The sequence below is a fragment of the Anopheles ziemanni genome, chromosome 3 (genome assembly GCF_943734765.1).
Source record: "Anopheles ziemanni chromosome 3, idAnoZiCoDA_A2_x.2, whole genome shotgun sequence".
Classification (NCBI taxonomy): domain Eukaryota; kingdom Metazoa; phylum Arthropoda; class Insecta; order Diptera; family Culicidae; genus Anopheles; species Anopheles ziemanni.
The window spans coordinates 86645580-86716556 of record NC_080706.1 but is presented as its reverse complement, the minus strand read 5'-3'; the positions used below and the strand labels follow the sequence as shown (position 1 = coordinate 86716556).

The 70977-nt window shown below is 44.9% G+C and overlaps 5 protein-coding genes across 6 annotated transcripts; 1 reads left to right on the top strand and 4 right to left on the bottom strand.

Annotated features, from left to right (window-relative positions):
* Nucleotides 1-2695: 2695 nt before the first annotated feature.
* Nucleotides 2696-4714, bottom strand: LOC131287167 (mannose-1-phosphate guanyltransferase alpha). The gene is made up of 4 exons (XM_058316193.1): nt 4550-4714; nt 3576-4459; nt 3282-3402; nt 2696-3200 (listed from the first exon to the last, which is right to left on the bottom strand). Exons 1-4 carry the CDS (start codon nt 4587-4589, stop codon nt 2956-2958), a joined length of 1290 nt encoding a protein of 429 aa, XP_058172176.1. The 5' UTR covers nt 4590-4714; the 3' UTR covers nt 2696-2955.
* Nucleotides 4715-7818: 3104 nt separating this feature from the next.
* LOC131286960 (uncharacterized) lies at nt 7819-13868 on the bottom strand. The gene has a single exon (XM_058315970.1). It carries the CDS (start codon nt 13788-13790, stop codon nt 8859-8861), a length of 4932 nt encoding a protein of 1643 aa, XP_058171953.1. The 5' UTR covers nt 13791-13868; the 3' UTR covers nt 7819-8858.
* A 21275-nt stretch (nt 13869-35143) lies between these two features.
* LOC131289470 (unconventional myosin IC) lies at nt 35144-40443 on the bottom strand. The gene is made up of 8 exons (XM_058318737.1): nt 40315-40443; nt 39002-39158; nt 38463-38578; nt 37857-38319; nt 37564-37770; nt 35749-37485; nt 35336-35646; nt 35144-35258 (listed from the first exon to the last, which is right to left on the bottom strand). Exons 1-8 carry the CDS (start codon nt 40317-40319, stop codon nt 35144-35146), a joined length of 3111 nt encoding a protein of 1036 aa, XP_058174720.1. The 5' UTR covers nt 40320-40443.
* Nucleotides 40444-63168: 22725 nt separating this feature from the next.
* LOC131287252 (syntaxin-12) lies at nt 63169-65549 on the top strand. Of its 2 annotated transcripts, none has more exons than XM_058316285.1 (5): nt 63169-63340; nt 63980-64273; nt 64340-64505; nt 64593-64860; nt 64937-65549. In XM_058316285.1, exons 2-5 carry the CDS (start codon nt 64032-64034, stop codon nt 65113-65115), a joined length of 855 nt encoding a protein of 284 aa, XP_058172268.1. In that variant the 5' UTR covers nt 63169-63340; nt 63980-64031; the 3' UTR covers nt 65116-65549. The 2 variants fall into 2 exon arrangements, with proteins under 2 accessions (XP_058172268.1, XP_058172269.1); XM_058316286.1 differs by lacking the exon at nt 63169-63340 and adding an exon at nt 63845-63878.
* A 160-nt stretch (nt 65550-65709) lies between these two features.
* LOC131287347 (uncharacterized) lies at nt 65710-67551 on the bottom strand. The gene is made up of 3 exons (XM_058316389.1): nt 67411-67551; nt 67180-67343; nt 65710-67096 (listed from the first exon to the last, which is right to left on the bottom strand). The coding sequence occupies exons 1-3, from the start codon at nt 67456-67458 to the stop codon at nt 65866-65868; spliced, it is 1443 nt and encodes a 480-aa protein (XP_058172372.1). The 5' UTR covers nt 67459-67551; the 3' UTR covers nt 65710-65865.
* Between the last annotated feature and the right edge of the window lie 3426 nt (nt 67552-70977).

Here is a 70977-nt window from a genome sequence, read left to right as displayed (position 1 = left end):
ATCAGTGTATCCTTTGCTCCGACGAGAATCCTTCTGCACACTTTGCTGGGGGATTAAACTATGCGCAGGATTTGGTTTACTTTTCCCGTTGCACGAAAAACAACAAACTGTCTGTCCGTCCGTGTAGCACACCCCGATTTCCTATACAACACGAGACGCACGTAGAGAATTTGTGAAGCCACGTCTACTGGAACGGTCCAGCGAACTCGACAGGTCCACACCGCAAGCACTGGCTAGGCTGCTGCTTAATTAGGAACGTCCACAACACAGGTGTGCCAATTGACCATTCACAGAATCGAACACAGCACTCAGCACTGAGCAGCAGCACTTTACTATCAACAAAAGTTTTGATGTGTCGGGCTTTATCCAAACATGGTTCAGCATACGAATAAAAATTGAAACGGGTCCAAGCAAACCATGAAAAAATCAACCAACCGTTTAAAACTGTGCCAAAAGGCAAACTATTTCACGATTTCCGATCGCAGTGGTTCGACCGAACAATTCGGCAAACGTTTCGAACCCGTATGGAGTTTCCAGGCTGGCCAGAGCCCAACAGCGGGTGCGTGAAAATGCGTCAGAATTGTTGCGTTACATCCACGAAACTGACAACTTTACTCCAGGTGTACCTTTCCTAATGTACACAGGTAGATCGTGCGTTCGCAACAAACCCTCACCCCAGCACCGAATGGACACGAAAATACCCATACATTGGAACCGAGGTGGGAAAAGAGCACGCAACCACCAGTTGCTTCAGATAGCGCCTATTCGCTGGAAATCCAGGGGTAAGCAACCTACCAGTCTTGTTTTCAACAGAAAAGAGTCGTTTTCTAGAAAATGTCGGGTTTGTTTGGGCGAAAAAAAATCTATTCAGTCAAATTTACCAGTTTCTTCCATCTATTTTCCGCTTTTTTTCTCCACAAAATTAATACGGAAAATTGTGCATTCGATTGGAAATTTTGAATCGAGAAAATTCAATCTCAACAAATTCCTTCTTTTGTGTAAGCTGCTCTAAGTACTATGAATGTACTAAGTATGCAGATTTGGGATCTGGGTATTTGTGCCCATCGTAGCATGCAAAATCATCATGTTTTCTCATTCTGTTTGACTATTGGACAAACACAAAACGAGAAAACATGACGGTTTTGCACGCTGTAATATGTCTTAAATTATTCTCCAGTACGATAAAAAAGCTATTTCCATGAAAAATCATACCGATCCACAAAGGTAGTGGGATGGATTATGACAAAAAACATCCTTTTCACCATGATTCTCCATAGACTATCTGTGGTCTTTGTAACCTGTGTAAGTAGCGCAGCAATGCTTCTTTCCAATGACATACACAAAATTATGTATGCAAAATTAACTTTAGGATGAAATACTTTTTTTTAACTTTTTGTACTAAAAAGTTCTCTTCCCCTGTTTTATACAATGCCCACACGGACACATACACAAAGTTCGTACGCATCTTTTACTATTCGACTTATGAAGAGGGGATTCCAGGACCAGGTAAGTCGTATGTTTTTATCTTCTCACTCTACCTCGTGCTCACCTGTGGCTCACGGAATTGACAGTTACGAACGGGTTTTGTGTGTCGAGCGATAAAAGCATTCAAACTCTTGAATAAATTCCAGGTAAGCACATTATGGCAGTGCTGGCAAATCAACAGAGATATGAATATAACCGAAATATAATTGTTTTAAAGTTTACTTTCTTTACTTTAGGCTGGTTGCGGTGCTAATAAAAAAAAAATGCCCCTAAACATCGTTTAATGCCACGAAAATACATTCCCTTTCATACAATTGGGTGATTTGTTGCTTTGAATACCGAAATCTCTTATTAATGGTTTCATTAAAAGAACGGACTAATGATCATTTTGCATCCTGCTAAAGAATTGCGTACTTGTCTTCTGAATAGAGAATACGAAACGTACAAGTAATTGGGTTTTCAAACAAGTCCTGTATTCATTTCATATTTCACACTTTTCTCAACGGGAAAGTGAAGATCTTGAAAATTCTTGGTAATTTTCTGTAGAGCTGGCGTTTTTCGCTATCAGAAATGCATTCAAGATGATACATAATGTTGATCAAAAGTGTAGATAGCTTATGGATTCCAAGTTAACGATAAATGAAACTAAACAATAAAGAATTTAAACTTTTTTGCACGAAATTGGATCCATCGAAATTGGAGCATACGCGTGTGTAAGTATTTTCGTTTGTGTTAGAAGGCCATAAATTAAACGGAACGCTGTGATTGGCTAGTAGCAGTTCCTTTACGGCCATTGAATCGGTAGTTAGAGGTCAGCGAACCGGGAATTTACAACGTGATCTTCCGGTAAGACAAAAATGTTTGTTTCGTCGTTACACGATCATAGGCTAAATTTTTAGCGGAAGATCGGCTGGTGAAGATGTTTAAATTATCATTAAATTAATGTAAAAAAGCGATTACCTACCCAATTGCGCTTCGATCCACAACCATATCAGATTTGTTGGATACAGAAAACTATTATTTTTGGTCGTGAGAAAACGGCATTTGGTTTTACAATAGTTGCTTCTAAATATAGTTTGAAAACATGTTAAGTCCCATTAGTTGTGGTTGGAAGCAATGTTTATTTACGCAATGTTCAATTCCATGTTTTATGTTGCCAACGTGTCATATTCGCATACCAAAAAATAGTATGTAAAACTTCACACGTCCGTGTTATGATATTTGTCTGTTCTTTCAGTGCCTGTCAATTCGCCAATCAGTCAATTTGTTAAACTTTACTGTTTACGTATGGCTTTATTTGTTGTCACAATTATTTTATAACCTCGTGTGTTTATTGAAATGGCGAGAAATTCCTGCCATTGATTCGCTTTCATTATTCCCAGCCGCGCGTAAGTCCTCGCGACCCTTCATCAATTGTCCTATAGTTATTGGTAAAGGTAAAACCTTGGCAAGAAGATGCAGACGGGAAGGTTAAAGGATGATCTCATTTTTGAAACTGCGACTCAGCTCCTTATGCGGCAGCACGATCGAGTTGAGGACGATCATCTCCGACGGCACACTGACCGCGTAGCCAAGAATCGTGATGGAAGGATTAAGCCGACCGTCGCTGTTGAACAGCGGCGGATTTTCCATTTTGGCGAACGGTTTGTTTGGGTCCGGATCGCTCGGTGTTCCCTCCACTCGGGACCACATTCCAATCTGAGAACCACGTCCAACTGCGCGATGGAATATAAAACAAGAACGATTTTATTTTTAAAGATTAACACTAACATAAGTCGAAGATAAAAAATACTTACCGATACTGTGCAACACTAAGGAATGGTCCTTGATGACGGCATTCTCCAAAATGATCGACTCACGAATACGAACACCAGGACCGATCACAACACCGGGACCAATCGATACATTAGGACCAAGCTGAAAAAAAAACACGTGAAAAGATATTAATGTTTCTGAAAAGTTTTTCTTTTACTTTATGATGTAACACGATCTTCTACAAAAAGTAGTAACATATCTATTATTTTATATAGCTCATAAAGTGTGTAATATCTCATTTTGTGAAATTTTTCCTCAAAAGCTACAACACCTACCGTCGCTGTCGGATGTACAGACGCCGTCGGATGAATGTGTACATCCGGCAGTATATTACAGATAAGACTTCCGTTCTCTATTTCCGATTCCTTGAGCCCAGGATTGGCCAACCGCTCCGGATGTGCCTTCTTGTACAGTGCCAAATAGTGTCGGTTGGCGTAGATGGCCGATCCGGCCGTTTTAATCTGCGACCACCAGTTACAGACTGGCAGAGCGTATAGTTTCCCCGTACCGGCGAGGGGGGTCAGAATGTCCTGTTCCCACTGTATGTGCCCACTGTCCTTGCCGTTCCCGTTGTTCAGCAGGCTGTAGTCGTGCTGCTTCGAGTGAAACACGGCGCCCATCTTACCGAAGATATCCATCGAGCAAACGTACACTCCGCAGTTGATGAGAGTCGAAAGGTACGCCCGGGGTTTCTCCACGTAGTGCGTAACTTCTTCGTCCTTTCCGAGCACCAGGCATCCGTAGTGTACGGCCTGCTGGCGTGTTGCCTCGGTTCCCATTATCGACACCAGTGCCTTGTCGTTTTTGCTACGATGAAAATCGTACAGCTCTTGCAGGGGAAAATCGGCACACACGTCACCGTTCAGCACGAAGAACGCCGTCGGATTGCCGGAGCGAATCTGGTCCCGGAAGTGGTACATTCCACCGGCCGTTCCGAGTGCCGTGAACTCCTGCAGGTAGCGTATGTTTACGTCATACAAGTTCTGCATGTTGCTCACGAATTGCTGCATTTGTGTCGCCGGATAGAAACCCAGGATCAGAATCTCTTTCAGCTCTTTGATTCGAACGCACGACTCGACATGGTGTTGTATGATCGGTTTGCCTGCCACCGGGAAAAGTGGCTTCGGTGTATCGAGCGAGAGGGGACGAAAGCGGGTTCCTGCATGGGGTATAGAGAATATAATACCACTTCATGCAACAAATCCTAAGAGCGATAAGCGTGTTATACTGAGTCATCGAATAGCTTTACCTTTTTCAGGTCCACCAATTAAAATTACAGCCTTCAGCATGATGGCCTAATCTGTAAGAAACGAATAACACTTCAAACAAACTAAACGCACGGTATAAAATCACGAGTAAAACTAAATAGAACTAAGAAACACTAAATCAACATAGAGAACTGATAAACATTCGTCGAAGAGTGTGATGTCCTGAATAACACGTAAACAGCTCTGACGTTTTCAATTGTTTGGTAAACATTGCCGGCTGACAGTGACGGCACAATAGGAAGGGGCCGATGCTGTCACTTTTCCTAACGAAACATTTTAAACTGGCAGTTCATCAAGCTGCCATTGTAAGTTGATGAAAATTTCAAGCGATTCGTGTGTGTTTTCTAGTTTTAACCATCACTTGTTGCTGTATAATCAATTGATAGGGTCTCCAAATATTTTTTCAATATTTAGCGACACCGTCTCATTATTATGACGATTAGTAGGAAGCGTAGTACCAAAGAATAAAATTAATCTGTATTTTCTTTCCGATTTTCTTTTTAACGCATGCTGAAAACCAGTTATTTTTTTGTTTATCCAAAACTCAATTCGTTTATTTTGTCAACAAAATAATCTGACATCGGTGTATAGCTTTTCAGTGGATGGTTAAAAATTTTAAATTATTGCAGAAACAAAATCCATTCAGTACGCTCACGTATTGACAACGCTTCGATCTGATCGGGGAGGAAAGGAAACGCGTGTACAGCGAATGTTTGTATCGTTCTTTTTACTACCACAGCTGTGCTACTATCGAAACTTATTAGAGTATCGTTTGGAATGCAGTAATAGTGCATATGGAAGGTAGGTTGAATTTGCTATGTAAACTCTACTGGTACAAACAGAAGGAAACAGCAAAGCTGCAAAAAAGTTTGATTCAAACATGATAAAAAAAAAAAACAAAAAACAGTACACGTTGTTTAAAATGAAGAAGTATAAAGTAGTGTTTGAGCAAAAAAAAAGAACATTTCCGAGAAGTAGGATGCCTCAGAAAAAAAAAAGAAAAATGAAACACGCAAATCCTGCACGCCTCGGCAGCGAAACCGCCCGTCCATAAGGCAGTGTCGTTCTACTTCATTTGACGAGCCGTTCCGCGTGCCCAGGTGCAGAATATTTACACCCCAAAAACAAAACGTTTCGGTCAGCACTGGCAAAAGGTTTGCCAATGTGGCCGCGAATTTATCCTTAGCTTTCCGTATCCATTGCGTTGTTTGTCGCGATTCTCAGATCAGATTATTTTGTACAACCGTTCACGAACGAATCGTTTCTGCACGTGTTGAGTTAGTTGTTCACGATGGTTCTTCCATACTTTTCGCGCTTCGCTAGTCTCGTGGGAATGTTTGCTTTACTAGTGTTAGACATCGAACAAATACCAATCATTTTATAGCATTCCATAATGTTTTCCGTAGTCTACTGCTACCACTTTGCACGTTACTGATATTTTGTATTATATATCTCTGGATGAGGTTTCTTTACCACATTTCTTCCGCTTGGCTTCAAATTATTCACTTCTTATATCCTATGCGAGGGATGGCGACTTTTGTGTGATTTGCAAGAATCCACACTTTTCTTGTTGCTTGTTTGTTGTTGTTCTTGTTGTCTATCTTATCCTACTGCTCTCCTTTACCAACCTTGCGAGGTTTGCCGTTACGTCTTAACCCGATCCGCTATCTTTGCGACAGTGGTTTAAAGAATATGTCTTCCATAGTATAGGGCGAGTCGGAATGTCCGTTCAAATCTCTCTGTGACACTTGAGCTGTTTGTTATGCGCACTTACTAGCTTTCAAAGTTAATCCACATTAGTAGCATGTACCTTCTGCTGCATTGCCATTTAATATATTATATTAAATTTGGTGCATGCATAACAAGTGTCTACCTAATAAATAATTTACGTTTGTTTGTATTTCCTTCCGACTACCCGTCTGTGTCTGTCGGTGCCGGTGCACTTGCGCACATTCCTTACCATTACGTTCTTATTCGCTAGTAGGTTTAGTATAGTTTATTTGTTTCAACCCGTTCACAAACGCCCTCGCCCCTGCCCCGGTGGATGACTAGTTGGTCGGAGTTACCTATCATACCTGGCGCCGACCCTCTTGTAGTGAAGTGTCTTCACGTTTTTGTTTCTAGTGCAATCGAAAACCGGAAAACGGAAAGGATGGGACGGAATACAACACACACCCATGGAATGCAGTAGAAGTTTTATATAGGATTTTTTGTTTTCGTGTATATATATAGTATGTATATGTATATATTTAATGGTAGTTTGTAATTCGTGTAATAAATGCGAGGTTATTAGTTTCTTTTCACGTCTTACTCCCTATCAACTAGCTACCGTCCCAATCCTTTTCCGGAGGTTTTTCTTTCTCTTCTTCTGTGCACTCAGGAATGTATGTTTTCATATCTTTTAGCTGCACCATTTTACAATACTCTTGACGCGATATAAAAGCTCCATCGTAACTAGAAATCCGCGCCGGTCGAGGCGGGTCGAGTGTGTTCGGGTGAAATTGAATGCGAGGTTTCGTTTACTTAAAAAGGTACGATAAAAGATTTCATCTTACGGTACTAAAAATGTCCATGTCCGCGCGTGAGCCTGCCTGGTTCCTTTTTCAAACTTATTGGCTTGCTCGTTTCAGTTTTACTTGAGACGCTTATTCATGCCCTAAAACGCCTGCTGCGATAAAAATTTACGGGCATATTTTGCGCTTCCTTATCCTTGCCAACATGGACACACACACAAACATACATAATAAAATAGTAGATATAATTACATAAACACACACATACAATACCATATGGTTGTTTAGTTTACTTTCACCTTCAATCGCTACCGGCCGCTTTATCTCTCTCCTTGATTGCATATTATGGTTTCAGTGTTTATTTGTTAATAGTTTTGCAGGCAATCGCTACATTACCGCAATGGAACGAAGCTTCTCGTTTTCTGGCAGCGGAGCAATGGAGTTTGAACAAATCTAAAATCACACACCTTTTACATCTAAAATCACGGATAGACACTACGCTCGTAACGATCTGTCTGTTTTTCCATAACTTTTTGTTTCGTTTTGCTGAAGTTTTCCTCCTGCTTGCTTTCCTATGCAAGATTTTTGTGCATGGCGACTGGCATCATGGTTTAGGGCGTACTTTAGCAGTATTACCAGCGAGGAGAGAAGTTGTTGTTCCAATACTCTAAACATATTACTGGGGGATAGTTTTTTTCGTTTCCTGTTGTACTGAGAAATGTGCCATAAGGAATGTCTCTAGAGAAATCTTGCGCCAATTTTGATAATCGTTCACTTTAACGATTGGCAGAAATCGGGGAATCTAGGAAGCCCACATGTTTCCGGGTTTTCAGTGCTCTAACGCTGCTTGAAATCGTTGAAATTCACAAAAAAGTAACACACTGACTAGAACTTCGTTTGATCACTTAATGGATCACGGGCGCACAGAAAAGATAAAAGACGTTCCTTGTGGTGTAGCGCTGCGGCCATTTACCATTTTGATATTGTATAAAAAGATCTCATATAGACAAAATGAGGTAAGTTTGCTTTCAAAAACGGTTGTGCTTTAAAACCAAATTGAATGGAAGAGACCGATCACATTGCCCGAAAGCTTTCCTAGTGGTTGTCCGGATACGTATATGCATCTACTACTTGCGTTGGCCACCGTACGGATGGAGTATCAATCTAAAAAGCTACGCGTACAAACGTTCTTCAAATATACGATATTAAATGTATGCTGTAGTGTGTATCTGCACATGCGATCAGTTGTCTACCGTTCAAGGCGGTCGGAGGCGGGATAAGAATCATCCTGATGAGAATGGAAATACATAGCCAACATATTGCTTCTAAGAGCTAGGGTTCAAATAGATATCAATTTGGCAACTCCCGACGAGGAACAGATTGTGCGATCCGATCTACCGGTTCCGTTCGAAATATGCAGCACACAGTGCTGATCAGATTCAAACGAACCGGACAGGGTTCACCATTGTTCACTAACAACGAGTTCATCATCATTAGAGAACATTCATGTTCTTAATACCAGACACCGAGTTTCCATTGCTTTCGTGCGTAAATAATCCTTCCAAGTCGGGGATGGTTGGGTTGCATCACTGCCTGTCGAAGCGAAATGTTGGGGATATTTCCGTTAGAAAGTATGCCCTAAAAATAAAATCACTGGGACGCGTTCAAAACAAAAAGTCACGACGTGCGTTAACACAGACGTTGAACAACTTCTCTATCCTACACTGGTTGCACTTCTTACTCCGTTTGCCTGGCCTGAGACCTAACTACTCGTCCCCTACAGCATGCCCGTCGGATCAAAGTAACGCTGGGGAGCGATCTGAGACTTCTTCCTCTTCTTGCTGCGCAGAAACTCGGCCACCTCGTAGTTCTTGCACTCATTCGCTATCGCCAACGGGGTGCGACCGTTCGCGTCCTGCTGCTCCGGCTGCAGCCGACACCAGTCGACTAGAAACTGTACGATCTGTAGATTGTTTGCGTAGCACGCCTTATGCAGCAGACTCTGCTGGGAGCGAACGTCCCGTACGTTCGGGTCGTACTGCAGCTGTAGAATCATAAACTCCAGCAACCCATAGTGATCGACGAACAGGTGCATGGTGGGAATTTTCGAAATCTGCTCGATCTCCGCCAGGTGTAGCTTCAGCAGGTCGATGTTGGCTCCGGCCCCAATCAGCAGTTTCATGATCTCCAGGTTGCGTGAGTACATCGCTTGCATTAGCGGTGTCAATCCGGACGTGTTCCGTTCGTCGATGGCCGCGTACTTGAGGATGAGCATCCGGGCGGCCACAATATTTCCGTGTTTGGTCGCCACGTGAAGCGGAGTATCGCCGAACTTGCTGACGGCGTTGATTTCCGCACCTGACTCGATCAAGTAGGCTGCGATCTCGTTGCAATCGATCGCGATGGCAACGTGCAGCGACGTACTATCGTACGGATCCCGGTAGTGTACGGACGGTTTGCAGTGCTCGACGACGAACCGCACCAACTCGAGCGATCGTGTGTAAACGGCCTTGATCAGACAGAGCGTCTCCTCCGAGAGGCTGTACCCGTTGCGTAGCAGGAACTTCAGCACCGGTACGTTGCGCTGCTCGATCGCGAGTGAAACTGGCAGCGATTCCCGTTCGCGGCTGTTCGAAATGGAACGCAACGGAGCGTGATGTTTTGCGAACTGCTTCATCACACGAACGCTACTCTTCTGGACAGCCCACTCGTACGCGGTCAGTCCCGCGTCATCCACCAGCGAAGGGTTAATTCCCCCAGATTCCTGTTCCAACAAAAACCGCACCATCTCAACCCGCCGCGTCTGCACCGCTATATGAAGCGCTGTCTTCGAAAATGCGTTCCGACGATTCAACAAGTCCTCCTCTTTGAGCGTCGAAAGATGCTCGCTGTAAAGGTACCGCAGGATACCCATCCGCCCGTAGATGGCACAAAGGTGCAGCACCGTGTTCTGATGCCGATCGATGACCGACAGCTTCGCCTGTCGGCTGTCGAGGAGAAACTTCAACCCATCGAGATTGTCGTACTTGATCGCGCACTTCACCAGCCGGTGCTTGTCCGAGTCAACGTCGATGTCGTCCGCGCAGAGCAACGGCAGGAGATCATTCTCGTGGTATTGGATCGCGTAGTGCAGCGGTAGTCGATCCGCGCCGCTAAGCGTACCAAGCGGGGCGTTCTGTTTCACGAGCAACCGGGCAATTTCGGTGAGACCAAGACTACAGGCCCGGTGAAGCGGTGACGTACCGTCGGCAGTCGGTGCGCAAATTTCCGCACCGAATTTAATCAGCTTCTTGACCGCCCCGAGATCACCCTTCTGCACGCACTGATCGAGCACGGTAATACCGTTCCCATCCTGACAGTTCCACCCGATGTCCTTCATCTGCTTGGCAATCTTCTCGATAAACTCCAGATTGATGTACTTGATGATCTTCCCCAAGTTCACCGTCAGCTCAAACCGTCGGACGCACTCCAGAAACACGTCGTACGCGCGGAAGTAGAGTGCCATGAAGAGGATCGTTGCCTGCCGCTCCTGCACCGTCGTCAGGCTGAAGTGGGCATCGATGAAGAGCGAGTTAGAGCTGCGCACCAGCACGTACTGGAAGAACTGTTGCTTCTCGAACGAAATCGCCGCCAGCTCGTCGGACAGGTAGTCGACCATCTGCTTCAGGTTGTTGCGCACCGTGTGGTCGATGATTTCGTACTCGGTCGCCGGTGTACCCGGGTGTAGGACGCCCAGCCGCATCCCCCGGATGTCGGCGTAGTCGGGCGTGAGGGCTTGCAGTAGCTTCAGGTCGATCGTTTCGACCGACTTAAACAGACGCTCCTGCTGTTCGACCCAGCTCCAGCGCATCTTGTAGTTGTTCGTCAGGTTGTCCACGATCGCTAGCAGCTCATCTGCGTTCGCCTTCTGCGTGTTGGCTGGCTGATACAGCTTGAACTCGTTGCTTTTAAAGATCAGCCCGTTTAGGAACACCTTCACCTTGGTGCTGTGCGTAAGGGTAAGCATGTCGTGCTCGAGTGTATCACCGCGCCGGAGGTACTCGTGCAGATTGCGCCCGCTAACGTTCGCCGACTGCAGCTTCAGCACGTACTGGTTGTCCTGGAACACGCCCAGATCGGTCAGTATTTCGCACAGCTCCATCAGACAGTGCTCGAGTGCAAACTCGACGTGCGGTGCGGCCTCGTTGATGAACTGCGTCACCTCGTTAAAGTCACTGCAGGGCAGAAACTGTCCAATGAACTTCAGTTTGCTGTCCAGGAACGACTGGAACTCTTCCCGATCCATCCGCTTGTTCCGCTTCACAATCGCATCGTTCACCTGCCGGTTGGTCGACTTGAAGAACATCGTCAGCACGGCGTACTTCTTGTCCAGGTTGTAGCAGTTGTCGTAATAGCTCTGCGATAGCTGTTCGTGCAGCACCGCGAACTCGATCGAGCTGAGGTTCTGCAGGTTAAACTTTTTCAGTATGTCACTCGTGTAGTTCTGGTGCGTCAGACTGTCGGTTGGTTTCGCGCGCTCGGGCAGAAAATGGTCGACCGCCATATAGCGCCCGACATGCAGTACCTCCACCATCGTGATGAAGTTTTTCGTCACCCGCTCGTCCATCTGATACTGGTAGAGATAGTTCGTGAAGAGGTGCAGCAGCTCCTGCAGGATTGGACTCACTAGCAACAGTTGATCGTCGGTACAGATGTCGTACTTGGGACATCGTTCGGCCAAAAACGAACCCACAATACGGCGCACCTTCACCACATCGATCTCCGTCCCACACAGCATCATCGTGGTGTTGAAGTTCGCACTGACAGAAGCCAACGCACTTCGGCTGGCGTCACCCTTCGTAAGCGCTTCGTACCGTTGCGCAAGCGGTCCATAGAGACACCGCAAAAGATCGCTAATCTTTTCGTCCTGCTGCTGGCAGAACGTTTCCTGCAGCTCCTCCACGACGCGAATACAATCCTCCAGCTCGAAGTACAGATCGTCCAGCGTGTGATTCTCGAAGTACATCCGATTGGCGTCACCGACGTACTGATTGTAGCTTGCCACCTGCCGATGGTTGCGCAGCTGGTACACGTTCCCGAGGTAGCACTTGTACGCCTCGAGCATCTTCCGATCGTGCACGTAGGCAAAGTAGCGCCGTACCGACTTCAAACTGCACTGCACCTCCGCGAACGGAATCAGCCGACCGGTCTCGAGCTTGTCCGAGCACAGCTTGTACAGCGATACGTTCGGCTGGTAAAAGTCCCGCACGTCCACGTCCAAGTTGAGGGGAAGGATTTTGTGCACCACACTGTGCAGCTTGCGCGCGATCGACGGACAGTAGCGGGCACTCTCGACCGTCTCGGCGATCACCTGCAGCGTGCGCTTGATGGCCAACACCCCGGACACTTGGTACTGGGGTAGCTGGATCCGGGCGATCCCATCCAGGTAGCGTAGGATCTTCTTGATCGCGTACAGCTGCACGACGTGATCGTACGTTTTGCGCAGCCGCTGGAAGACGACCTGATTCTTGCGGCTTACGGTGCGCGTGAGGTTAAGGAATTGCTTCGCCTTCATCTCCTGCCGGATCAGCTCCAGTTCCGCCTTCGAAAGGTTGTTGCTGTGCCGGGCCTGAATCGCGTTCAAATCGGGGTTCACTTTTAGACGCCCCTTTACGTAGTAGATGAGTTTCTTTTTGAGCACGCATCGCTTCTGCCAGAGGGCGTTGATCGCCTTCGTCGATTTGGCGGGCGCAGCGTCTCTGATGCAACCGATCAGTGACAGCAGCTGATCTACGGTCCACTTTGGCTGCGCAGCGCGGCTTTCCCGATCGACCAGGGCGGTGCGGAATTTTTCCAACTCCTCACTAACCGCCGCCAGATACCGGAGTACGGTACGTTTGTTGAGGATCAGCTTGTACACCTCGTAGTGTGGTGACTTCTTGAAGATGGCCAAAAACACCGCCAGCACGCGGCAGATCTCGTCCAGCGGCACCTGCCCCAAGTGGTCTCGCTTCTCCCGCAAAAAGAACAGATTGTCGTACACGATCTTGATCGCCAGCAGGAACTTATCGTCGAAGTCGTTCAGATTGTCCGTCGCGTCGTAGTGCTCGGTCAGGTAGCGCGTGTACTCGACGATCAGCTCGATCCGCTGCTCGTACTCCTTGTCGAACTTCTGACGGTCGGGCCGGTGCGCCGGCGGGTGGTGATAGGCGTAGCTGTAGTTCAGCAGCTGGTACTCGAGAAAGTTCTCCATGCTCTTCGTAAGCGGCACATTCTTCACGTACAGCTCGTGCCACACGCTCGACACGTACCCGATCTGCTGGTGGATGTCGAACGTTTTCAGCTCGAGAAAGAGCTGCAACAGCGGCACGGAACCGCGCCGGATCAACCGGTAGAAGCACCGGTAGTCGGTCAGGTTGCGAAACTCGACCGCCAGCATGAACTTCGTCACGTCGATGAAGTTCAGATTGATCGCCAGCTCGGACGCCGTCAGGTTCATCGAGTTGCGCAGATCGCAGTCGGCACCCGATTCCACCAGGAACTGGATGATCTCGTTGCGGTTCTGCTGCGCGATGATCGACAGGTGCAGCGGCGTGTTGAGATCCTCCGGCGTCTGGTAGTCGAGCACGAACTCCTTGAACTTCGACTTAACCTTCCCGATGTCGCCCTCCACAACCAGCTTGCAGTATTCACCGGCATATTTGCTGACATAGTTGCTCGGTTGTGTCATTCTTTTGAATGTGCTTTCTTCTCCTAGCTGTTACTGTTTTTATTTCGTTTCGTTCTTCTCTCTTTTAACCAATGTTTGTTTTTCGTGATTGCTTTCTCCTAACACGAAGTTGTTTCTTATTACACCGGTGGTTTTATCTTCTTCACGTGCTTCTGTGGGGACACTCCCCCAAGGTGCGAATCGTATTTTTGCGCTACTTAATTTTGTCCGTTTTTCTCTCTCGTTCTCTTTCTCTCATTGATCACGCGCACGATTTTCATGGATGACGCGAGGGCGCACCGGGAATCGACGTCACGACGCGCGTGCTTCCGGTCAGCTGCTGTACCTTGTGACGGTGGCCGATGCAACGACGCGCTGAGACTGGTGCGAAGCGAGATTGTCGTAGGCCATCGTCGGTGGTGCTCCGTTTTCGATTACGTTTGCCACTGCTACTGCTGCTGCTGCTACCGAGGATGAACGGGTTGTTCCTCTTCATTGCCGGAGTATTACCGAGCGCGGGTCGATCAGAAACGCTGCCATGCCGCTGGGTGGTGATTGGAATAGGTCGACGATTCAGTGCTGCCATTGAGAGTTTCGCACCGGGCGCCTGCCTCCTAGTTTAGCTGTCCCGAAGGAATCCCTCGGTTTCTGTGCGCGTGTTTACCAGCAACAGGCAGCAACATTATGGACCAGTCTGCAGCAACACGAACAATTTAATATTTTGGCTTTAATTGGTAATTCTGCAACTCCACCAATTTATGTAGTGAGCATTCAATGTTACTGGTTGGTATTTCTGGCCAGAGTCTAGCAGATAAACACCTTTACGCTCACTTTCTTGCCACGGTTACAAATTAGTGACCCGCTTTTCAGTGCTTTTTAGCGTCCCTCCTTTCCGTCGTGTTGTTCGTTGGCGAGGCGGACGCTTGAAATCCTATTAGTACGAACTACTTTCCAACACAGCATTTATTGGTGTTTAATTTCTCTTCCAGATCGATTCCGGAATACTGGCGCGGGTCCGCAGGGTGTTTGCAGCACTGGATATCGTTATCTAAAAAAAAACAGAAACGAAGAGAAAGAAAATGAACACGAGAAAAAAGGGACATTAGTGAGCGTAGCATTAAAGAATCGGTAACGCACCCCGAAGCAGAGAAAGGGTGAGTTGGGGAGGGTGGGTTCGGGAGGGGGTGACCGGTACGTATGTTAATAAATAGTGCTAAATCAAACAACCACCGATCGGCTGCGGACATCGGGGATGTCTTGTGGAGAAAAAAAGTAGAAAGGGACAAAATGTGCGCATAAGATGTGCACCCTCCCCCCCCCCCCCTTGGAAACGGGTGGTGCTGGTGGAGGTCGCGGACAAGGAGCCCGATAAATGGGTTGGTCTGTTTCGGATGGTTCAGGTTCAAACTGTACGATGAAGGTTTCACACAGACAAACGTGAGCAAACCGGAGAGAGCAAGCAAAAGGAACTAATTGGTTAACCGATATACAGTGCTTTCCATTACGACAGAACCACTCGAGATAAAGTATTTATGAACCAAAAATTATAATCAGTTTGTAAAGACTTTTCACTCGCTTAGTGATCGTCTAACGATTGATACTTTTTAAGAATGTATTGAATGTTAAATTTTAACTACAACACTAGTTTATAAATGTTCTAACCTTAATAAATGTCCTAACCTTTTTCTAACTTCCCCTAAAGAACATTCACTGTTATTGTTGTGTGATAGTTACGGTATAATTTTAAAAAAACAAATGAACCCGTCTTTCCACCAGGGTATGTCACTCGACATTGCGGTTCAGAAATAAAATGATGAAAGCGTGAGTGCAAGACGAAAAACGTAAATTTTCAACCCAGCTCTAGATCAGTATATCCTTCTCGCTTCTTTAACGTATTTTCCTTAAAAAATGATTAAAACTATCATGGAAAATATAGGAGCCTATTCCGATAGTCGAGTCCAACATCAAAGGCAAAGGCCCGATAGATTTCTAATTCCAAGGATCACTACCACTAGACAACTAAGATCAATCTTTGAATCTCAAAAATCAATTTTTGAAGGATTTGGCTTTCCTAATAAGGACTAAGACTAATGGGCCTCATAACTATACAAAATTTCCAACTACTTTGCAAAAAAAAATGGGAATTATCGTAGAAGGTTCGTGTCATTGGTATGCTCACCTTCCGAAAAGTATTTTGAGATGAAGTCTTATACACGCGATGAATTAATTTTAAAAGCCGCCAAAAATCGAGTGATTCTATAGCTACGAAAAGCACTGTACCCATCAGGAGCCACAAGACACGCGAGGAAAAGTAGAAAGATGAGGTTAAAAATCGAAGAGCGATATGCAAACGAAAGACGCAAACTCACGGTGTCCAACGGTCCAACCGGGACGCGCGTCTGGGTCTTATAAATCATATTGAAATATTAATCGCATAGACAAATAAACGCGAAGGTAGTTCTCGCCCCGGTTACCGAGGCCGGGTCCCTACGTTTCCGTTGGCGCAGAAGACGCCTTGTTCTTCTTCTTTCCACTAGAGACAAACTGCACAGAGGAAGGCGTTCTGCGGTGTGTCGGTGATCGAGAGGGGTCCCTTCGCTTTCCACTGGACTGTAGAATTACCCTGATAATGAGGTACGCATTACAACAACCTCGTGTCTATAAGGCGCAACGATGACTGTCCATTCGGAGTGTCCACGAGAAAGTTCACCTCAGGGGGACTCGAGGGAGTGATAAAGAATAGGAGTTTTAATTCGAAATGATCCAAACGACAGAATCACATCGTGTCCCGGGGTCCTCGCCACAACCGAACCCCGGATGCCTTGGAATGTCGGCCGTATTGGAATAATGTGAATCCAATCCAAATCCCACCCGACCACTTCCACGAGTGCACAGAACCACGGTATTAATTCACCACCCAAGCCCTCCCTAAACTCCACACCCTCCTCGTTCTCCTCCTCCTACTGCTGGTGGACGAAAGCAGGCAAATGATTTAAACGTGTTTGCACCAACGTTGATTCAGTTAAAGCCACGACGGCCTGGTGTTTGTGGGTGAAAGATTGAATTAAACCGAACACCGCAGGATTGACGATTACGTAGACATTTTCTGTTTCCCTCTCCACCACATTCCACCATCTCCGGGATGGGCATCTTTGAGGACGTTCCGGGGCACACGATGAGGCATCAAATTGTAGCCCGCTTGAGTGCCGATTATGGTGTGTGGTGATTGAAGACGCTGATGCGCTTTACTTTCCTCTGCGCCCTTATGTTGGTCTCGTTTGGCTCGGGACAGTTGGGAAAATTATTTACTCTATCGTCCCAGAGGTTGGGTTCGGTTGGGGTTTCCGATAAGCTAAAGTATGTTTGGTGATGAGCGAATTATTGCGGAGTTCAGACACAATTGTTTCTGTTAGCTTTTTATTGTTTAGTTGCTATCAAGCACTTATTACCATTCTATCTTTTATAAGTAACGAATTTTCATTCCTCAAAATTGGCAAGATGTTTTAAAACGATGAAGTAGCCTTCAGAGTTAAGAAGATACTTCATATAACAGTTATATCTAAAAGAAGAGCGCCATTTAAGATAGCAAAACTCACCTTATGAGTGATACTGCATTATTTTCGCCCTGCTCATCATTTCTCTAAAGAGTTTGATAAACGTAACGGAAAATGTATCGCACTTTGCTAAACGTGGTTCTAAGTCAACATTTGTGCGCATATCGATGTCCCTTTCGGACCTTCTCCGTACTGCCTTCCCGGGTCATAAATAGTTTACCATTGGGAAAACTGATAAGAACGGTAAACAAATAAAACTCGCCCCGGCCGGAAAGCAAATGGCCATCGAATTACTATGCACAGTGCGCTTTTTATCGCGTCAATCCGGGAACCATCTAGCGCTCCGCGTTTCTCTTTCTCTCTAACCAGGTTAGTGACCAGTCCAATGGGGTAGAGCCATATAAAACTACCCACTCCGAGGGATGTTTCTTTCAGGACCAAGAACTGGATCCGCCCGCTCAACCCTGGAACGCTGGAAGTAGTTCGTGAAAGAAAGCACCCATCATCCCCGTTAACTACAAGTACTCACACCTACATAGTGACGGCTTCAAACAAGGTATGTGTGTGTGTTTCCGTGTATGGCACAAAGCCCTCCCCCGGCACTTCCACGTGCCCGAAAGCGAGGAGGAAGAGAACCTCGGACGCGGAAGGTCCGCGGATTATTGGTTTTACTAATTCATTAGCGCGATGAAATTGAAAAATGATTCCCGTAACCAGATCTCTCGCCTGGGCGCGGTAAATCGGAGCCATGGATTGGGCGTATTAAGGCTATCGCACGATTCTTAAAACCCTTGACGGCCTGTAAGAGGGAAAAGGAAGATTTCGGCCCCAAGTCCGCCGGTGACGGCCGTCCCGGGCCAGGTGATGATATTGATGGAGCTTCATTACATTCCACTGCGCGCCGTTCGATCGGTGGGTGAAGGGGATTCAAATGAGCTCACAAACTCCATTAACGGTTCACGCCTCCTGCGCCTCCAAACGAGCCAGCTTTCCTCCCCCCGCTGTGATAGGGGGAAGGGGGGGGGGATGGGGGAAACAAAATAGCCACCCCGATGCGAGGCTGGACGTAATTAGAATGCAAGACAGACCGACCAAGACCGGAGACCACCAGAGATCCGATTCGCCTGGCATGGCCAACTTTTCCCATCGAAGCTACCGGGGTAAGTGTGTAGCACTTTTTAGGCCCTCATTGCTCTGGGTCGTTGCTTCGCGTCTTACGCCTAATGACCGCTTTAGACTTCATTTGCTATTCTTCAAGTAAATCCACCGAATGGGCAGGAGGATGAGGTTCTGGGGGTGATTTTTCCACTTCAGCCGGGCGCCGTTTTGCGGTGCGCGAAGAGAAATTAGCATTAAACATGCCGAATGGGTAGCTTGAATATTTTGAAGCTGTTCGATCCGAACCCCTAGGAAAACAAATGACAGCAGGAAAGAAACGAGAAACGTTTAGTTTGGGCGATCGGCGAAGAGTGGAATTTCATTACCTGCACAATGCGCGGAGACGGTTCGGGTGGACCTATTTGTCACGCAAAACTCTAATGATCTTTCGCCTCTCTTGGGGTTGGACGCAATTTAAAATTAAAATTTAGCTTCTTCTTAATCGGTGGTCACTACAAAAAAGACGGAAGAGGTATTTGCAAAACACTTTTTAAAGACAAAAGCTACCGCACGCCAACTACGATGGAAATACTAGTTCTTCGTTTGGCAAATGTTGTAACTAGAGTTGGGTAATTCTGGATCAGATTCTGATTCATAAATCTGAAAAACTAAAAACAGGAATCAGAATATTTGTATTAAGAATTAATGAATCTCTAAAGTATTAAGAAGATTCACCCTATTTTTGGTCGACCCTTCATATCTGAAGATCCCGAATAAAGGTTTTAAAGCTTCTGGCAATATTGTTTACGATGGATTAGGTTAATTTATTTATTTATTAACTCAACAGTCTAGCTGTAAACATGTCAATTGATATATGAAAGTCAATAGCCGGATAAGCTTTATTGAATGCTCTGGAGGGCATTGGGGCAAACTGAGCGTAATGCGTCCTGCTAAATCTTATCCTTAAAAACTCAGAAAAACTCAATTGTCGAGATGGTGAATTGAATTAATTAATTCGCATTAATTACTCCACGGATTAATCTGGCTACGAATATTGTCGGAGCTACCAGCCTGTCGTTAAATTCCTTAGTGTTTCTAATCATGAAGCTCAACATCCTATTTGCCTTGTCAATTAATAAGTTATACAACTCGCAAAATATCAGTTTGTTGTAAAGAGTTACGAACCATTTTCAAATAAAAGATTTAAATGATACAGCTATAAATAATTAGCCAAAACGGGCAGCATGCTGCCCCGGCGAAAACATCCGGTGTCCGCGGTGCGATTGCGCAGAATCACCAAGTGGTTTTTCTTATCGTCCCCGGTTGCCGGGAAGAGCGTCGGCGAAGCTTTTCGTGCCGTCCTGGCGGTCCGCGGACGAGATGAAAGACTGCTTCATTCTTTTTTTTGCGCTGCAGACGCAATTATATTCTTCTTAACGGCGGCTTGTACCGTCTGGCTTTAGACGGAAACTCGTCAAGTTTAAAAAATGACTCCGAAATTGAAGAGAAATTTAAAATAAATCCATTCTTTTATGGGTATAAACACTTGTAATATAAATTAGCTACTCAAAACTCATCACTTCCCAAAACAATGTAACATGAATAAAATTTCCCTGAGTTTCAATTTCAAAAGTCTCAAAGCTCTCCTTCTATATTAACTTTTCAATATAAATTTAAATTGGTAACTGCCTTCCTAATCGATTGACACTCTTTAAATCCTAGTTTTATGGTAATAAATGGCGTAAAGAAAATGTCCTGCATCGGAGGAAATGCTTAAGTTTTACATTGCGCTTTCAAGCGACACACTGGAGGCTGATTTGCAAAATCCCTTAGTCCTATCATCCTAACGGTAAAGCAATATGTGTGCGAGTACATGAATATCCTTTTTCACTTTATTCACTTGAGGGTAGGAAAAATAAAAAAGCGGAACCGAACACCCAACCGAACTAGTCCGTCAAGTGCATGTGACGCACCTTCAGCAGAAGGGAAAACGATCCTATTTTCCCTATCGACGTCACTTTGCTTTCTTTTCTTCATTTTTTTTCTTTCTTTCTCTCTCTCTCTTTTCTTCTCTCGTTGCGAAGTCCTTTTATCGTCCCTCGTGAAAACTTTCGAGCATTTCCGATCCAATTTAAATTTACTTTCGCTCTTCTCTATCTCCGCGCACCCATTAGGTCGCCTGTCCGTTGCCTTCCACCCCTTCGCCCTTCCACACAGCATCCTTTTCACCCCTCCTCGCCCTTCCCCGAATGCCATCGAGGCCACCCAACCCAAATGAGCGAACCGTATTACAACACCACGCCAAACCCTTGCCCCGGAGGGGAGAAATTCCCACATCTACATACAGCTTCTTTTCTCGGCATTCGCGACCCTCCGGTGAATGTCTTCGCATTTTTTTGTTGTTGCTCGCGCATTCGTGAAAGGACATCGTCCTTTTGCTCGTTAGCGAAACGGGCCAACCGATGGCTGGAGTGGATATACGCGGTATAAACGAAATTCCCTCGACCATGGTCGTTACCCTCTTCCCGTTTCTATTTCTTTAAACCATTTTTTATTATATTTTTCATCTTTTCGCGTGACGTTTTTCCGCCTCCCGAGTTCCCGATTTGCTAGGCACGTTGGGTGATAAGGGAAATTTTGGCGAAATTTTTCCACTTTTCTCCCCCAAAAAGCGGTCCACATCGAGGGCGAGAAGAAAATCAAATATGGCAACGAAGGCGCGTGAGGTTTTCCTCGAGGTAGGCTATGGGGGAAATTAAAAATAAAAAAAGGGTGCAAAACTCGCAGGACATACAGGATTTTCTTTTACTTTCGTCCCACGTGTCGCAATATATTCAGCCATGATTTATTTCCAATATATATATGTATTTTTTAAAACTCCCTCGCATTTTATTATTTCACTCTCTCTTTCTCTCTTCTTAAAAAAAGCGTGTGATGTCTCTCTACTACTACACACACACGCGCGAACGAAGGAGATGGGATCGATTGATGATGCATACATGTTTGTATGCAAAAAGGGCATTAAAATGGCACAAATACCAGCAGAACAGCACCTCAACAAACACCCACAGCGGCGAAGGGCGCGTGATCTTCCCCGTATTTTTTTTGCGATTTCCACCATTTCCGCTAGGTTTAAAATGCTTTTTCTTGCCCGCAGACGCGCATCTCCATCTCGACGAAAGAAAGCAACATTCGCTCTCTCTCCCTCTCTCTCTCTGTGAATGTTTATAGGACCTTTTCAAACAACGCCAGAGAAAATCGAAATGAAATCGAATACCATTTTCCTGCGTCGTCTAAGCTAGCAGCGAAATGTTCTATTTAATTTAATTCTTTTTTTTTAATTTCGGTGCTTCCGGCTGACTCGTCCTTAACCGATGATGATCGCCCCTTTTTTCTTGTTGCCAATTTTATTACAGTTGCTTCAAACCAAATGCTTTACAGTTTTGTAATGGACGAAGAACTCATCGTTTTCAAACCCCCGGTAAGAAGAACGGGGAAAATAACGGATCCTTTCCGATCCGTCCACTTCCCGACGACCATATGATGCCGCGTACACATTGTTTTAATCTAAAAACAAGAACTGGCGAGCCTCGTAAAACAACTGTTGTGCATAAACTGCCACACACTGTGCAGGTTGTTTAATGGTTTGGGTTGTAAAATTTTGACACACCAATAATTGTTCCCTTCCCTCTTTTTGTCTGTTTTTTTTTTCTTCTCTTTTGTATTTTTAGTTCCCATCCACATGCTGCCACATCCCCCGCCGGAGGACACCAAGGTGACAGAGGCACCACAACACGGGGGAAACGGGGTTGGCGAAAGGTAGGAACCTGGACCTGGAAACCTTTCCGTCTTCGTTTCGGTTCGTTTCGCTTCGGTAGCGCATCTGTCACCCCTGCGGGACGATCTTCCGGTGTGGGAGAAAGATAGCGACCGGGAAAGTGGGAAAATGCGAGGAAGGAAGTGTAGAAAGAAGACCGCATCGCTCGAACGAGATCGTTTCCTTCGGGTTGCCCGTGTCGTCCCTGTCCACTCCTTCACTTCCTGAGCAAATAATCAATTAGTCGGTTGGCCTCTTCCTTGTTACTTCTTACAAATTTTATCCATTTCTCCCAAAACTGTCTTCCAGATGATGACGCTAGCAAGCATCGGCCTTTGTTCCAAGGAGCGCTAACCAAGAGGAAAAGGGAAGAAAGGACGTCTCTTCGGGAAGAGTCCGATGACAACGGGCAGGTCATAAATTATATTTCCTCCACACTTTGTTCAATCAAACAATCACACACGCACATGTCTATGCACGCACACGTTACAAAACGACAATTGATTAAGGCAGCGGTTCTCATCCCGTTTGCATTGTTGTACAATTTCGTCAACTAAAATAAATTCATACGAAACAAATATCTTTTCGTACATCTTGATGTTAAATACTCATTTTCTTTAACGCAAAAACTGTACTCAATTTCCAGTTTTGATGAATTAAAAAACTCAAAGTTTGACTTAAACATGCAACAAACGACCCAAAACAAAAATTCCGAACGACTTTTGCCAATTTTCGAATGAGTTTGATTGACAGGCATTGGCAGTTTATAACAAATCCCTGTTTAAGTTTTAAAGATGGTTCATTTTACTGACGGACATTTTATAGACTCAAAAAGAGGCGTATTTGCTTTCCTGAGTAACTAAAACATAGTTCTTAACGCTAGCCAGCGAAACAATGTTTGAAGGAAATTTGCTTAAGAAAACCCGAATTTCCTAGTTCGATTGATGATTTTCGCAAGCCGATCATTTGGCGAGAGTTTTAGATTGATGGGTACTCTTACGTTTATTTAAAAGACACATGATTTAGAAAGATATATTTGCAGAAGTTTAGTAGTTTATACTGATTCCTTAATGCAGACATACGGTGTACATGGCTTGAGAATCTCTGAAGAAAAAGGTACGTAGCGAACTATCAACCGCGGGCGGTAAGAAAGTAACAACACACGAAGATCCATCCTATAGTAGCGAAAGGATATCGACAAATCAACACACACACACACAAAAAATAGGCAAACACAAACGATATCACACGACAAAATAAAACCGAAGAAGGACCAAAGGGAGTGAACGAAGCGGTAGATAAGATGCAACAAAATAGCACAACATGGAAAGGTAAGAAACAAATACGTTGGTTGGTTACGAAAAGGACACGGCAGCACTCGGTAATCGGCCGTGGTTTTTTTTTTAGGACGCGTATCCTGGAACAGATGGAACCGAACGAAAGAACGAACGATCGAACGGGACAAAACTTGAGGCAAGAGTAAAACAGTGAAGGAAAAAAGAAGTAAATGAAGGAAAACGATAAAAAATAACAACAGAACCGTAAAACATAGATAAAATGAAATCCACCAGCAACCTTCAGGGAAAAAGGTGTGCAAGGAGCCCTAGAGTTCTTGTGTTTTTGGGCTTTCCGTTTTCCCAGTTTCATTTGCTTCACCACTTATATATTTACGAGGTGAGATAGCATGAGGGTTTTGTTTACCTTACTGAACACACTCCGAACCAACACACCATCCCCACACACACACACACTCGGTGCTATCTGAAAAAAACCGCAAACGCTCTTGCACACAGTTATGACCGGAGAAACCCGGCCGCCTGTCGTAAAGCATAAATTTATAGCATGGCGTCCCTCGGAGTGCGTGAAGGTTTCCTCGTTTGTGCGGTGGCGAAAAGGGATAAGGATTTATTTGATTTTCTCCGCTGCTCCGGTGGCAGTGGGCTGGCCGTACGGTGATGATGATTTCTTACCCTGAGCGTCGCGCGAAGAGCATTCGACGAGGGGAGCGGTGTATCGGGAGTCGTGGCACACGCCTCGGGAGGCACCTTGTGAGGCGCTCGGGTTCGATTCGATTTACACCTTCTTCCAAGGTGGTCCTAAGATCGATCGGGGACGATTTGCCGGAAGTCTTTGCGCCGGTTTCGTAGACGATCCTTCTCCAAGTCTGTTGTTCTTCGTGTGCGTTGCGGGTGCGTGAATTAATGTTCTGTGCACTGAATGTATCCTCTTGTCAGCTGGATTGCTTGGCCAAGTTGTTTCCGAACTACGTCAAGATTAACATTCATCACTAAAACGAGAAAAAGGAAATGAATTAAAACTCGTTTCTCTGACATCGCATAAACTTTCCATCGAAAATTCCCACTTGAAAGGTCATATAATGGTACCGAACCAAACAAACTCACAAATGTCCCCTATGTGTGAACCGGTCCCTCCCTTCCTCCCACCCTCCAAAACCCCCACGTTACTTGCAACCAAGTGTGAAACAGCGCTCATATATTCCACACCGACCATCATTTCCATCTGCCGTTAGTTCGCTTCGTCGAGCCACACGAAAACGGATGTAGTTCATTAACTGATCAAATTATGATAATTAACACACTTCCCAGCGCCTCCCCCCTCCGATTGACACGCTGCAAGAAGAGAGAGAAAAAAAGAACCCCGAACCTAGTTGCCGTGGCCACTAAACCACCGGCAACCATTGGGCTCTCTGGCCTCTCTGGTGGGTAGATGTTAATTAAAGATTGTACGTTTTGGAAGTGATTTTCTTTGCTGGCCATTGTGTCGGTCCACGCGGGTTGCAGCATGCTGGCCGTACTCGAGTTGCCACCCGAGTTGGATTTAGTTTGACAAAGCACAAAGTGGAAATGCAGTTTACAGGGAGTGGCCACGCTCTGGCACGTAATCAACCGGGGTCGGGTGGAATGTGGAAAGCGTTTGAGCATCATCCAACCTAAACTCCCGGATGTGGTGCATTATTTAGCCGGCTCGACACCATCAGAACCAGCGCCATAGGTGTGTCATATGGGAAAATTTAGATATTAAAACGGAATCTTCGGTAGGGGAAATTAGAAAACATCTTATATTAAATAATTCTTCAAAATCACGATTAAAAGTGATCATTTTCATACATTTTTTTTCATCTTTTCTTCACATGGTAATTTTTTAAGGATCCTCAGCAACTCAGCAGTATATTTTTGACTCTGATCTCAAGCACCTTTCACCACCCTGGTTTGGTTCGCGCTTTTGCCTCTCGCAGCTGGGAAGTGAAATTTGCAAATTGGTTGCTAATTTATGGCCAAGTCAACAAGTTCTCGTCACGAACCACCCAGCGTTGGTGTGCTTATTAGAAATTCAATCCGACCTCGACAGGGATCAGAGGTCGTCAAATTTATGTTTGATAAGGGCTGGAATGAAGCAACATTGACGGCATGCGGGTTTTTTACCAAACGAACTTTCAAACATGAAGAATGTGGATGACGATTGTGTCTATAGATAAAAATAATGTTGATGGTATGTTTTAATAATGTGAGTCGTTTTTATTGGGCAGGAATTATTTAAACTTTGGTAACTGAAAAGTGTTGTTTTAGATAACCATTTTATCTTAATCTCGCATTCTGATTAACACTATTTTACAATAATTTTACAATAGACCATGGTGAATCATTCTGAACCAAGCTAGGATTGAATTTTCTATCTCTTCTTTATCTTTTCTTAATTTTATTGGCAAATACGAAATATTCATATAATATAGTATATATTCTAGTTGCAAACAAGTTCGTGAAAAATTAAGTTGAAATTATTTAAGAAAGATATAAATTATGGAGTCCTTATTGTTACACATTTGAACAGTGGTCGAGATAAAGTTGAAATCATTAACCGATACGAATCAAATTTGATGTTTATTGGTAAGGGAAACATAATAAATTATGTAGTTTTGAACCAAAATATTATTCCCAAGCCCAACTTTATCGACTTCTGGGATAGACGTTCCTTTTTAGTGCAAAATTTTATTTTCCAACGCTCCTGTTTTCCATCGCTGACAATAAACTTAAATGGAAAATGCAAATGTGAACTGGTGAGAGCAAAAACAAAAAAGTTTTAAGCTTGCCCTCGAAGAATCCCGTCCCGTAGGAAAAGGGTTTGAAATGTGTGCTGTTCTATCAGCGTTCCCTTGGCCAGCAATTCAAATCATCTCAAGCCGTTTGTTTGCATAGTAAATCATGCATTTAATTATTGACCATTTACCTTCGAGTGTAGCCGCTCTCGAGCACTGTCGGACGGGTTTTGATTTACTACACACAACAACCGTCAGAACCCCGCCCCAAAGGCAGTATTTAAAAAGCGTATTGAACAGCCTTCAATCTTTGTTGCGTGATGGATGGAAGGAATCATCATTTATGCATAATTTCTTTTGCTCCCCCTCCTTGGTTAGACGACCATATTTGTCCATCGTCATTTCGCTCGAGATGTCGACTGGCCCGTTGTCATTGTCAATCGGCAACGACGGCTTGGTGTGGTGCAACGTCATGCATCGGCGATGGGAACTGACGCCGCGGGAACGGCTTCGACAGTTTATTTTAGAGGGATTTAAAAACAATCGCAAATGAAGCGCCTTCTGTCGTCCATCTCCAACTGGCTAAAGAATGACAAGAAAATTTCCCAAAAAAGACGCCCCATCCCTGGGTGACTGATTTTCTACTGGTGCCCTCAAAAAAAGTACCAGCGATTGTTGTTCCACTAAATTACACAACAATGTTTCACCGTGAGACGGAAGCACATGCCAAGGCAAGGGCAATTATTTGCTCCTCCAAAGCACAAAATCATCACATCTTACATTGAACCGAGCTTGGCAACCCTTAATTTGGGTTTCACATTTGATTTGTAATGGTAAATAATAAAATGTATTGCATGATTTCTCTTACAATCTGGTTAATTCAAAATAAAGAACAGAAACAACTTTCTACAAAACTAACTATATTTTAAGTTAGCAAAAAGTCAAAGTGACGAAACATGACAAGTGACTCCTTCAAGGGTTAAAAACAATTATTACTAGCGCAATGCAACTATAGCACTGCAGCAATCAATGCAACTGACGAAAAGGGTGGGACACTTAATTTCCCCGGGGCACATTAACATTTGCGGCTACGGTATGCACGATTTAACCGAAAGCGGAATAATCATATCCAGCCATGTATGTCATTTCGTTTCATTTCTGTTGTTTTTTTATTTTTTTGTTATTCATCATGATTTGTGATTTTATTTATGCTCGGTTTCATGCGAGATGGCATTTTCACCGGTCGGTTTCCAGGAACCAGGGGCACAGTTGGTCGGTTTTTATTACTTGAATTTATGCTGCTCCAATGCTTAATGGCCGTGATGTTCGCTTTACGGACAATTATGTGCAACAATTGCACAGTGCGGAACAGTTAACATGATTTTTTTGTAGCAAGTATCGTCGCTTGATGATTTCAATACATCACTTTTGGCAGAAATAATTTATAGCTTTGAAATGTTACTATGTTGCTATAACTATTATTGGGTGTTATAAAAACAGAAGAAAGAAAAATGTTGTAACAACATGTGAGCACACTGTCAGCAAAAGCCCTAGTTAACAAATTAAAGTTTATATCATTTTATACTCGTCGAACCCAAAGAATGCTGTCCCTTCTCATGCATGAATTATGGATATGTTTTAAAACATTTGTCCCCTCGCTTAATTTTTATTCAAAAAAACAACCTTCCTATTTTCCGCCCACGCCAAATGTGCGTGTATGTGTTTTTTTTTTAATTTTATCGACCTTCGAAGGTGTGGAGAACTAATTTAAATTAAAATATCCTATCAACAACCCTCCCCCCACAGGCTTGCCCACTTCCTTCTTTCTTTTTTCTAGCTCTTTCCTTCGTTCTCCGTGCATTCCCCTTTTTTGGAGGGATTGCTATTGCTCTTGGGCATTTTTTCCTCAAGCTGTGGCAGTGGGAAACGGTGGAAAGGACGAAAAAAAAAACTATCGAGACCAAAGCAGAACGAACGAATGGAAATAAAACGTTAAAAGAATCTTCGAATGAATATATTGACGAGAAAAGTGGCGGCTGAAGGAGGATTAGCCCGTGGAGGATGGAAGGGGTGCAGGTGTGGGTGACGATCCCGATGAGACAACAATCGAAAAATACATTCACAGCGGCAAGGGCGATTGGGGTGGAAGGGAAAAGAATAACATTAAAACGAGGTATCGCGAGGAAAAAACATGGAAAAAATCTTCTCCTTGACGCGCGCAAGAACCCACACACGCATAGGACCAAACGAAGCGAAATCGGGAAGTGTGAAAAGGACAACGAGCATAATTTCATTTTATTTTTTATGAAAGTAAATCCCTGCGCCGTACATTTCTCACACGTGAGCATGACAGGGAGCGTCACAAGGGGTTGCTTTTTGGTTTTTTGTTTTGCTCACTCTCACTCGGTTCCTTGCGAGAGCATTCATTTCTCAGCTCACTCGCGCGTTAGCAACGGAATAGCTGGCTCTCATTCACACTCGTCCGAATCCGCTCCTCAATCACTAAAACGATGTATTTTCTCGATATTGTCAATCAATACACCCCCTCCTGCTGTTGCCAACATATCTTCCACCCTTCCAGCAAAAGGGTATGTATGCAACATCCCTTCCATCTCACTCAAGCATGTGCATGCTCGTTAGCACTCGCCGCGTCTTCGGTAAGCGACCTGCGTGCCTTCTTTCCACTCTCCACATATTCATGTGCGTTCGATTTTTGAAAGAAGTTAAAAAATAACAATCTCCTTTTTACACGTTTACAACACACACACAGACACGGGAGCACTATCGATACCGGACGTCGGTTGTAGGAGTTTCCGATGTTCCGCTTCTTCCGCTTATGCAAACTCCTTGCGTTCGCGAATTTGGTCGAACACCTTTCGCATCTTTCTCCGCGGCGGAAACCCGAGAAGGGACGCGCTTCATTTTTTTATCTACCTTCTTTTCGGTTTCCATTCCCCCAAACCTGTCCACGGTACACCCTGATGTTTCGGCCGGACACAGTGAGGAAGATATGCGCGATTTTCAAACCCCTTTTTATTCAATCCTTGGTCGAGATTCATTCGAGAACGGAAGGGAAGAAGGACGTCAGAATTGAAGATATTTGCTTTCAGGGATATTTCATTTCTATCAAACACAATTCACTTTCAATTTTTGGGAAATAATTTCACGCCGGAACATTTGGTTGGACACAGTTATTTCGGTATTTCTTCGAGTCAACGATTGGTATTTGAATGCGATTTTCGTTATGTTTGTGAATATTTTCTCACTTATAATTTTTTATGGAATTATGGGTAATATTTTTATTTTTAAACACTCCATCTAATTTTCGTTCGGTTGTTGATACTCTTTTCGGTTTAACACTGCTTGTTTCCATAAGTGCATCAACGCATCATAAGCATTTTATGCTCGCAACACTTGCACATATATTTCCGAAATATTTCGCTCACAACCTTTCCCTTTCTTACGCGAGCACTCTTTCTCTCTTTCTCGGTCTTTCTACGTACATGTTTCTCTCTTTTTCCCTTGCACAATTTCTCTCATTCTCACCCGTTCGTATATCGTTACTTGTCCTGGCTGGACTTTTTTTTTGCGTTCCCAATACGGTTTTCAAGAAAACTTTGAATGGGAAATAAAACAACGGAAAGGAATTTTATCCTATGCTCTGCACACATTATCACACACACATACAGCCGTACGGTAGACATTTATGAACGGAACGATGAAACAAAAGGGGATTCGTGAACCCAGACGAGACGACGAAACGGGAATCCGCGAATATTGATCTCCATGAGATTTTGCTTGCCCGTGTATTTCAGCCTTTTTTCAATGCCAATTTCCAAACACCCAATAATCACCTGAATTTTAAATTCTGCACAACACCCGCACACTACTGTAACTGCGTCGAGGACGAGGGGTTGTCTCAGGATGGCGACGCCCGATCTCGCGAAACTTCTGCTCTCGCCTCACCCCCCCCAACCCCACACCCTTCAAGGTAATGAGGATTCAAAAGGTGAGCATATTATGATGCGCCGACTTGATATTTTTCCTTTTAGTTTTCTCAATTTGTTCCGCTACCAGGCAAGCGGCAGCAAATCAACACAATTTGTGTAATTTGCCCGTTTAGATTAGAGCAACAACACTTGAGGAACACAAGTTGATTGATGCTGCCACTGCCGTTGTTGCATCCATACAAGCACACATACACACATAAACACTCAATCGCAAACGCACAGGCTACTTAGTGCTTTGCACTGCCGGACTGAACAAATGCACAAAAATTGGTTTTGTTACTTGTGACGTCCGAAACCCTAATAACTAACTTTATTTCTTTTGAATCGCAACGACAAAATTCAGTCAATGTAAATCACAAAAACCGCGCACACCGATTTTTGTATTAGGAACTACAGGGGTGTAGAAACGCACGACCCGCAGCAGACGCGCACTAGATGCTGCCTCACGCAAAGACCGCTCGCAATACACTGACTTCGGTTGTTGAATTTGCAATCGCCGTTCTACAGGGTAGTCACTAGTGATGAGTCTTACGATTCTCTCGACGGATCGCTCCGGAATCGAGTTCATCCTCAAAAGAATCAATTCCGACCAAGCCCCACTAGCCTCGGGCTGAGAATGGACTTGGGACTGAATGGGAATGGGCTAGATGGTGATAGCCTTGTTTTTTACACCAACGCAGAAATTTACCACTCCCAACATCGTCAGAAATGTCTCCCAGCTGCGCCCATCTACTGCCGCGACATTCGATCCGCACTGAAAAATCGAGGCTTGTGATTGGTTGATTGGTTAGCTGGGCTCACATGGATACAAACATGTGTGAACCCATTAAAGGGCGCGATACGATCCATACATTCATCCGCCCAGCGCAAAGAGTACAACGCGAGTTTAGCGCACGGTACCCAACCAAGAGCGACGGTCTAGCAGTTGGTGTACATAGACTGGGGTTAGAAGGAAGAGGAGCGAGAGAGAGGGCCCCAACAGGGTCCTCCACTTTTTCATTTTTGTCGATTTTGCTCCATTTTTGTTTCGAGGCTTGCGGAACCAAATCTTTCTGACTATTCGCATGCCGCTTTGGTAAGAATTTGGTTGCATCGTGTTCCAAGGGATTGTTTGCTGCACCCAACGATGGGGTCAACGATACCCGCTCGCCCCAGACTCGTTGGAATTGGGAATACGACCCGAACCGCTCCGGATCGCTTACGGATGGCTCCGATCCGATAGGTTCGGGTCTACCCGCTCACCGCTAGTTATCACTAACACCAATGCAGATTCTTCTTTCAAAAGAGAGAATTTGAAATTTAGGAGAGGAAAAAAGACGGAGAGCTTCGGGGTTTTGGTGAGAAATGTTTAATGAAATATTTCACGCTAAATCGCCCATTCAAAATAGCGAAAACGTTGCGATTATGATTTTTATCAATTGCATAAATTATATCGATAGCAGGCAAAACGTAAAAAAAGATTTTAATGATTATTCTGCGATTAATTTGTTAACGAACCACAGAAAAGAGTTTTTACATGCGTAGACTGAACCCTTAACCTAAAATTAATCATCCTACGTAATGTTTACGGTTGAATTAAATATAAAATCGAGAAACAAGGAGAAACATACGTTACAGTCAACCTCGGCTGAGGAATTCCGTTGCGGCCAGCGGATATGTTCGTCAGTAAGTGTTGTGTCACCAACACGCTGTTAGTTTTGGTTCGATAATTAATGCTCCTGCTGTTTGAGGAGGACATATCAACCCAGCAGCATAGTATATCTTCTTTCACACCTTTGGTTCTTTCCTCTGGGCAAAGGGACAATTATCGTACGGTGTAGAATTTAAGACAGCCCATTTCGAACGTCCCTTTTCTTTTCGATCCAGTTGAATTTTGTTCATGCTTTTCCAGTTCCATCCTCTCTACCAGCCGTTGCTCATCAACTTCATCCATCATCCATCACGCGCCTGTGTATACTCCGCCGTTGGGCCTGCGAATATCCTTTTTTTTTGTTTACAAAGGCTACAATGACAAAGCCGAGGACCTTGCAGACGGAGGACGCAGAAGAAAAGCAGGAATACCGATGAGATATGCTTGCTTGTATGAGTACGGTTTCGGTTGCTTGGACGACGCATAAGCACAGCACTTGAGGGCAGTCTGGAAAGGATAAAAGATGAAGGAAGCAGAACTGGTTTTTTTAAAACAAGGCACAAATGAAACAATAACACATTTCCTGAGCTCTGTTTCACACACCATGAGCAGCTTTTACGCATCGGATTGTGCACGATCAAACCGGCGCGGTTACGTATTTTTTCTGTTCTCTACAAGTTTGTTGAAAAATCTTTGCCCCTTTCCACACACGAACGAAAGGGCCTAAAAGTAATTTGTGCCACGGGCAATAAGACAGAAACCTATCGCTCCGGCAGCAAAATATCCACATCCTTTGAAATATCACGGAAAAAGGATCTATACAGTGCCAAATGAACGAGGGGACACATATGATGAGAAACAGAGAAACCTTCGTTCGCAATCGAGAGTAGGAAAAGGACAAAGTAGGCTATCCTTCGCATAAGTATAGCGTATAATAATTAATGGTTGTTATGGTTTCTAAAAGCCGGACGCTGTGCGAGAACTGGGAAATTGAAACAGTCACTGCTGCCGTTTGGTTGCTTCTGTTCAAAAAGAAATTGGTTTGTGTGTTTCCTCTTTTTCCTCAGGGACGCACAAAAAAAAAACTGGCATCAAGACACTGCTGTTCATCGCACTGAGGCTAACTTCCGCACATCCATTAGAAGTTTGCGTGATCATGGCCGCCTACGAAAAAGGTCTGCTAGGTTCACACTACGACACACCGAACACCACTGTGGTACGGTTAAAAAAAAAACAAAATTAGCTTGGGGTAAGTTGCGTTGGAAAATTTATCGATAGGAAATATTGGTTTTCGGTTCGTTTTTTCCCAATTTTGTTCCGACACCCATTCGCACCCTCCCTAGCACTCCGCCAGGGAATGCGTGACGTCGCTAGAGGCACCCCGACGCGAGATTCGTCCCTCCTGCGGCACGTACACGCGTCCCCGATGCACTGCGCTACTCTTTGCCATTAGGAAAATCGACACTGGTGATAACAAAGATGAAAAAAAGGGCTCGTGCTCGTCGTTAAAAAAGAAACGGTACCCCACAGTAAGGTCGTGTCGGTCTGCGGCGCACTTCGCTGCAGGACGGGGGAAAATCCTTTTCCAAACAGCTCGCCTCACGCTCACTTTGCACTTGGCATCCTTGCAAAGCCCTTGCCAAGATCCACTGGCTGGGAACTTCTTTTCAATAACCCATCCTGTCTCGGGATGGATCCGGCGGCGAAAACAGAAGGGAAGCAAAACAGGGCACGCGTACCTTCTTTACATACGCTAACGGTGGGCCATTATCTCCGACACCCTAGCAAATGTTGTCCGGACAACATTAATTCTACGGCGAAACTTAGGGGCACCGTGATTATGACGTCGAGTTCGGATATCTTCACTAATAAATAACCATCGTTCGCGGTATCTTAGCATTAAAATTATTATAATAAAAAAAGGAAAATGGAAATAAACGACAATACCCTGCGGCCACTGATGGCTGATCTCAGTTGTGCGCCAGCTCAAGTACATGCGCCAGGAGGATAAGTAACGGCGTAGATAAACAAGAAACTTTTTCTTCCACATAACACCTTACCTCCCGGGATCAATTTTAAACTTCTCCTGCTGAGGTGGTAACCAAGTACGCATTTTTGTTCAACAATTTTGGCTATCATACTCTTTTCTAAACTACAATAAGAATCACTGCAGCTCGCATTACAACGCCGCTTTTCTTCGATGTAAAATCGTTTCTCGCCTCGCTTACGTCCAAATGTCCTATTCGCGGTATTCTACGGCGTCAACCTTGCGAAAACATTGGCTCGACATTTTGTTTAAAGCCGTATGTTTAGTTCCCTCTCCCCCTGACAATATTCCGCGCTAATGCTAATGGCACTTTTCTATTTCATATATGGACAATTTACATTTTTTTTGCAGTTTTCCCCTACTACCCTGGGTTCTTCCTTCTCCACATCCATGAATTGTCGTTTATGTTTATCATTAAGCGATTTCCTTTCCTGATCTCGAGCGAACGCTACCAAACATACCCAATCGCAAAAATGTCATTCGTTTGCCAATGGATTTCGTTGTTTCACATTTTATCAAACCCTCACCATGCGCTTTAAAATGCAGCAAAAATCTAGCTCGCTTAGAAACGCCCGGCCCATGCACGCGTGTAGGGTGTTGTAGTGATGGTTCGCCGATAAATAACCCCTTTTTAATTTAAACCTTTTCCTACGTTTCTAGTGTTGTGCCGGTTCCGACGATGTTGGTCGGATTTTTTTGGGGTTAAAACATGGAAAAATAATCGCGTTGATAGTGCGCGAGCGAGCGCAAAAGGCATCACACGCTTTCCGAATAAAATATTTATCCTGTTACTGACTTATGTGTGTACGAAGGTATACGATGATTGTGCCGACGACGATGATATGTTGTAAGGGCTCCCGCATGTACATAACTCGGCTAACGGCACTAAGTGTGTGTGTGAGCGTAGTTCTTCCCAATTCGATGCGCGTTAGATTCGCGCGACTCGCAATTTGTTTCCTGTACTAATAACTGTTAATGTGAAACGCTATGCTCGCCTGCTGTGTCCCATCGTATACGTCACTGAACGGCGCCACAGTAGCTTTACACACGAGCACGATGGAAGCCGTTCCACGATTATTGACCTGCAATCTGTAAAAAAAACGAAAATAAAAAAATTTAATATTTTATAAAGAGAAATTAAATATTGGAAACATATTTTATCAATCATTGGATACTTACAACCAGTAAATTACCACTCTTGGCCCTAGTAATACTTGGCTGCGGCCCAGTCTGTATTTCGATGACGCCAGTCTTTCCTCTGACTAGGTTGTGGGACAGTCTAACAAAATGGAAAGAATTTCGAAAAATCCAGTTAATAACGTTTACATCAGATACGATCGTCGTAGAAACACTTACGATCCAGTGTCCACGATGTTCACAATGTTACGATTGTTTGTGACGTCCATGATCCAGATGCAGCACTCGATGATGTCAGGAATGTCCAGTATGAGATCACCCTTGTCTTTCTTCAGCTCGAGCGGAATCCGAATCAGCATGATGCCGTCGCGCTCGTTGGTGATGCAGAAGTCGATCTTGTCCAGCGGTAGCCGGTGCTTCTGTTTGTACGTTTTCCCGTCGAGCAGGTAGACCGCCTTATTGGACAGCAGGAAGAACCGTTCACGTGGTTTGTAGCCCCGCCGGTCGTACTTGATCACCGGTGTGGAGTACTGGACAGTGGGGTGGAGGGGTAAAAAGGAGAAAGAGAAGGAATGTAAATTCCGCAAGTTAACTGCCTCCAACACCGAATCGACAACCGAGACAACACTTACGTGCAGCTTTTCGCCGTTCATTTGCAGCGAAGTGAAGTTGGAGATTTGCGTTGCGTGCTGCTTCGAAATGCGATCGTCCACGAACCACGGTCCGACGCTTTCCGGGTAGTTGCGCTTCCGATTTTTGAACACCGCCTCCGAGAGGACCTTCAGGTCGAGCTGGCGTTTCTTTTCCGCGTTCAGTCCCACCCGGTACACGCGCGCCAGGTGCAGTTTGTGCATTTGCCGGAGCAGGGCGGACGCCTCGACGCAGTGCTTGGGCGCTCCGATCCAGGTGTGCTTCATGAACGTCGTCGGTAGGCTCTTGGAGAGCTTCATCAGCCAGTGGCGCTTGGTGAGCTGGATGAACGAGCGGTTGCACTCGTTCGGTTCGTCGTGCCGCGTGATGAAGCCCTTGATGAAGAAACGAATCCGGGCGGCCGCCTCCCGGCGTCGCTTCAGCTCCTGAATGGCCAAGTATCGCCGTATGTATGTCTGGGCGACGATAATCTTGGCACGCGTTTCCAGATACAGGCGCCGCTGTCGGCGGCCTTTCCAGCGAGCCTGGATGATGGAGGCCAGATAGTGCTTCTTCGCCTGGAAGGCGTCCTCCGTGTCGAACAGCGTCTTCGGGAAGCGGATGAAAATTTTTGTCTTACCCATACGATAGTCCTCCTTCCCGTAGCCCAACTCGTTCGCTAGGATCTGCACACCGTCCTTGGCGGGACCGTGGAAGTGTGGCCAGGTCTGTCGGCTAAGACACTTGTAGCGCTGCAGGAACAGCTCGTACGTACGCCGGTAGGCGAACCCGGCGCGGCGCACACGCAAATTCTCCATCAATCCCAGGTACTTCACCTGATGGCGCACCAGCTCCACATTGAACTGGCTGTGCGTTTGCAGGTCGTTCGGTTTGATACACCGAATGTAGGACGGTTCCTTGCACATCAGAATCTCCATGAGGTTGTTGAGCGAGTTCTTGAACTGCGTAACGGCCGTCTCCGGGCGGCGCTTGTTGCTGATGTCGGCCGCCGGGAAGCAGCTCTTGATGATGCCGTTGCTGCACTCGGCCATCGCCTCCTTCAGGTCGCGGAACAGCAAATCATTGTTCTTGTCCAAGAACCCGTGCACACTGTACGTCACGTCGCCGGCGTAGTGCACCAGCCGGAACTCGTCGCGGCCCATCGTCTTCTGCACGGTTGTCGACGCGCGGCTGTGGCAAATGTAATGCGGGTGCGAGCCAAGATTATCGTTCATCTTCGCCAGGAAGCTTAGATCGGTCGGATCGCCCGGCCGGAGGCACTCCTCGTCCATCAGCGCCACGATGCCCTTGTGCTTCTCCTCGATCAGATTGCAGATAACCTTGTTGTCGAAGTACTCCACCGGTACCCACTCGATGCCCTCGCGCAGATACTCTTCCTGCTCCTGCTTCAGCGTCAGCTCGATGAACAGTTGCTGCAGCTTCTCGTTGCAGAAGTTGATGCAGAACTGTTCGAAGCTGTTCTTCTTGAATATCTCAAACCCATAGATGTCCAGGATGCCCATCACGCTGTTTTTCTTCTCAATGCCCTCCGAGTGGAGCGAGGTGTTGATGCGCGACACCAGCCAGCTGAACAGTCGGTCGTACACCGCTTTTGCCAGGGCATCTCTGGCGTAGATGGCGAGATCCCGATTCAGTGGGCTCGTTACAATTTCACCCCGGGCCTCAATTGTTCGGTGCGTAAACGCATTCGTCAACTGCTCCTCATTGCATCCCAGAAGCTGTAGGAAAAAAGGGTATATCAGTTTCAAATAGTTATAATATTACATCATTTATGTTTTACATGTTTCTCTGTTTACCTTTGCAATCGCGGTTACGGATTCTGGTTTCAAAATTTTCGCCTTGCCTTCTTCCTCCGTGAATCCCACGTTGCCCATGTGCAGCACAGCGGCCACGATGTCGAGAATTTGACGCTGCTCCTGATCAGCGATCTCAATGACGGCCATCGCCTTCTGCACGACACGGAAATTATCGGCATCACGGATATTCGGCACGTTACCATTAGCCTGACGGACGCAATGTCATACACAGAATGATTAATGTAATGCTACTACCACCCCTTGGTTCGCTTAATGACGCTATGGCAACTTACCCCGTCGCTCAGGTAGTAGTACGTGTCCAGGTTCCGCTTCAGGTGTAACTCCCGCAGCAGGTTATCGTCCGCGCCGGCAAGCAGCTGGTAGAAGATGTGGAAATTCCGCTCACCGGCGCTCTGGTGCACCACGCGCGACTTCTCCAGCAGATAGTTCAGAATGTTGCCACCCTCCGGGACGCCCGCATAATCGAACTGCACGTCCATGTACTTTCCGAAGCGGGAAGAGTTGTCGTTCCGGTTCGTCTTCGCATTCCCGAACGCCTCTAGCACCGGATTGCTCTGCAGCAGCTTATCCTTGACGCCCTCCACATTGTGCGTATGCCCGGTGGCGGCCGCAATGAACTGTAGCACCTTCTTCGACGCTTCCGTCTTGCCCGAGCCGCTTTCGCCCGAAATTAAAATACACTGGCCTCGGTTTTCCTCGGTCAGCGAACGATACGCGTTGTCGCTCAGGGCGAACCTGGTCGGGTGAGGGGACAAAAGAACCAGGGAACGGTTCGGTAACAAGGCACGCACATTTGGGTTGGGTTATTTTTGAACCGCCGCCAGGCTGTCTCGGTGACTCAATTCAAACGTGACGCGCGGTTCACTGACACTACTTACACATGTGGCGGGGCCTCGAAAAAGTGTCGCTTCCGGTACTCTTTCACGTCATTCTCGGTGTAGATCGGGAGCTCCTTGTATGGGTTGACCGATATCAGTACGTGCCCGATATACGTCTGGGTGCATGTAGGGGAGACGATAGGAGGAAAACAAAAAAAAATCGATAAAAACATGCAACAAACGTCTGCAATTTGCAGCAGGAATCCAATGCCATTGCAACCCCTTAACTCTACACGGTGGTAATTCGATTCCTAATACATTTTGATTAACGATCAATAGGGAATTCGTTAGAGACAGAGACTGGACCCCTCGGTTTTTTTGTTTGCGGTGTTGTCAGTAAAGGATTAAAACTATCTGGTTTCGTGCAGCATGTCGTGTTTTTAGCTTGTTGATGATGTTAGGAAAATGCCAAAGCCAAAGTAAATTCTACTGTATAAAAATCAATATTACAAGCGAGCATGGATGAAGAAGTGGATAGCATTAGAATTAACATTATCATTACTTAACTTAATATAGCATAAGCCCAAAACTCAACTTACATAGATCAAATTTTCCTGAAACCGCTTTCTCAGGTTGTCTATGAACGCATCCTCACTGTGGTAGTCCTCCAGTAGCACCTGGTCCTGCAACCCTACCCGATCGCGATCGTGTAGTCCTCGCTCCATTCTGGCGCTGTCCCACCCGCAGTTTTGCTGGCTGTAACGAACGAACGAAAGCAAGTTGAAATTGGTCGGCAATAGAGCCCGTGCTTATCACTATTTATCATTATCACAGCAATGTTAAAAGCTGATTGGAAAGATGAACGAGCACCACCAATTCGATTGGTGTAATAAAAGTAAAATAAACGGTCCACTCATTGAACCATGCTGATGGATGATCGTACCCGGTGTGTCTCGGTTTGGCTCGATAGGGCAGATTATGTCACCTGTGAGAAAATGGGGGTATATTTGTTAGGAGCGAATGGAACGCTATCAGCAGACACTTAATATGATGGCAGGCGTTTTTTTTTTCCTTCCTGTCACTGATCACGCAAACCTTTCTGTTTTTATCAGTTCTGTTGAATGAGCACTTGACAATGTTGATGGTTTACGTTGATTTTTCTTTTGGCCAACGCCGCCGACCAGTTGGGTTTGTGCAACATTCCAAACTCGGTTGACAGAGGTTGATTACAATGATAGAACGTATAGCATCTGTATGATGGAGTAAGAAGTTAATGTACATAAATGGCCTTTGAATATTGCAAGGAAACAAGATAAGGTTTGTGTGTTCAAATCTTCATAAACATACAGTATCCAACCAAGTTAATTAAATTGAAACCTATACGTTTTGATCTAGAATTTAGACATCCAAACCATATAGAAACAAATAGGCTCCTCTTTACTGGAACTATACAATCACAATTTAATTATACACCTTGTCACACGATCACAGTGGTAGATGATTTAGATTCGGGATGCCGAGACGAGACCCATCCATTATGGTACTTCTTGGGCAATAAATTAAAGCAAACCAACACCCCAACAAAAAGGGCCCCCGCCTTTCCGCTACCGACGGGGACGACGGATCGCGTGACTAATTCGGCGTTCAATCCATTAGCATTTACACCTCACGCCAGTAACAAGAAAAAAGAAATACCAGCGGCAACTCTGACGACAAACACTTTCGTCTCGGAAGCGGACATACTACGGATAAAAAAGAAGGACACACCAACGAGATGCCGCGCTCCCGCGATGGCAATGTTATTTGTTGCCCGCCGAAGAAAATTAGCGTTTGGCACCATCATTTTTCATGAGCAAAGTGGGTTTTGAAATAATAAGCGCACACATTACCCAGCACAATCACGCAATCTTACCCCATCGTTTTTGATTGATCACTACACGATAATTTTGTTTTCCAAACTTTCCAACGTAAGCGGCCCCTGGTGTCGATTTAGGAGGAATAATCGATTTGCAGCATCATTACGTGCTATCTCTGCATCGGCTCCAGTGGCTCGCGGGCCGCAGGTAAAACTTGTGGCTTACTTCGATCCAAAACCAAACACGTCGGCGCAACCGTGTTGTCAAATGGTCAGCCCGTCGCGTACCGTGTCAAATTGCTCACTGACAGCTTACGGGAATGATGAACGTTGCACCATCTGCTTGTTTATCGCATGCAGGAGTTTTTGCTCCTTGCGCACCGTGAATCTGTGCTAACCGATGGTATTTGATCAAAGTAGACGGTGGACAGGCTTTTCTTGGAAAATTATTGGTGATTTGTGCACTCGAGAACGGGAACCTTCGGTCGGCAATGTGTCGACATCTCGTTTGCCAGTTGATGATGGCAATTGTCGAGTACATGTTAATTGGTAAGTTACATTAACCGTTCGTTGATGACGGGACCGGTCAACAAGTTGTTCCAACTGATATGGAGACTGAGAAGTCGATGCAGATCGTTTATGATGTTCTTTTACTCCTCTTTTTCTAGAAGCACCAGCTATATTTGCTGAACAACCGTGAATAGTATTTACGGGTTTTAAATCTTGGAAGAAGGAACGCGACCAGGTTGTGTTTATTTAAAGTTGAAATAACTTTATCAGGCAGAATGGTTCCCTTAGAATGGCAAAGAAAATAAATTCCACCAACAACGTCTAAATTGGTAAGTAACAATTATGATACCACTTTGAATGTTTAGGCTCACTGATCATTCACCGATTAATCCATCCCGGATCTTTTGTTGGATTTAATTTACATGCAGATCATTAGAAAATATTAGGGCACCACAAACAATTCTTATCTTTGAATGTATTATTGCAAAAACTGTTACAGCACAATTTGCCAAGTAAATACTGTGACTGAAAACGGTATTTTTAACTGTATAATCAAACTATAAATATAGTTTTTCAGTTCATCCAAATGCACGCAAACACCGGCAGGCGGAAAACCCCGGTGAACGAAACACCCTGTGAATAATTTACGTAGAAGGTTGAAAAACGAAGAAACGTCGTTCAGCATCGAAATGGTCCCGATAAGCGGTGCATTTTTCCCATCATTATCACCAGCTCCCGGGATCGCTATCTTTCATCGGACAAAAAGAGAGTGAAAAAAAACGGATTGAATTGCATGCACCGAGAACGCTTCGATGCGTGTAATGCAATTTATTTACCCCAACTACTCCCGCACACGGCGCGGCCGAAACGAGCCGCATCTAATATTTCCGGTGATGACGTGCACAGCAGCTGTTTCATCAATCATTTCACACTTCATGCGAGGGTAAGTTGGGCAGAGAAAAAAATGAAAAGAAAGGGGGGAGGTTCGACAAACTTATTTATGATCGTTGGCTATAAACCGATGACGGTACGGCCCACACCGTGCCTTGCAATGCAAGTGCATGTGCAATAAACCATGGGGCAGCAAGGTTTTCCCTTTTGGAATCATTCAGTGCGACGCTATCCCTTTCAAAAGCCGGTGCAGTTTTAACTTCCCCGAAGTGGGTATGTAGGGCTCTGTACAAAATAATGACTTGTGATTAAATCAGGTGTGAAGTACGCGAGAAAAGAAATGATAAACAATAGAAGAAATTAAGGGTAGTTGCATTTTGGGGACACACTGCAATCCTTTTTCCTAGATAGCTCTTCTGCTCATTTCCCCAATACCTGGGGAGCATCCACTTGGAAAAGAACCGATGCGATTTATGCTAAAAGATAAGAGGCAACGTGACACGATTGTCACGTTAACGGATGTCAATTAAAGAAGATGGTACCCTCACCGATCAATTGGTGGACGGTTTGTTGTAGAGTGCGTGCTTTTATTTTTATTATCATTATTATTATTGTCGTTATTCAAGGCCTCTTCTGCGACACGACACTCGATTGCCTGCTCGATTGCTTGCTGTTCGATTTTTGTTTGCCCTCGACGATGGTGACCCAATCTGAATTCTGGTACGGCGATGGTGTCGTAAATAATTGCTTTATTGCCCAACCATTGCTTTCTACGCAGCAAAAGTGTAAATTTAAATGTTTTTGACCTCATTGCCCTCGTTGTAAATGGGTTTCAGTAACGATGGTGTCAATTCGTTCCTTTACGTAGTAACAAACTGCAATTATTCCAAAAAGGCATAGTGCCAATGTAATGGAACAAATTACAAAATAAAATTTTAAAAATATGTATCTGTTTCAAAAATTTAGCAATAAGACAAAGCGTTAAATTGCTGTTCCTTAAAGGCAAGTCAACATTTAGAGGTTCGAACCATTTCACTTATAACAAGCAATAATTAAGTCACTTTCGCGACTGAGCCTTGTTCGATAGCCGTAACGAGTGCTAAAACCGTGCTTGACAATGATAATATAAACTGCTACGCGAGGAGATAACAAATCAAACCTTGGCGGGGAAAGCCAAAGGGGGTCGCCACGAAAGTCCCCAGGTTCGCCGTTTGGAACCCATCAGAGGAAAGTCTTGTGCAACCGGCCGTTTCAAGAGGCAGCTCAAAATCAATCACAAGAACAAGCGATACCACCCACAACACCGCAACAGTCAGGTCCAAATTAAGCCAACATACGAAAACCAGCGTAGTGTAGCGCATCGTATCGGGTGCATTACGACACTTTATACTGCCGAAAATTATCGGCCGGCGTAGATAAAGATCGGCGGTAAAGACCATCGAATCTCAACGCCCATTTCCAAGTCTACACACTCATTAACGTGGCCAGAGATTGGTGGGTTGTATGTTTCGCGCAGACCACCACGTTTTATCAGCCGTGGAGAATGTGCGAAAACATTATCACACACCACTCGCTAACCGTGGGTAACGTATCCGTTTCCTATCCTGGCGATTTTGTCGGTGTTTGCATTTGGTGACGCACATGAATGAGCGCACTCTGGGGGAGAAATGGTAATAAAATGGTGAATACTCCGCGGTCCACAACTGCACCTGTAGAACTGGCACTTTATCGTTGATACTTGTTTTATCATCGGTATCAACCTACCCAAGGAAGTGGTTAGAAGGCAAGTGCATTAGAAGTTGGGAAAGGGCGAAATAATGAAAGACATTTCGCTTTCGTTTGTCGGTGGCAGCGAAGGTTCGGAAGGCAGGAGAACCGGTTTCCCGTACCCGGTATGATGTCAGTTATGGCAGCGAAAAGACTGATGTGCTTCACTAGCTTACCGCCTACAAACGATATTCAGGGTTCGTGACTCACGTCGACGATGGATGACCAAATGGGTGAAAATATGCATAGTACACCTCTTTGCGGAAGAGATCACACACCGTCGTGTCATACTTCGTATTCACCATCGACAGTGTGACCTCCAATATCTTCGCTCCATGGCGTAACGTTCCGAACAATGATTAGTCATAATCATCATCATCATCGGGTCAGTTTCCAATGTCTGAAGTATCCTTTCGATGGTCAATCGAGTTATAAAGCGATGTGTCACCAGACATTTTTATACTAAAGCTTTTAAAAAGAGAGTCTCTTTTTGCTTCACTCCATCGAATGTCTATCGAAATCCGCTATCCAAAGGAGCTCTTGGGGAATTGCACTTTCTATACACGAACTGGAATATACAACCCACACCTCATACAGCAGATGGCACATGCGCAATCTCGATTGCGTAGTTCACTGGCGTAGGACACAATTAAACACCTACAGGTGTACATTACATTTCGCTGCTTCATCGAATTATAGCCTGGAAGATGGTACACAATTTTGCAGCTCACGTGATCCCACTCACCTTTCGCACCTAGATCGAAGTCGTATTGCCTAAACCGAAACTGTCGATTGCCTCTTACAGCTCTTAGAAGCAGCAGTCTAGTGTCACTCGCACACTACCCCAGTGGATCGACTCCAGTACCTTACTGTGGCGTTTAGTCGGTGGGAATGGCTCTCAACTCTTTGGCGACAACCGACGGACCGGGGAGTCAGCTATCGATTGATTGCTATCGGTACTGTTCCGTAAAGGAACCTCGATGTCCCACACTGGAAACAATCTTATCAGCTGCAAGAACGACAAACCGACCGTAATCACACCCTACTCTACTACCTTTTCCACCCAGTGGTCCACGAGAGTCCACCGAGTATTGGGACTTATCTTGGATTCCGAGATAGGAGAACGTTCGATTGTGGCAACTCACACTTACGGCCCCGTTGTTCTTCCCACATTCGGTTCCATACCTGGACGATACAGGTACTTCTGACCACTGCCAACGTGTACTATTTTGCCACAAAATCTTCCTCAAGCAGCAGGTTCCACTGGTTGGAGTGTTGGTCCAGTAACCAGGTACCGTTCGAGTTTCCCGAAAGCCCTACTTCCTATTCCTTTAGCATTTAGCAATCGATTGCTTGTTTACAATGTCCACAATCGAATGAATTGTGCTGTGGAAAATATTTTTATCTCTATTTTTATTTTTTCCAAAAGGGCCCACATATGTTTGGTCAACATTGGACAACAAGGGCAGCGGGCCATCATAAAGCGACTATCATCGATCGTTCAGCAGGTGGTTATCTTTGGTGGTTCCATTTACTTCTCGCTAGCGCGTACTATGAGATACCGTAAATAGCACGTACAACTATTTGTGGCCGTTGTTTTGACTGCGGTGTGAAAAAGGAAACCTATTATAAACAGTGTGGCATTTCAACCCCTCCTCGACTGGTATTTTTATTGTAAGACCCTCAAAAACTGTATCGCGGGTTGTTGTATTGCAACCTGAAATTATAATCCATTTGCGAACACGTCTGGATAAAAGGTAACAATTGTAACTTCGAATCTAAATAAAAGAAATGCGCAGCATTCAATTCAAGAAGATCAGGATATCCTCAAATATCCCTTATCCCCCCCCCCCCCACCCTACCCTCCCCCCCCCCCCCCCCCCTTCCGACCGAAATTCCCTAAACAAACCTAGATAATGTACAAAAAATTCGTTTAGCATTCCAATTTGGAAGAAAATTGAAAACCCCAAATAAACCGTTGAAACACAAAAAATAAACAGTATAAAAATCAAGAGTAATTAAACGGTGTGTGCGCTTAAGAATAAAACAAAGCATCACCCGACATCAGGCAAACGCGCTGATCGCCGCGCCGACGTGCGCTAATTCGAATTTTCAATTTGCCAGCATGCCAGGCAGCTAACCAGCTTCCGCCAGATAGTAGTCGCGTCTTCACGCACCGGACGCCGTATTTCTCGCGCACATGTGCGCATACGGGCAGGAAAATAAACAAATACCGGGTCCGTTTGGCGGAAAGCAAAATTGAATTCCAGCCCAGGTCCATGGCGCGATCGCGCGGTGTTTTTTTTTACGGAAACTGTTATTGGTTTTGTGCGTTGTCGTTGTCGTGTTTTCCACACGCCCGGGCACCGCCAAGCGTGCCATTCGCATACGTTTATTGCCTGCCGGGAGTTGTCTTGAGTAAAACTTGCGACGAAAAAAATGTGCGGACTCGGTTGAACATTTGTGTATGTTTTAAGTTTTTCTTTTCGCTTTATTGGACTATTTCGCGCCTTAAAGTGTGTCACATCAGACGACGTTACGAAGTTGGTTTGAAATCGAACAGAAATAAATCTTTTTCGTGAGATAAGCCAAAGGGATCACGATTGTACGCATTTCAATACATTCACATTTCTACCAGCGTGATCAAACGATTGAAATTTTCTTCTGTTAGTTTTCCTGTTTCTCGAAACCGGTCGTTGTTAAATTTCGTCAACCATGCAGGATTAAAAATGGAAGAAATTCCCTGACATTTATTCCTATCGTTAATAAATTTTTCATATAGTCAACATAACCGTTCTCCCAACGATCGACGGAAACAAGGAAAAAATCAGCCAGTCGTATTGATTGATCCATATGTTTTTTGAGTTTAAAACTACGTCATATGTTTCCCCCCTAAAAACACGTCGAATTTCCACCATGTCGCACACCCCAAACACAAAAATAGAATGTGTCGATTTTCACAAATTGACCAGCGCAACGAAAACGGCATCAGCAGCGTTGCGGCGTTCATGGGCTTCGATCGTCGAAAGAGTTGCTTCTTCACGGCGCTGTCTGTCTTGCATCCCCTTGTCATCTGTTCCATCGCTTCGCAATTCCTACGGGGGCGTATTACAACCGCTCTACAAACAGGATGCCCGCTGATGATGCTCTTTGAGTTGTTTTCTGGTGTAAAGCCATTCGTCTCGGGCTTGTTACTGAAGCAAACAAAACTGAAAACCCAACGATGGGAACATATCAACCTCTGCTTAGTTACTTGACGGCTTGTTATAGCTCATGCAACCCATACCGGTGCCGGAAACACGAAAATGGGACGCTCGATATTTTTGTAAACAGCTTTTGACTGACATCAGTCAATCTGCGGTAGGTGTGACGCTCTGTCTATCGCGCCAAAGGTTGTATCTACGGTGTTCGATTGTGTTGTAATCGGTGAAGAAACACAATACGGTGTAGCTAAAGGCATGGGCTAATTAAAAAATGGTGTGAAGAAAGATTATTTTACAAGATGTTGACATTAAAAGTAGGGACTAAAAGCAACATCGTTGAACATGTTCTTGCTGGGTTGGAAGCAATTTTAAAACTAAAGATATTAATTTTAAAATCTATATTTTACCAAACTACCAACCTTCTTTTAACTAAAAGCATTTCGTTAAACAGTTAATCTTTTCGTAAAACGATTCAGATCACCATCGACAATTTGGGGCATTAACCTATAAAAAAAATCCAGGTAACATAGTACAAGCAAAATGCGGTCGTGAGCAAATAACGCCAGCATATGTTGTCTGACCTTAATGAAACATCACTTCCGAGGCGGTACCCTGGTCCTAATGAAGATGAGCACACTGTGGAACCGTTGATTGTAGATCTTGATATTTGGTAGAGTGGCGGAAGCAGTCTCCAACTAATGAAGTCGGGAACGAAAAATCTAAGTACAAAGCCCTGAGAAAAGCGTTTATGACATTCTGCCAAATCTTGAGTAAATTTCCAGTTTATGAACTTATGGGGCGGAAAGCAAATTTATGGAGCAACAATTTGGCTGCGCATGCAGATTCTGACGTGTTCTATTTCACCATGAACGGATGGCACCGTGATGGGAATGAATTATGACATCGGCGTCATCCGTTCCGTCCGTCAACGCTAGTCGGACGGCTTTTCCGGTTTGGCATCAAGACCGACCTGGACTGGAGCGCAACAGAAGGACATCGGAGCGGACCACCGATACCCCGACAGTGCACTCCGACCGGGCGGCACACGACGCGGTTGAAGAGCTGCGCTTTCTAAAAATACTTCTGTCCCTGCCAACCTTTTTGTAGAACCTTTTCCGTCTATCCTGTCATCACGATGTTGTCCGTGTCCGCGCAAGTGCCGATTGCACGCGTCGGAGGTTGACTCTGTTGATGTTTGTTACAGTTTTCCTGGGAAGCGTCGTGTGGCGTTACGAATGGGCCCACTCGAAAACTTATTTCCATCCGAACTCCGGACTCGAGAGATGAGGGTGAAGAAAATGAGGCAGGAATATCGGTGGAGGGACAAGTTCGCCAAATGATGAAGTGTAGACCGAAGCAGTGCAACTCTTACCAACGTCGACCTACCTCGCGCCGTTCAACGACCGATGCCTTCCATAACCTTCTCGGACCGTCGACTCTCCGTGGTTGGCATCATCGTTTTATTACCGTGCATGCGAGAAGGTGACCGCCACACGATCGAGCGATTCCGTTGAAGAAGGCAAAAGAAATAAATAAACCAACCAACGACAAGCGAGCGGTCGCCGAGTGGAGTCGCCCTCGATCACTTACCCAAGAACGGGCGCACGGGCCTGTGTACGCAGCATCTTCAACATCTGTCAGAAATAGAAAATCGACCACCAGATTGAAGTGCGTGCGTTCGCCGCAATCCTTCGACACCAGCGGACCTTCGGCTTCATGGTCCCTCTCATGGTCGGTCGTGTTGTGCTCACCGCTCCAGCAAACTCGTTAAGACAGCGGAGGCCACCAATCTGCGAGTAGCAAATAAAATCGTTCCTAATTGCAGACGAAACGAAACGATCGATCGAGTTGCGTTTCAAGAGCACGGTGCGAAGAGATACACTCAACCGCACGGTTCTACATGACCAGGGGCGTCGGGAGTCAGCTTCGATCCCGCCCCACATGAAATTGAGATGATCACTTTATAGTGGACAACCTCACCGGTTCGATAAGATATGGTAAACGTGAAGTATCTTGAGGTAGGCACGTTTCCTTTCGAACTAAACGACCGAACAAGAGAATGGTCACAGGATAGGCTAGCCGTAAGTGTTAATTTTTAAACATTGAACCATGCAATTAATCGGGTTTCCGATAATCAGTCTTGATTTATATCCGTCAACCAGAGAGTTCAGAGGAAACAAGTGTGTACCGGAAACACGAGGAAATGATTGATTAACATACGACTGAGTAGAGCAAAAGCAAAACCAGTTCCGTAACCACCTGCTTTGGGGCTGAATATATTATCCGGTGCACTTATGCGACATTTAGACGCAGTTTTGTGCAACACAACCTCGGCTTACAGTTACTCATTACCTAAGCTAAACTACCGAACAAACAACCGTTTAGTTGTGCCCTTTACAGAACCCCCGCTGGCTCTGAGGGGAGGACACAAAAACGTTTAGTTTGCTCTGGTTTGGAATCATTTCACCCTCCACGGAACAGTGCGCGCGGCTCGAAGATTTCTTACGGTGAAACAATGCCGTAATGATCGCGTTCGGCGTCGCTGTTGCATTCGTTCTTCGGGCATCGCAACGAAACACAGGTAGGATGGCGTAATTCTGCACGTGGACATTTGATTGATCAATTTCAATCCGTCCGGCGCCATTCGGTCCTAAATTGGCGTTCGCCAAGAGGCCATTAGGTACGCAGTGGTAATAGCTAACCTCCGCGTGCAGGACGACATCGAAGACGTAACCGAAGGAGGTTGCTTGCGGTGACCAACATCAGAGCTACAGGCCGACCGATTATCCACGATGCTTTAAATTTATCTCAAGAAGGGAGCGAATGTGCACATCCAAAGTGTATGGCGGGGCGCCTACCGTACAGTAATTTTACACCCCCACCAATTACCGGCGTCAGTTTTGGTCGGAAGAAGTTGTGAGTTGTGCTGGATGATGACACACGGTGTCCCCTTAAAGGGGAAGGGATATGAGATCACGATCGCGCTCCGGATCGCACCCAAATTACCGGGTGTAGGTCTGTGAGAAGAATTCATTAGTAGTACGCGAGGTAAAGTTCGGTCGAGCGCTACCGAGCTTTCTACTTGCACATTTGCATATAATGCTGTTGAAGACGCCCAACCTGGGAGGACTGAAGGTCCCAGATGAAGAGGATTGGTTTCACTCCGAGCACACTGGCGGTAAATTATACGGATTAACAACGTCACTGCGCTTAGTTTGACAGTAGTTGGAGTACTTATACCGATCAGACTAGCGGGAGGTGGAAACAAAGTATGATCACTTGCCGCGATAAGCCACAAACACGGCTCTCGGACTATAATCCGCTCCACAAACGGTAACACACAGCACGAACAGTAGTGCACGGGCGATTTCGGGACCCCACCGTTCCGGAACGATGCCTTACTAAGTGGGCTACCACCAACACACACACACACACATGGAGGGAACTCTATTGTACGCTATTGTGTTACCAGGTGGTGGGATCGGATTTTCATCTTCCGGTCGGGTCGGTTGGTATCCGATTTCCTCCAGAAGTCTTCAAAGTCTTCTTGGAGGAGGTGGAAGCAGTTCAAGTTCTCCACCAATTGTCCTAACAATTTCTGCCACCCAGACTTGGCAAGACTGGGTAGGTTTTTTAAAGAAGAATCGGGAATCGGGAAGTAGGTACCTTAACCTACTACTTACATTTGTCAGGTTATATGTTCAAAGTGGAAAAAGAGAAAACCAGTCTCGGCTCTGCGTCAAAAAGCCATCTTTATCGCAACAACCTTGCAGTTGGTTATGGCATATTTTCCCCAAAACAAAAGTGTAATGGTGAAACCTGCAATTCCGGAATATGCATTAACACCGGTTATCATAGAGGTCAATGGGAAGTAATGTGACAGTGTCTTTAAAAAAAAACACAACAACATGAAGACATACTTTAAATCAAAAGCGGATCTTTCTACCGGGACCTTCACTTCAGGTTCAGGCACACCGGTAACCGATGCTAACCGACGTACGTCCGGAGGCACGCGATCCATTTTACGACCATTTGCCGCCGTGTTTGTCGTCGTCCAAGGTAAGACCGCCAGCGGCACGTTCTGCTAGTCTGGCTCTGACTTTGTCGATGCGGCTATCAAGCGTTTATCTCATGTTCGTTTTTTCTGCGCTACCAAACGGGAGCATGAAAAGCTGTGTGATATTGAGAACCTTAAGTATCACGTCGGGCTTTGGTCGGTTTCCACTTGTTGGCAAGTGCACTTCTAGGTTTTCCAAGTTATCCAAGACGATTTTAGGCATGCATAAAATGTCTTTATAATCATTGGCAAGAGAACACCGTGTAGCCCGATTGGCACCGACAACTTTTTCGGGATAACACTCTGTCACACGCTTTCGAGATGCTGACTCGCATGACTCGATAAAAACTCGCAAATGGTAAAAACATGTCGATTTGGAGAACATATTCTACGCCGGGGGCTGAACGGGTGGGCTTTTGCTTTTACGACTACGATGCGATGTAACCGATAGTACAGTTCGGGAAAGAACCATTCGAACTGTCGCTACACGGACCGGCTCCTCGCGAACAGGTTTTGGGGATTAACGGAGTGATATGATGTATTGGATCTGCGTTCTCACGCTGACTCACACCCCTCGGAGGATGACTTGCGTCATCCAGAAGGTTCTGCTCATAAATATTCCCACAAGCGAAAGTTGGGGCGAGATTTTACATACCATTCTGCTGGACAGACATTCATCGGTTCGTAGCAAATGAATCATTCCGGGGATCATCGCGGCCTCTGATCATGCATCACGTATCCCGACGAGACAAAAGGAACAAGCCACCATGGGGTAAACAGAGTCAAAGATGACGACGATGGTGAGCTACAGCTCACCGAAAAATTAGGTCACCACTGCGTCGAATGCACACACCACACAGATGATCGCATGCATTTGTCCAAACAATCCAAGGAGACCGGGTTCCACGGAACGTTTTGAATACAATATGCGTGCATCCACGAGACACCCCGTTTACGGAGATCTTTGTCCAGCGGAGTGAGTATCTCCATCGAACGAAGGGAGGGTGGGCATGTTACGAATCTAAATGACCGGTACCACCACCATCGGTAGGAGCTCTTTCAGTTGCTGCCGATGGATCGATGGACCTTGTGCGTTGCTTGGACAAATATTTTCTCGCAAATGCAATTCTAAAACAAAGCCGACCAAACTGAACGATGATCGAATGTTTATTGTTTTCGGTTCGTCCAGTGAGTTGGATTGTTGACGGATGTACAATGTTTGTTGAGCCAATTAAATCTTCAGGACTTTAACAGAAATGTACTTCTGCTCCTCTGTTTCGAATAAACATCATTGTGAAGGTCTACGTATTGATAATATGCGGATCTTCGATAAATGAATTTGCTAAATTTACCATATAAGTCGGGACTTAAAGAATGGTATTTGAACTCCAGAATGTTCCAGACTATTGTAGAGATCATTAGGCAAAATCGATCCATATGTTTCATTCCAGTAACTTCTTAACGACAACAAGGAAAATGAAATGCTCCGGTAAACCCAAAAAAAGATCAACGTAAAGAAAGTACCAAAATAAAAATACCTATATTCCACGTCTGCTCCCATTTCGTTTGGTGACAATCTAGGTTACTGCCAAAGGATGGACATTGTTTACGTTGACTGTTTACCAATGGTCCCGAGAATTGCAAATAAAACCAATGCCATCCAAGAGTGGTCTGACTACTGATGAGTGTTTACTCCCAGCGTAGCTTAGGCCGCATCATGTTGGGGATACACCATTTTTCAACACACCTCCCAACGTTACTCGCCTTGACCTCGCCGGAGGTAAGTGGCTTATTCTACTGCAAGTGTGAAAGTCGCGACCACGAGGGCACCGAGTGAAAGTTCGAGCCGGCGACGACGCAGTCTGCATAATTTGGGCTTCCATTTTCCATTGTCCGAAGTCGAAGCATCTGCGCAAACTGTAACGGGTGGGCTTAAACTGCGGTGGCTAGACCGTCTTTCCTCTGTGATGTGTCGAAAGTCGGCCGTGGTACGATCTGGACAACGCAGGGGACACATTGTGATGGTTGCAAGCGGTGTTGGGTCAACGTATCAAAGTTGCGCCGTCTTGCGGTGTCAAGTCTTGAGGCGGCGTTGAGGCAGAATTTTAAGTGCCCCTAGCGCTCGCCCCTCGCGGCTGCAAACGGTGAAAGTAAAGGTAACCCAGTTTACCACGAGACATGTCAATTTAGGCGGTTTGGTTAGGTTTTTAAGCTTTCAATCAATCCGCGTGAGGAGTGAGATTTTTAGCGGTGGAAAGTATGTCGAATCTTTGGACTAGAGATTTCAAAACATAGGTATCAATAAAAAACATGCTATGACGCATTTTTTATGCTTTTATCATTTCTTCAAATATTATCACAAACTCTTGTCTATTTATGGATCAATAATCAATATGCAGCAATCAACTTCGTTCTGAACCAATTGATTCGAAGGTTCTGCACCTCTCAGGGGTGGCGCAGTCCAGTAAAGCACTGCCAATTATAAAACCGTTACGCAATCGGAATGGGCCTCACCTTTACCATTCGGTAGGAAACGGTGGCGAAGGCAAATCCCGAAAAGCCCTTGGAGGAGAAGCCTTCGAAGAAACCATCGCCGTCCGCATGAGCATAACCTTCAACTCACGAAAAGTTCGCCAGCCAGCAGGAAACAAATTAATCTTTCTTTCTTTGGACGTGCTTTTTTTGTTATTATTATTTTCCGCTCCCAAACCTTAAAGAGCGAACCCCTTCTTCGGCTGCGCTGACCATTCCCCTTGACCGTTCCTCCCCGTGTGTCCTTCATCGGCCAACACACCATTTCTTCACATTCCACTGGTGCACTATGCCGTCGCCGTCTCCGGAGTTGGCGCCGCAGGAAATGAACGGTTTGTTCGGATGGGCATGATTGGCGAAACGACGGCCGGGTTCGAACCGATGAATGTGCCACACTACACAAATGTTCACGCCGGAACGCGATATCGTAAATCGGAGGAGATTCAAGGTCGAGGGAAAAATATCACACGCTCTACTGTGCCAACTGTCTTCTTGCCAGGCATGGGTCGGCTCATTTGCGTGCCACGTGCTGGAAAGGGAGGCAACGGACAACAACGTAGACCGACTTTGGCTGGATGACGTCGCGTACGTGCGCGAAGGATGCTCACGAGAAGAGCAGTATATGGATAAGTCGAGAAAAAATCCATTTAACTCTTAGATGGATCATGCGTTCCAAAGAAACACAACATGCAAGTTGCTGACAAAATATATCATAGTATTTTAAAACTAACAAATTCGTCATGATCTGTTCATGAGTAGAGTGTTTTGAAGTATGTCAACAGTCAAGGCCAATGAGGCAAGATGCACATCTTAAACGAACAACATAAATTTCTTGAAGCCCATCTAAGAAACATAGCCCAACATTTTTACAAAATTCGATTCTCTATCCTCTCTCTACTACAAAAAAATAGAACCACGTTAACACCATTAGCTTGTTTTTAAAAACGATGATTTTTAAGAGCAATTATTTTATTATTAAAGTTTTAAGACAAGTTGGCAAAGCCATTGGATAGTTCATGTTGTGATTTTCATACACTAGAAAGAACTTAATCCCATCGACAGCTCATTTTGTTCTCATTTCAAACAATGTTTCTTTAAACATCCAAACTAACTTACAGTTTTCGTGTATTATGACCAACAGCGTCATTACATTTTCTTTTTGATGTGTTAATTTTTTACTTGGATGAGACATTTTTTTATGTCAAAGGCCATATTGCTTCTTATTTTTTAACTCCATCGTTTTGGTCCTCACTCGACATTATTGACGCTCTTGCAATTTGTTTTTTGAAACTACTTTTGAAGTCCTTCCTTTTGTTGTTCGGTTGTTCAAATCTCAGTATTGTACGCGTATTGATATTGCAAACGCATTAAGGAATTGTTTTCCTGAACTAAAAACATTATAGTTTCTCTCCTTTCTACCTAAACCTCCATACAAAAACATATCATTACTTTCGCTTCTGTCAACAACACCACACTGCGAAGGGTTCGCAAATCTGTCCATGTAAAGTGCTGTGCCCTAAAACGGCAGCAAACTGGCGCAAGATCTGCAAACTTCATTTCGCAAGGGAGCAGCAAAAATGCACACCCACGCCTAAAACACGCGCACGAAAAGTGGTCAAGTTTTTCGGACGAGAAAACCACCTTACCATCTGGCAAAAGAAATAAAACGGCAAAATGACTCATGGAGATTGCGTTGCGAATTGTCTGCTTGCGAAACGCTTGAACCGTCCGGGCCTGAAATAATAAAAAGCCGCTTTGGAAATGGGCCGCCCGAAGTTTTGGGCGGGTGTTTAGTCAGCAACGGTAAGTTGGATTTTGGATCGGGCTTTGCTTTGCAATTGCACCACCCACGGCACAAGAAAGATCTGTGCGAATTGGCCACCTCTAGCTTCCATTCCGAGGCTGGGATCGTTGGATTGTCTTAAACGCCATTTTTCCAAAAGTCACACATTGAATTAATGGTTGAAAAAAAACGAAAACGGCATCTGGTATTAAATAAAGCAAAGGAATTTCTTTGATTGCTTTATTGTCGAAGCCAAAAATGATGAGATCTCAGCACGACGTTGAATTTTTGAATCGGATTAGATTAAATTACAATAAACTTGTATTTTAAGCCTGTTGCTTTCAACCGTATATAGTAACTTTTACTTTTCCTGTTTTTTTAAACCACATTTCGTAGCTTGAAGAGGTTGCGGTTGTGGGCACAATGCCGCCCTACATTAAGGCATCCAATAACAGCTCCGAATGACAAAAAAAAAAATACAAAACCGGTACGATAAACCCTACCGAGCAAAGAGTTCCATCCATCAGGAACACTTCTCCACTGAACATGATATATTTATGCTTTTAGGGCACATTTCGTGTTGGCTTGGTTTTCTTTACCAGTTTTTCATCAGCTTATTTTGTTTTTCTGTCGGTCGGCTCCACACGCTTCCTCGATTCTACCCCCAACATAGGTAGGTCATTTTTCTTACCTCCACGCGATGCAACATATGGCCAGGGCCAGTGATCACGATGCTTTTAAATTGTACCTTTCTATCGAACACTTTAGAGTGACGTTGAGGGCAAAAAAAATTAATTCAATGCATCATCAGCACACCTTCGATAGGAAAGTGTGGCCACCGATCGTGTTCGTCTCACCGGGGAGTGATTTATGGTGGATTACGTAAACTGGTGGACAAAACAAAGACTTTTAGTGCAGTGATTTCAGTGAGAAATGTATCTTAAATTCCTGCTCGCTTCTATTTAAACATGTATGGAAAGCTAGGCCACTTCTGTCGACATATACAAAATAACTTTGATTTAATTTCAAACTATAATCAACCGCTCGATCGAAAGATTAACACCCTACTGATTCGATGATAAATGAAAGTGAAGTTCCGATCGCGATGGTGTACTGTGCATGGAGAAATTTCCGATACTGTTCGGCAGTTTTCAATCATCTCTTCTTTTGTTTTCAATCCATCCGACACCCAAGACGTGACGCACGCCATTTCCCCACACGGTAATAGGTTTTTAAATTGAATTAATCGTTTGACGAATAGTCCCGTGTTGCAAACCGGTAAACTGTTTGGGTGTGCCACATCGAGGAAGTATTTTGATAGGTTCATTTTCCTATTTGTTTGGTTTTAATTTGTGGTTTAATGTGTATTTGACTGTGTGTGGAGCGATTGAAGTCAGTGCACAGTAGTTCCCCTTTTGTGACAGAACATTTGCTAATAAATTGATAATGTCAAACACACAGTAAAATCGTGCATTTACAAACAAAAAACAAAAAGTAACATTTGGTAACTACATTGGGAACATAATCTTTATTTACTAAAAAAATGAAAAAATTATGAAAAATTATGAGGAATCATTCGTGTAGCGGAAACTCTAATCTAGATGTAATTTGTTTTTTTTTTCAAATAGATTGTAAACAAATCGTTAACTTCAAGATAGCCGATTGAACAAATTAACTTATACATCATTTCCTCATTTACTTTTGAACTACAGCAGACGTCTTAATATTTCTAGGGAGATAATGTAAAGAGGAAACTAATAGAAACATTCGTGCTGAACATACTGTAGATTGAATGCATATTTTTATGTACTGCACAAATGCACTACATTTAAAAGTAAGTCTCTCATAGTTGTTCCAACGTTTTCACAAACTGTCGCCAATTTTCCCGAGTAACCAAAAGCGGCTTTTCTCATCCCACGCAACATTGTTCGGTCGGCAATGGAGTGGAGTAACCTTACTGGAGTCAGCTGGCGGCAGATGGAGTAGACTAGACATTTACACACCTAGGCGTTAGCCAAGTTGGAAAATGCAGTTGACGAGATATTGCGTCGGCATAAATAAACTCGTTACTGTTACACATGCGCCAATGAAAACCGGTAGCGTCAGCATGTGGCGGACATTTGTGGCGTCCAAAGGGATCCTGTCAATTTGTCGGAAAGATACTCTACTTGAACCCCCCCCCCACGTGCGCGTGTGTTGCTTCATTTCCTCGCATTGAAAAATGGGGCAGCAGTGTGCTTGGCAGTGTTTTGGAAAGATACAAGCGTCCGATGGTCTTTACGGAACGATTTTTTACACAGAACACGCAGTATGCAATCTTTTCTCAAGCATATTTTTCTTTAAAATCGTTTACTTTCTGCTCTTGTCTCATGCCTTGTCTCGTTTGGTGCCTCTCGTGGGTCAAAATCGTTGCCCCTACGAAACCGCCACAATGCTTATCCAATATCCAATTCGCAAGGAGCCAACCCTTTTGCCTACGGTAGATAGGACCTTAGTGAAGGGATACCTCACTCGGTCGGTGGCAGTTTCGAGATGGTTCCAGAAAAAGCGGCCGAGGAGAAAAAGAGACCGAGCGAAGAGAAGCAAAACGTTTAGCAAAAGACATGCCCACGGAGGTACGGTGAATTGGCCACGGGGTGGAATTGTGTTACGTTTGCAACTTCCTTGTGGTCCAAAAACAGGTTTTGCCCGTGACGAGGAAGATCGACTTGCCGCAATACAACTTACAAGTTCGCGTTTTCCTTTCTTCTCCTTTTCGCACATCGCAAACGGCAAATTGCATTGTACCGTAGAGGTACTTCTTGCCGCGTAGTGTTTCGGTTGGCAGCGGTCCACCAACCGGGTTTTGTCTTCCCGTTTTGACCCGAAGATGATGTGAAGTTCAAAGTGTACAAAACACATTGTCGCTGGGAAGGGAAAGACAGGCTCGGTATGTACATAATATAACTGTGTAAATAGTCTGGCAGTTTAACCAGTTTCCGGATTTCCAGTTCCCTCATCTGGTTTCTAGCGAAATGGGCTGCAATCAAAATGGCAAGAACCAGGAAGTTCCACCTTACGTACACTAAAAGTAAAGGTTTTCTTTTGGTGGTCGTGCCAAAACAGCTTTTCTCGCTATATAGCAGCCTTCCCGGCCCCGGGTCCACGCTATCTTCCCGAGTGCTAACTGAAAAGTGCGATCGAAAGCCCATAATTAATTCGGCAACCCTGCTATACCTGCCTTCCGTGTTCCGTGGGTTTTTCGGTTACTCGCCACCTCTATTACTCCACGCGGCCAACACTCAGTTCCACCTTCTCCGATTGATCTGATAGTATGGAAGGTACCACAGAAAAAAAAACCAACCGAACAACGGGAACCGCGCATCTAACGAGTCACGTCAAGTAAGGAGGAACCAAGAAGAATCTCCACCGCGAATTGGAAGGTGTTCCGAAATTGAACCAATGTTACCACAATCCATACACACATGTTGTACGGCAATCGAGTTCTGAACTTGCCAGATTTGTCGGTGGCAAGACGGAGGGGGGGTGGGCGTAAAAGCGAAATCCATCGGCAAACGAGGGGGGAAGAAAACGCCCGGAACACCTCTCTTCCCCGGCTGGCTAAAAGGTTGAGCAGCGGCGCACAGCAGTGCAATCTTTCATTTTCACGGTAGAGCAGCAGATTGTCTGGTTCGCTGCCCAAGGTTTGCCCATCCGTTCTTCCAAGACTGCAACAAAGACCGGCCGAGCATTGAGCGAATCCCGGCTCGGAACTCCGGGGCAGATCGGAAGATTAGTGGTTCAGCCGCGCGGTTTTGGTTCATTTACCGAAAAACAACAGTTTCTTGATAGCGCCGTTGCTGCTGCTGGCCGAGATTTGCGGGCTCTTCCAAGACCAACAAAAAAAAGCGATCCCCCATAAGGTATTGGTATTTGGCCTAACTGCCCCCGCGAGTTTCCCGTGGGTTTGGGAAAACGGTTTTCCAAGGCAAAAACACCAAAAAAATGAACTCCAATGCCGGGACGCCATTCTTGGAGGAAGCAGCAGTGCGAAGATGAATTATTACGGTCAAAACCGATGGCCACCAGCAAAAAAACAAACAAGAGGAAAAAAAAGCCCAATCTGGCCATCTTGTTTTGTTCCGTACAATGCTGAGAGACACATAAATTTCATTTGTTTTTCGAAACATTGGTGAGACTCTCCTATTTTCATCTTATTCACCTTGGAAGTAATGGATTCTTCAAGTTCATTTAAATTTAGTCCACCATTGTGACCAAACGCTGTTGCTTTATGCCAATAAATTTACCAAAAGTGTATCAGACTTCGAACAACTAGTGCATCGCAACATACCACGTAACGTTTGTCTAAATTCGTAAATCAATTTAAATTTGTTCTTATTTGTATCGTAATGCGTAAACCGAATGGTAAAAAAAAGTTTAATTTTACATCTTTACACTTACAACTTTTTTACTGTCAAATGTTGAATTGAATTTAAATAATTGACATACAAAAATAATAATTAGTTCAATAGCTAGTCCTCGAATTCTAACGAGAGTAGGTTGATGATCTGAAAATGGTGTCTATTCTTCCACGATGCTTGCCAATGGATTTGTGTTAAGAAATATAATTTTCTTTTCATTTTACTTGTACTTCATGCCATTACTGAAACATTCATATAAATTTAAAGAACTAGTATTATTAGTGAGATTGATGAAAAGATTGCCAAAAAAATTGATCTGGAAAAAATAGGTTTGGGGAGTATTCGATCGAATCCCAATGAACTTTTCTTTTTGTTTCAATTGTCAAAGTTTAATCACGTTCATGTGTTTCACGTTACACATATCGAATCGATATGACAGGTACTTTAAAAATATAACAAAATAACCAAAATAAATTGAAAACCATACGCAATACAATTGCAAATTCTTCACTTACCGCGTGTCGTGAAGATCGTGATTGCTTTTACAGTTTTCTCAGCGACATTCAATCAGGCTGCGCGGATTGCTAATGGGATGTTTTGTTTCGGATGTCCTTTGCATGCACCAGACTTAAACAAATAAACTTCCGTATAAATGCACAAACACAATATTCTCGTTGCTTCACATTAAACCACACGCCTATCAAGAAGAAAGAGCGAAACATTATTACTGACCTACACACGTACCCCCCCTTGCATATCGTTTCAGGGGATCCTTTCCATGACCGTGTTGTTCCTGTCCCGTAAAGTACGCAAGTGCAAGATCGGAGGGGATTAAGGAAGCCCTTAATGGAATTGACCGTATCCCTGGTACGTTTGGTGAGTTTGTTTGGTTTCCTCAAGAAGCGTCGTGTCGCAAGCAAGTCCTAAGAAGGGATCGTATAAAGCTCACCTCAGTGCGGGGACCTTGTGACACCGGGGGAAGCGCAACCACCAATTGACCGGAAAAGGCCGGAAGTGGCCGGCGGGTCAAGTCCTTTCCAGTGAATCAAAGTACGTAGAGGTTAAGTAACGAAACCTGACTTTGAAGGTTTAATGTTTGCTATATGGAAGGAAAGGCCCTGACAGGAAAATACCGCTTAGTAGGCGCACATACGCACAAACACAAATCGCACATACATTTCGGCACACACACACGTAGTGTTGTACGCGAACGGTCGGATTGTCGGTCAGGTTACACGCTTATCGTCCAATAATTAGGCCTGGGAGAGCATTTGGGGCCTCCAGCCGTAGGAGTTGGGCCCGATTCCCCCGTCCAGGAACAGTTCCAAGGCTTTCGGGGATGGACCGTTTCTTCACGGAATGATACCTACATACACACGCACAAAATTATCACCTTCGGACGGGACAACGGGGTTCGGAGGCGAAAAAAATACACTTTCGTCACAGTTTTCAATACGCCTTCGCCCCCCGATTGGCCGGGAAATGGATTTACGAAAAGCGAAACCCGTTAATCAACCACCAGCAGTTTGCACATAATTTTTGTTGTTGTTGTTGTTGAGATATTTGATTTCCCTGCACTCACGCATGCGTCACAGGTGCGTGTGGAATGCCGGAAGGCAAGAGGGGTAGCAATCGTTTGAACATTGAAATGATCACAACAACGTTGGTAGTAACTTGAATTGATCACTGGGAACCGAGTCAGGCAAAAGGAAACACTAACACTCAGGGAGAAGGTAGTAACATTTGTGGAAACTCACAAACTGATTTTGGCAGGAAAACGGAAAAGCCACCGCTTGCACTGATTAGCGTTTTCCTTCCGCACACAAATCTCCCGGCAAACAGTGCCGTGTGTGTGTGTGTGTACGTGTGCGCGTTATGTTCCACGGAATGACTCAGCCTCCTGTCGTTGTTGCGCGTTTGCCACCGTTTGCAAGACTGAATGGGCGATCGCGTCTTCACCTGGCATGAACCGCGCACCAGAACGCGGAACGTGCACACGCATTCCGAGACCGGAGAGCTTCGCGATGCCGGCCTTTTCCTTTACCAGCAGCGGCTCCCCAAAAGGCGGAAAATGGCCCCACTCGGGGTTTGTTGTGGAGTCGCGCTCTCTTGGGGCGGCGCGTTTTTCAGTAAAACTCCTCTCTCTCTCTCTCTCTCCCTCTGTGTGTCTCTTTGTTGGTTCATGCAAGGAAAAGATTTGTTTCTTCGCGGTTGCCATGCCTACGGGCCGGATCGCCAACGATCGTTCAATGTGTGCTCCATTCTCTGGCAAATGCATGCAGTGCAGTGCAAATAACGTTTTCTTTAAAAAAAAATGTCTCGGCAAAACCATACAGGGTTCTGAGAAATTAACACAAATGAAACGTTTTGTTTATGTAGGCTTTCTGCAACAAACTCTAAGTGATCGTAATGTTGATTTGTGGATTTATTTTGAACCCTGTTTAGCCACCGTGATGAAAATGCAAACCAGCGTCTGAGGTCTGAGGAGCGTATACCCAAAAAAATTTCCGTAAAACACCTTCAAAAAGTCGTTGGCAGTGTTTCACTTTCTTCTGTGCGACTAGCTTTGCACGTTAAAAAAAGCCTACTTGATCAACTGCGGATTATAATGCCATACCTTCATCATAATAATTCCGCAGACAAAAAAAACACACCACGCACCTATGAAAATACGACCAAACTACTCGGACTTCCGTTTTGTTGATTCGTCACAATCCGGTGCGCCTGGTGATACCGATTACAATTATCAACAGTTCAGTTGGCCACCAATTTTGGGGTCATCGCATGCATACGCGATGCAGCCGGTTGCCTTCCGGCTGGTGAACTTCTTGAGCAAATCTCTCCTTGCTTTTGCGAAAAAAGGGAAAATTGCAACATTTTCGCGCCTGGCAACAGTTCGGATAATAAGTTGAGCACCACTTTTACTTCCCTCGATTCGGGGAAGGTATTCTGGTAACACTGCAGAATCAAAATATGTTGTTGGAATCAGAACTAGTATATTGTAATAGGTCAAGATGAAAACCCATATTATCAATCTTCTTCGAATCATAATCTCAAAATAGAAAACATAAAACTCAAGTAATTTTATCCGATTTTTTTTTCCATACTATCAGAGAGGTGGATTTAGTTTAACGCCCTGTATGAACATATTAAAAGAACACTCAAATTGAATAAATACGACTGTGATTGATAATTGTTTGTGGTTAAATATTTATTACAGATTGGCTCAAATATGGGCCTTTATTCTAATTGACATTTTAAATTAGTAAAGCAGGTGGTTTGGAACCAACAGATGCTAACACAAGATGGACTTAATTCAAGTCATTTAAACCAATAAATTCATTTGTTAGCAAACAATTAATGTATCACAACTTCTACCATATACTGTATGTAGCGTTCCGTTGCCCACAGCTGTTTGTAGAGTTGGTAGATCTTGGTTGCACCTATCGAATTCGAAAGACTGCCACTTTTGGAACGGTGTATTCGATTCCGTGAAATTTGTGCCACAATGTATGAGGTTGTCTCAAGAAAAATTATTAAAATAATATATATAATAATTGTACCACAAATTGTAATCAGTTTATTGTAGTGTCCCAAGGATGAACCTATTGTTTTCTGATTATAACCGTTCTTGCACGGGGTTCGCTAGGTTCAGCACTTTCAACCGAAAGTAAAAAAAAAACAGTTCAAACTGTACGTCCCCCAAGTGATGAAGTCATATGACTCCGACAATCAGCTGTCACAGATGTGTTTGGTTGTCAGAAAAGCACTGACCTCCGAGCAGAGGAAAGTTTATTTTGCGTCGTTCGGTTGCTAAATTACAACAATTTTAAAGGGTTACCGACATACTCTAGTATAAGCTGTGGGAGTGGAATTTCAAGTAAAAGCCCACTGGACGACTGCATTGTCGCCTTTGCTCGACTGGTGGACACAGTGTCTGGTAAGTTGAGTGAGCGAAGGATAAATTCCGCTGTGTCGTGACGACAATTTCCAGCGAATCATGAAAAAAGAAACTCGACGGATGAGTAAGGCTTCCTTCCCAAGGCTCGGATGTGGAGGAACAATAAGGAATACGATTTCTTTCCCCCGGGGCTGATGACGTTCGTTTCCGGTTGATGAAAAATACTCTTCACGCAGCCTGCCACGGAAAGGTTTCGTTTCGTTTTGGTGATAATACGGTAGGCGAGTACGCCCGAGTAGGTTCAATCAAAATTCCAACCCGCCCATCGTACATTGTGGTCGTGTTTTGATAAGGATCATAATCCACCGGTTTCGTTCGCGTAAAGCGACAAAAAACATCATCATGCATTAGTCACCCAGCGCGATCGTTTTGACGATCGTTTTTTGTTGGCTCTTATCTCATTTCCTTTGTCACATTTACTCACTTTTGAAACATTGCTCGCACGGGATATTGCCAACGGAAGAAGTGGTCCCGCCCTCCGTCGAAGAACGGCCAGCGCATCGCTCTATTTAACCCTGTTAGAATCGGTTTGGTCATCCCCGTATGGCTAGGGGGACAACCTGTGTTCAAGTAGATACGGGTTTTGACTGATCATATCAAATCACATCTTGTGCACAGTGTGCCCCACCCGTCGACGTCGACCGACCAAGCGCTTCGCCAGACGACCGGAATGTCGAGAGAGGGACTCGGATTGCCACGCGGACTCGGCCAGGCCAGGGACTACGGTGCGATGAGCAGCACGGCGACCACGTCGGACGGGAACTTCGGGGGCTTCAGCCCGACCGAGTTCATTTCGCTCAGCGAGTCGATCGCAGCCAACACGATCTTCGTCAAGCAGAGCTGGCAGTTTCTGGAGAAGGCGAACCGCACGCTCGGCACGGCAAAGGACAATCAGTCCCTGCGGGATAAGATGTGAGTTCGAAGGTTGCTGTGGAAGGAATTTATTATGACTCAAATTTTCTTTTTTTTCTTTCTCAGCAATGACATCCAATCGGGGACGAATCAGCGTATTGCTACGACCACGAAGGACCTCCAGCGGCTCACGGTGGTGGTGCGTGGTGGCGACAAGCAACAGAAGCTGCAGGTGGAGAAGCTCACGTCCGACTTCAAGCAAGTGGTTCAGTTTTACTCCAAAAGCCAACAGGTATTACACCCCGAGACATTCCGTTCGCAAAAAAAAAAATCAACGCTGCTGGTGATGATAACTCTTCATGTCTGCTTCCTCGCACAGAGTATAATGGCCAAGATGAAGCAAGTGTTTTTGGTGAACGCGTCCCAGCTGGACGATCAGTCGGCCTCGTCCGTCGGCGGGGAAATCAGTACATCATCGGCCGAGCTGTTGCAGCGACAGAAGCAAATTCAGCAGAGCTTACAGTTCGAGCAGGAAATGCTACTCGAGCGGGAGCAACGTTTCCGGGAGATCGAAGCAAACGTACTGGACGTGAACCATATAATGAAGGAGCTGAGCAGCATCACCACGCAACAGAGTGAAGTGATAGGTTCGTTTTCACGACTACTTCGTTACCATATCTTCTCGGTTTATATCTATTTCATATTCATTTCTCCACCACCTAGATACAATCGAAAACTCGATCGGCCGAACGGCGGACAACGTGGAAAGCGGTGCCGAGGAACTGAAGACGGCATCCGAGTATCAAAATCGGTACCGGCGCAAGGTGCTGATACTGTTGATAATCGCTGTGATAATAGGTCTCGTCGTGACCGGCATCATCGTCTCAAAGCTGAAGAGTTAAGAACGAAAATCACGCGCAGCATTCTTCATGCGGTAGAAACGGTTACATGCTTGTTTCGTTTTGAATGTGCCCCATTCCTGCTTTTCCACTGAAGCAGCGTACGAATTTGTTTCTCCAAACACAAGCCCTCCCAGGATCGGTGGATGTTTTTTGAGGCTTTTCTTTTGTTTTAGATTGCAGCCTTCGGTGGAAAAGTCTCCTCTCGTACCCGAATATGTTTATTTATCCCGAGCCAAATCACGTGCCGCACCGTACACTGAACCGTAAACGGTTGAAGAACACACCGAATAATAATAACTATGCAAAACATATATTATTAGACGCATATTTAACGGTAAGAAGAAACAAACAATCCCCACGGGAACAAAAAGCGAGCGCTTATCGGTTCGAATTGTATCATTCTTGGAGCTATGGTTAAAAAATAAACTACATAACTAACGGTTACATCTGTGTTTTTAATCATCAACGTGTGTCTCAGAATGAATAGTTAATTTAATAGTTAATTAATTTCCATTTGAGAAAAAGCCGTTAAGTATTTTAAACAATAACGATAGATTGACCATAATCCGAATGATTTGGTTAAAATGACAGCTCATATTTTATTTTCGCAAATATGTAACTTTCAACAATACAATTTAAATAAGCACAGCGCATACATTTAGTTACCTACAATCGATATTGTAACATCACATTATCGGACACAGCTCGGCGTCCATCACATCCCATACAGTAGAGTTTGTTGCAGTAAATCTAGAGAAATTGACATTGGCGCATATCGAGCACCGTCAGATTGGGGAACATACGGCTTAGCCAGGGAAGTTCCCGCGAATGCATCCGACAGTCGCGAAAGCGAAGTTTCTGTAGCTCCGGCATGGGCTTTGCGTTGGGAGGTTGGTACGTGTACTGATGGAAAAAACCGCCCTCCAACACCAACTCCCGGACTGTCGTTAGCAGATGCAGCGATTGTAGCACGACGAGCGGGTCGCAGTCAGGCATGGCGTCGAGGTTCAAGCTCAGCACCGTCAGATTGTGCATGTGTTGCGCGATCGCACGCATCGATTCCTCGATGTTCTTCACCGTTACCTGCAGCTGGAGTGACTTGACGGTACCGAGCACCCGGAAGGAGTCGTAAGCAAACGTGCCTCTACCGAGCTGGAGGTGCTCCAGGTTGGGCAGGTGGGCGGACTGGAACGATATCCGTGACGGTGCGATGAACTCGTTAACTGTCAGCCGGCGTAGAAAGGGAAGCTTTGTTAGGTGGCGGGGAGCGTTCGGATCGAGAATTTGTAGCCCTTCGATCCACAACTCCGTGAGGCAGGTACACGAATCGCAAATCGCCAGGAAGATGTTTTCGGGCGTCTTGTTCTCGAACAGGTGTAACTTTTTGAGCCCCGTCAGTTGCTGGTAGAAGCGAAACTTGTACCCCGGTCGGTTGGTCTTTTGCGCCGACGGATGCCATTTGACGCACGACGGAGGCTGGCTGAACGTCAGCTCTTCGAGACGTTCCAGCTGCAGGCTGTACGGCATTTCATCTCGTTGGCGCAACGAGTGGCCGTAGATCATGTCGGCCTTCAGATGAAGGGACACTTCGAGCGACTTCAGCGAAGGTAGGTTCATCGAGTCCGGCAAGAATGCTTTCAGCTCCAGATGCCGCAAGGAGGCACTTTTCAGATGCAAGTGGAACTCGGGCTGACTCATCGCGACCCCGTATCCACAGCCGAGCGTGATGTGAAGCGCGGCCAGGCGGCTCATTTCCGGCACGGCATTGACGACCATCATCACCATCAGGTCCGGGTCCGCCTTCAGCACCAGCTTTAGGACGACCAAATGGTCCAGCTTTTGGCAGCTTAAGCTCTCGAACAGCATGTGAAATGCGTGGTCCGTAAATTCGCTCCGCCGATCGAACTCGAGCGTCAGATTGGGATAGCAACGTTTGGAGGCTTTTATCAGGCGGGCTAAATGTTTCATCTCGTGTTTGCCGCTGTTGGAAAAGAACAGACGAAGAAAGAAGAGCTATTGGTTCAAACAAGTAGAACAAATAGGGATCGCTTAGCCATGCCGTACGTGGTTGATGTTGACGAAGAAATGCTGCGCCCTGAGCAAGCAACGTATAGGGTAAACCGTTTGATATAGTGATTCGAAAAGATTATCTGCTCCCAGCGTTGACAGGTAAGGGACGCACTTTTAACACTCCGCAGGTCAAGCTGGTCGAATATTTTGCACAGCACCTAGAACGAGAGCACATGAAGCTAAAATTTCACTTCAATAAATAGCCGTCTAGGGTGCCTACCGTACCTCGAACGGGAGCAGATTTAAAGGGCACGTTCGTTGCTGAGATCCCATACTTAAATCGGCCACTGGCACTAAAATTTCGTCAGAAAAAGAGCCTAGCAGGCATGGGAATCAGAGATGTTTTCCACCGGCCGTCTATTTTGATCGGAAGACTTCTGCCGAATTGTTTGTTTTGATATGAAGGCAGATGTCAAACAATCTGTTGACATACAGTCCGCACAATGGGCAATTTCTTGGATTATTGGTATGACACTTGGCATTTCGTATTCGTCTAGGCTCTGCGGGTCTGCGAACTCCCCAATATTTAGTTAATTTATCTGCAAAAGTGGTTGTTGGATTCGAAATAAGTAACCTAGGGTTAATAAGTTCGAAGGTTTACAACGTTCTTTTATATTTTTCATACACATAGTTTTGTGTTCTTTAGTTCGTGTGATATATTGTTTTCCTTGCACGTCGCCTAGTGAAACACAACTGGTCTACACTTTAAAACTTAACATATATTTCGACACATTAAAATAATAAATAAGACCTTAACACACGACACTAGGGACGAATACTCTTAGCGTGCTTTTTGGTGCGTGCCCTTTGGTAGTCAGCGATGATCTGCTCGCCGCTCCGTGTCATCGATCTCCCGAGACACGATCGCAATGGCTGCGCCCGAACGATATCGCGATGGCTGCGCCCATGCGCCCGAAGCACAGCACGTGGTCCTCCTTGGCATCTCGATCCTGTCATCTCGATCCTGTCGCTTAATTCGAGCAGTTGAGAGACTTAAGTGATCTGTCCACAACACATAGTAACGTCAGGGTCGGGTCGGGTGACCAAAACGTCTGGATTCGAATTTTCATTTTTATCACATTTCGGAGTAATAGAGGAAGTTGAAAGTTTTGTTTTCCAAACTCAAATTGTGTATTATATTGCATCGTAAATAAACATTCTATCTTTTGGAACCTTGTTCTAAATATTGTTGATTCATCAAGACATAGTTCAGAATTCGTTAGGCTCTACTTTAACCATGGTAAATGTTTGCATGTTTCCTTTGATATTCGGCTATCTTCCTTTGGTGGATGCTTCACGCTATTGCGCTTCCAAGGATGGTTTAAGTGCATAACACCTTTTATATTTAGCACCGATATAAAGCATCTTGTGGCCCCAAAAAATACTACAAACAAGTTTGATTCTTGCCGCAGACTCTTGCGTTTTTATATGTCAATAGTAAATATTGTTCCTAGCACATTTTAACGAGATTGTATGCTCTTTTTAATGGGGATTTTTAAAAGTTAAAGTATTACTTGGAGCAGAAAGCTGTGTTAGTTTGACAGATGAAAAACGCATGTGTTTGCGTAAAGCTTTGACCAGCGATGAGAGCTTTTTTTAATAAACAAAAATCAGAACAAATGTCAAAAATCAATTTCACTATGGCTGTCACGACGAGGCTATGCGTCCACCTCTCACAGAACCTACCTTGGTTAAGCCGTTTTTTGGACTGTCACTATAGTTTTTACAAGTGATCTTTCTTTTCCAATCGTACCACCGCGGTGAGCAGTTCACTTAGCAAAGATTATAGAAAAATCTTCAACATCAGCGTGAGCACCAACAGGCCTAAGTGTTTTGCATTTCCGGAATGCAGCCGGAAGTGATATCAGAAAAAATCACTTATGACCATGTAACCATGTGGAATTTCGCGGATATCATCTGCAATCAAAATCCAAGCATCATCTGCATCAAATCCAAAACCAACTCGAGGAACTATTGAGGAAAATAAAATGCTACTTGGTCGGTCCAGCGAGGGCGATGTAAGCAGCATTTACAAAGACTACATCGGGCATATCAGCGAGCTAAATGCTGGGGTAGCCTTCTGGTAAGCGGCAACTGTTGATCCAGCGTCCATGTCGGTGAGCTAGATCGCAACAAATAGTGATGACGACGCGTGGACATAGGACCAGAACGTTGCTTCTTATCTAACATAATTTGTATCGCTTATCTGTTGGCTGTATTTCCGAATCTGAGATAGTTTCAGCTTGCTTCCAGTTCAAGTGTATTAACTAACGAGTGACAAAGGAGTGAAACAAGTGTGAAGTTGGCGTTATTCAGCGATCCAAGACAAGCTGGACACACATTGAGACAATTCTTTCGTTGAATCAACGAACCAATGCCGAAAGTGGCAACGTCGGACGCAGATATTTCTAAAGGAAGATCGTCGGGTACATCATTTTCCCACAACCTGCTCTCAGGAAGATCGTGACCATCGGAGATTATTTCATGTGCAATGTAAGTAGAAGCAAAGAAAGTTTATTCATGCTTAAATTCGTTAAATGATTGTAATTTTCTAAATTTTCGCTCGTATTCCCCATCTTCTTTATGGCTTGAGGACAGTTTGCCTCTTGTGCTACATCTAAGCTACGACCCGCTGGGAACGCCATTTTGCTGGATAGCTTGGAGGAGGTGCGCTCGTCCCAGCGCTACCTTTCCTCGTCGCTATCCCGTGCTGTACCGTTTTCTGAGACTGGACATCATCAAGGGCTATCATAGAAATACGTCCATTTTGCTTAATGCTGAAATTTCATGGTAAACCACGGCGAGCTCAAAGTGTCTGCGTTGCCAGCAAGAAGAAATTACTTCCTGTATCACGTCCTTTTACCGCTCGATTGTTTCTACCTCCTTCTCTTCGTTGCTAGTTGCTTAAAACAAATGGGGATTTCCATATAGCTGTTTATATACCTCAAGGTAATACCGTAGTCCTTAAGGAAGGGAAGAAAAAGATTAAGTTGAACGAAGAAAAAGATTAAGAGGGGTAGGGCCTCTACATCAGTAGTTTTGTCTCTCCTCTCCCTCTGCTTCCGCCCATGACATCGTAGGTCCTCAACCGTAAGAACAATCTTCTTCTTTTTATAACGATCGGCTTGGTAATGCTCACTAGCATTTTTCCGTTTGGGTACGTGAATAGACAGTCCTTTCGTACGAGGGTGGGTCCGGTCTCAGTCGGGATGCGAACCCACACCGTCACTATCGCTCGGCTGTCGCGGCTCCAGATATATTTGAACGTTACAAAAATTTATTGGGAAGTGTTTATTTTTTATAGGAAAACGGGTACATCTTATTAAGAAATAGAGGCATAGAGGTTCTAAGCTATGCCGGGTAAAATTCTACTTGTTTCGCACGCGAATTGTGCTTAATTATTTGGTGATTTTTTCGAAAATTTATAAAATCATCCATCATACCAACACGTTTGGTTTTCCTGCCGTAAAAAGTGTAAAATATTTACATCGTTCAACGTCCGTTATACCATAACAAATAAAATTTACATTTACATTTACATAAAATTTACAATTCTCCAGGGCGCAGTTTTTATTTTGTCAATTCGCATGCGGCTTGCTGTTTTATGCTCCATACTGCTTGCTGCTTGCTGTTTTAAGCTACTTGCTACTTTAAACTTGCTCAATGAATTTATTAATTAAAATGCTTATAAATCAATTCGTTTCGGAAAAAGTCGTTTGTCGAAGTCTAGTTTTGGAAAAAGATATATCAATCGAAGCTAATACTATCCTGCATACCGCCCACATACCACCT

Excerpts from the sequence above, each read along its gene's own strand:
- LOC131287167 (XM_058316193.1), bottom strand. The coding sequence starts at position 4,589 with ATGCTGAAGGCTGTAATTTTAATTGGTGGACCTGAAAAAG. Across the intron at positions 4,460-4,549 it reads AATTGGTGGACCTGAAAAAG|GAACCCGCTTTCGTCCCCTC; the intron begins GTAAAGCTATTC and ends TACCCCATGCAG. Across the intron at positions 3,201-3,281 it reads CTTAGTGTTGCACAGTATCG|TTGGACGTGGTTCTCAGATT; the intron begins GTAAGTATTTTT and ends TCCATCGCGCAG.
- LOC131286960 (XM_058315970.1), bottom strand. The coding sequence starts at position 13,790 with ATGACACAACCGAGCAACTATGTCAGCAAATATGCCGGTGAATACTGC.
- LOC131289470 (XM_058318737.1), bottom strand. Across the intron at positions 38,579-39,001 it reads TTCAGGAAAATTTGATCTAT|ACGTATATCGGGCACGTACT; the intron begins GTAAGTTGAGTT and ends ACATGCACCCAG. Across the intron at positions 35,647-35,748 it reads TGAACGGCGAAAAGCTGCAC|TACTCCACACCGGTGATCAA; the intron begins GTAAGTGTTGTC and ends CCCACTGTCCAG.
- LOC131287252 (XM_058316285.1), top strand. The coding sequence starts at position 64,032 with ATGTCGAGAGAGGGACTCGGATTGCCACGCGGACTCGGCCAGGCCAGG. Across the intron at positions 64,274-64,339 it reads CAGTCCCTGCGGGATAAGAT|CAATGACATCCAATCGGGGA; the intron begins GTGAGTTCGAAG and ends TTTCTTTCTCAG. Across the intron at positions 64,861-64,936 it reads GCAACAGAGTGAAGTGATAG|ATACAATCGAAAACTCGATC; the intron begins GTTCGTTTTCAC and ends TCCACCACCTAG.
- LOC131287347 (XM_058316389.1), bottom strand. The coding sequence starts at position 67,458 with ATGGGATCTCAGCAACGAACGTGCCCTTTAAATCTGCTCCCGTTCGAG. Across the intron at positions 67,344-67,410 it reads TAAATCTGCTCCCGTTCGAG|GTGCTGTGCAAAATATTCGA; the intron begins GTACGGTAGGCA and ends CTCTCGTTCTAG. Across the intron at positions 67,097-67,179 it reads TCTTCGTCAACATCAACCAC|CGGCAAACACGAGATGAAAC; the intron begins GTACGGCATGGC and ends CTTTTCCAACAG.